Source organism: Haliotis rufescens, unplaced genomic scaffold (assembly GCF_023055435.1).
Source record: "Haliotis rufescens isolate VD_foot unplaced genomic scaffold, xgHalRufe1.0.p SCAF_54, whole genome shotgun sequence".
NCBI lineage: Eukaryota > Metazoa > Mollusca > Gastropoda > Lepetellida > Haliotidae > Haliotis > Haliotis rufescens.
In genome coordinates this window covers 53,450-114,397 of record NW_025964268.1, presented here as the reverse complement: position 1 = coordinate 114,397, position 60,948 = coordinate 53,450, and the positions used below count along the sequence as shown (strand labels likewise).

General features: G+C 39.2%; 1 protein-coding gene across 1 annotated transcript; it reads left to right on the top strand.

Moving 5' to 3' along the window:
* The first annotated feature begins 426 nt into the window (after positions 1-426).
* Positions 427-49,091, top strand: LOC124138519 (protein mono-ADP-ribosyltransferase PARP14-like). Its single transcript, XM_048385128.1, has 27 exons — positions 427-647; positions 15,393-15,529; positions 16,015-17,116; positions 17,655-17,837; positions 17,992-18,303; positions 19,047-19,289; positions 21,332-21,571; positions 22,952-24,700; positions 24,886-25,162; positions 25,737-25,960; positions 26,645-26,724; positions 27,064-27,285; positions 27,957-28,172; positions 28,647-28,749; positions 28,880-29,017; positions 31,809-31,874; positions 37,449-37,631; positions 38,003-38,200; positions 39,861-40,028; positions 40,609-40,674; positions 41,193-41,375; positions 41,734-41,931; positions 42,483-42,637; positions 44,397-44,787; positions 45,730-45,890; positions 47,018-47,195; positions 48,711-49,091. The coding sequence occupies exons 1-27, from the start codon at positions 449-451 to the stop codon at positions 48,998-49,000; spliced, it is 7,662 nt and encodes a 2,553-aa protein (XP_048241085.1). The 5' UTR covers positions 427-448; the 3' UTR covers positions 49,001-49,091.
* The last annotated feature ends 11,857 nt before the right edge of the window (positions 49,092-60,948 follow it).

The window sequence follows — 60,948 nt, the reverse complement described above, 5'->3', positions numbered from 1 at the left end:
TCTCATACAGTTATGATAAATGTTGGCGTCCCACTCTTTCGCTGTGTTATGTTTTCATGACACCCACCCACCCCCCCCCCCCCCCCCCCCCCCCCCCCCCCCACACACACACACACACACTCACCCCACCCCCACCCCGAAATCTCACCCCACCCCTTCTCATCCCCATTCCAAAACCTAACATAAATAATAACCAGTCCCTTACTCTCATACCTCCAATTACTACCACCCATTTTAGGTACACATACTTATGTGACAGAAAGGAAACTATACATAACAGACCGGTTTTCTTCATGGTGACATTCGCCCCAACTCGTCTGATTCTAGGTATCTATTTGCGTAGCCGCAACAATGCAACAAAACGAAAGAGAAAGTTACTTAAGGAATCCTACTTTCGTTTTGATAATATGACGACGTGTCATTTCAAAATGGCGCTTGTCTTGTAACAATGTCGAGGCGAGAGGAACTCACAACGCGATCTGTTTTAATCACAGGTCTCCCGGGCAATGTTAATGTCTTGGAGTTTGTGAATGCTTACTTATCTCAGATTGGTATCAAGACGTCAGCTGAAACTGTGGACTATGTCGGTGAACGCGAAGAGACCCAGGGCAAGCGCGGATATGTTGTGTTACTTAAATCAAGGATCGGTGAGTAGACTCTGATTGGGAGGTTATATGTAGCCGTAGTTGTTGTCACTGTGCATGTTGTGTGTATGATAAACTCAATACTGCCGATAACAGGAGTGATTAACAAGCCTCTAGCGACACGCCATTACTGACCCCTCATAACAGGTATGACTCAGCTGTTATTCGATTAACAGTGTGCTGCCATTCATATATTTATCTGATCACGCATTTTTTCTTTCCATTAATCAATATTCATGACAAGATTAAGTTAACATCCATAATCAAGTTACACAGTCTCGTTATAGGCACACACACGCACGCACGCACGCACGCACACACACACACACGCACACAATACTTCAGTATTCACAATATTCCCAAAATCCAAAACAAATATATTCCACGGTACAGAAAGCAAAAGGAGGATATGTCTGTCTTGCCTAATCAGAGTAATGGCATCGCCAATGACAACACAATGACACAGACATATGTATTTACTTTGTTCATAAATGTATATAATTCTTCTAATAATGAAAATGACGAATACCGAAGCAGTATACCTCTTCTAGTAGATATCTTTTGAAACACCCTATCGACAACCACGCAGCATCCCGTGCATCACGTGTGTATACTAAAACACGTACATAAACAATACAAAGTAACATCCCACCAGGTATGACCTAAGAGACACTAAATATAAAATGATATGTATAACGTCATAGATCAGAATAAGATAAATTAAGACATATACCCACACAATGTTTAATGTTTAATTCGCCCATACACACACACCATATCCCCCCTCTCTACATACACACACACACCACCAACACCACCACCACCACAACTAACAACCCCATCCCCAAACACACACACATACACACACACGCACGCACGCACGCACGCACGCACGCGCGCACACGTCCACGCACACACAAGCGCCATTGGAACATTTGATGAATTAATGTACAAGGAGTTTAACATCTATTAAATATCTGCTGCATGTGTGTCAGTGCGGATGTCTTGTGTATGTAATGCATTTACGACCCGGTCGCTTAATTCATAAGATATACTATCTCCGGTAGCTATTTATAGACACAGCGACGCCACTCAAATGGAACACAGTGAAGCCCGGGTGTTTGTAAGGGGGAAGTGTTATATCACTTGATGTCAGGCATTGCTTCACACACGGGGTAGATCTCATTCGTGACCAACTCGTGTTATTCCGGGCAAGCCGAATAGCGACTCGTGTCCATTTATGCGACCGGGTTCCGTCTTACCGCAAACGGCATACCCAAAATAATTGTCAACTCGTTGCGTCATGGTTCACATATATTTTCACATATATCATATATATTTTCACATATATCATATATATTTTTAGATGCAATGTCAAAACTGATCTGTAAAATCAAAAATTATTCCTGAGGGATTCTTTGACGAAGAACTTTAAGTCATACGCGCATTCTGATTGGTTTGTCGTATTTTCGCACATAACATTTATCGATAGGGGGACGAGTCTTCTTGCAGGTTACGGAAGTGGTGACGAATGGGGGTAGATCTATGAACGCCTCCATTCCTGATTGACATGTGTAATTCCCGTTCAATTGTGACCCGTCTGGAAGGATTTAATTTTGGCGAATGAACATCAGAACTACTTCAGACAAGAACGATAACTCTATTAGTAGTATAGGTAATGATGGTTCTGGACCACTTCCACTGGAGCCAGATTCATATACCTATACTGCTACTACAGGGGGGATTTTTTATGCCAAAATGATTATGCGATTCAACGATAGTCATGAGATTAAGTTAAATCGACTCTAGCTTACCACCACCTGGAGCCAATCATTGCTTTAGATGAGTCTAAATGGTAATAAAAATATTCTTTATTATTTTTATCGATAAAGCGAAATTCAACATTTTTATTAAGTTCTTCGTTCATTTTACTAGGAGACCAGACTATATAACTACACTCTTTTGTAAATTGATAAGAAACAATTGATAACCGTATTTGGTTGGTTTGACATCACTGATATAATAAAAACCTTGTGGTAATTCTCTCCATTTAATAGCTTTCTCCATTATTATATATTTATGTAAGCATTTGTCTAAATGTGATCAAACGATAGTAAGCAATCTATTTTTAATCTCCAACCAGTTCTTTGGTTTTGTCACGGAATAATTGACGTGCTTGTTGCCTCCCCTGTTCTATGAACTTTTTTTTCTCATCCTCACTAATACCACTGGTCTTATGAGATTTTGATCGAATCTCCTGCCTCATTTCGTTGTATTTGGTGAGTTCCGACAGCACTAAACGAAACTCATCCTCGGACATCTTACAATCGGCCATTGCTGTCGAAATATGATCCTCAATGCTGTTCAACTTTGCTTCGGCGAGTATCCGAATACTATCGTGTTTTAATGCTTTCTTTTGTAACCTACGAGAAATGAATTTTATCGCTATTCCTGCCAGTCCCGAGACTCCAGCTGTTATTTCCAGATCGGTCCAGATCGGTCCAGATCGGTCAAGTGATAGGCTATAAAATAAAATTGTTATCGCTACCGATCAACAAAAACCAGGTATAAATTCAGATATTAACGTCGAATTAATAATGCAAACGATCACGGGAGAAAAGGGAATAGTCAAGCCGCAGTTATCTACTAAAACATCTTTTAATGCACAACCATCTACTAACGCACAAACACAAGTGTCACCGCATATTGAGGCTAAAAATCAACAATATATCGATGAAAAAAAAAACGCTTGTAGTGGGTGGAGTCTCGGTTGGTTGACTCATGATTTGGTGGTTAAATATTTCTTAGCAAACTGATTTGGTTAAATAGTTCTTAGCGAACACGTACAGCAGCCCTGCAATTGCTACAATCAACCCCCACAAGTTTTGACTAAGCCAAGTGGTGGTCTTAGCTAATAAATTCAAAAGCCAGGAAACAACACTCCCTATTTTGCCGGGAAGTGCAGCCGCGGCTTTCTCAGCGAGCTTTCCCAGTGCTGAACCTAATGCTTTTAAATGCTTTTTATCCACTCTTTTATACCATTTTTATCGTTAGGCGGTGTACCACCACCTGTACCACCACCTGTTAATACGAGAGTCAAAGTCGATATAATAAATCCCAACGCAGTTAAAATACTGGCAATTGTTATTCCCTGTTCTCTGAACAATGTTTTAATTTTATCGGCCAGTGTAGTATCATCGTTGAGGACGATAGTTTCTCGAATACGACTGATTTGAGAACGAAGTGCCTTTCTATTACTGGAAGCCGCTTCGAGGCGGGCTGATCTTTAATCTTCTAAGTTACGCAATCTTTCCGCTACGCGGCGTCTACTGAAGTTTTGTTTTCTCTTGAGCTATATGCTTGTCGATTTCGGATATGTTGGCCATATTATTCATCAGTTCTCCCTGCATTGTTCGCATTGCCTTGTCAAGACCTTGTAATTCCCTAATACTAAACTCTGATACCTGTAACGTGGAATTATCGTTATAGGTATCTAAGATGTCTCCGAATCCGTTCGAGGCCACCATCGAGGCTGCTTCCAAATCATCTGTTTTACCGAGTTCAGTACGCACGGTTCGAAGAACCTTAGTAGTCTTCGCGGAAAGCCGCGAGTAGTCTACAAAACCTAATTTATCACGAACAAACACGGTGCCGTGTTTACCGGCTATAGTAGACAAGGCTAGGGGTTTACGAGTACGAGAATTCATAAGATCAATATCCGGAGAGTCACGCAGTCGCAATATTCCTTTACTATCTATCGTAAACTTTGAATGGTCACGGCCTATTGGGTTAACATAATTTTTATCTTCTTTTAAGGCATCGTAATAATCATTGACGTTTGATTGTAAAAGTTCATCGTTAAGACTACTAAACCTGGTTTCATCAGTACCCTCTTCGGTTCGATTCGGATCATCAAAGGTACTTAGATCAAAGTCATTAATATCAAAATCAGTCATTTTTATATTAAACATAGGGTACATGTTTTCAATATAACAATGTCTTCGCAATATGGACGCAAGTTAAACCCACAACGAAGACTTCAAGATCCATTAGGGGTCAAAGCAATTCGTCAGTCTGTAACTATAACTAATAACCCTAGTACCATCGATCAGAATCTAACGCTTCTGGTTCGCTTTCCGAATCTCGGCGCACACGATGTGTTAGTTCCGGGAACTGTCCGACTAGCATTTACGATTAGTTTGACTTCTACAGACGTTAACAGGGAGCCCGTTCAGAACATAGGTCGTGCTATCGTCAAGAAAATCGCCATTAAAATTAGCGGTAATGAGGTTATGAGTATCGACGATAGCGATGTATACTATTGTTACATGGATCTCTGGAGAACGGATAAAGAGCGGGAAAACTTACAGTACCAAGGTATTTGTAATAAGAACACATTGAGACTGCGCGTGGGCGCTGAAAATGGTGTTGATACCAACGAAAAAGATAAGGCCATTGCCGACGCATTAGGTAACCGATTCTATGTTCCCCTAGACTTTGAATTACTAGATTCCCACATGCCCTTTTATCAAGCATCCAAAGGCGATAGGTTAGAATACGAGCTAACTTTTAATGACTACGGCAGAGTAATCAGAGCTGCTGAAGATGCTAGCTATTCCATTGTCAATATCTCGCTGGAGTACGATATGATAACGGATCCTGAATTAACCAGACAAATTCGTAACCAGTATACGGGAAGTTTAGCCATTTTGTACGATCGCGTGCTGCGACATCGAAAGATCATGAGGGACAGAAAAGATACTATGTGGAATATCAATCTAAACGTTCCCACGAGATCATTGAAGGGTATTAATGTTGTTCGAGGACCCCTCCGATGCGTTTAAAAGAAATACCGAGAAGTTCTACAATCCCAAGATTACAAAAGTAGAATTGACTATCGAAGGCGTTCCTAATCAACTATATAGCCAAGGAATGCTAGCGTATCACCAGTGGGATGAGATTAAAAAACTTCCTTCTATAAAACGTTCTCCGGAAGTTAACGCGGTCGTGAAAGATCTGTCTCTCGGGAGTGTATCGATGGGTGAATACCTCACCACGAAGTACGCGCTATGGCTCGACATGCGAACAACGGACGATGACCAACTACACGGCAGTGGGAGGAGAATAGAAAATGCCAGCGAGGGTGCCACCATACAGATAACGAAGCTTCAGGAATCAGCTGGTAAATTAAACATATATTTGTACGTGATTATGGATACGCAACTTAATATACAGAATGGAAGATTCGTGCAAGCAATATTAATAATCTTTTACCTAAAGATCCGCACTGCGCTATCATATGCGGGCAAACCGGCTGCGGAAAAACAGCTTTTATTCTAGATATTTTAGAAAGTCATTATCGGGACGTTTTCGATCATATTATTATTCTGTGCCCGACTATAAGCGTTAATAAAACCTACCTATCGAGAGATTGGGTAATGAATGATGACAGGGTACACAGAGTCGATCCGGGCGATCGTTTACAAGACTGCCTCCGAGTATGTCACGAAAAATACAAAGGAGAATCAACCCTTTTCATAATAGATGACTGCAGCGCGAGTAAAGAACTCACAAAAAAGAAAGATATGCTTTCGTATTTAGCATTCTCCGGTCGGCATACTCAACCTAGCGTTTGGGTACTTACTCAAAAATACAACTCTGTCCTGAAAGATCTCAGAGAGCAGACCAAATGGGTAGCGCTGTTTCATTGCAAAGATCGAGATTCGTTCGAGGAATGTTTACGCGAAAATGATGTCATTTATACCAAGGGCGAACGAGATAAAGTCAGAAAAGTGTTAGCGGCAACGAAGCACTGTAAACTCGTATTAAAAACCGATCAACCAGCTGCTTATGCAATTGCTTAGCAAATTATAGCAAAATTATAGCAAAAATGTAGCAAAAATGTAGCAAAATTATAGCAAATTGAACATTAGCGGTTAATATTACATAAAATGTGGTTCGAAATCCTCATTCTTTTGCAACAGTTCATTATTACGGATTGTATTGGATATGTCATATTATATTATGTTAGACTTAAATATCTCCTTAGGTATTACATTATGGAATGCGACGAACTCATCGAACAAATGCTCAAAGAATCTGAGCCTGATGTAGATACACATGAACATGTAGATAAACATAGAGAAAGACTCGCGGCTTTGGTAGCCGGTGGAAAATGCTCTCAATATTTGGGAGAAAATTATACCATCGAAAAAATTGATAACATGACCGACGAAGAAATTAAAAAACTGTACGCGCATTACGAGTCTACGGAGTCTACGGAGCTACCATGACTAAAACGATATGGTCGTCTATATTACAACAATACACAGTCGTAGCTAGTACGTTTCTCCCCATCCCGGCAGAACATCGCATGTATTTATGCGAATCTCTAGAGGAAGACCCATTCATCGAACACGCTATAAGCTCAGTGAGCTGTGAGTTTTATCATAGATTCGGAATGTTCTTAGCTAGCGTATCACCAGTGGGATGAGATTAAAAAACTTCCTTCTATAAAACGTTCTCCGGAAGTTAACGCGGTCGTGAAAGATCTGTCTCTCGGGAGTGTATCGATGGGTGAATACCTCACCACGAAGTACGCGCTATGGCTCGACATGCGAACAACGGACGCTGACCAACTACACGGCAGTGGGAGGAGAATAGAAAATGCCAGCGAGGGTGCCACCATACAGATAACGAAGCTTCAGGAATCAGCTGGTAAATTAAACATATATTTGTACGTGATTATGGATGCGCAACTTAATATACAGAATGGAAGATTCGTGCAAGCAATATTAATAATCTTTTACCTAAAGATCCGCACTGCGCTATCATATGCGGGCAAACCGGCTGCGGAAAAACAGCTTTTATTCTAGATATTTTAGAAAGTCATTATCGGGACGTTTTCGATCATATTATTATTCTGTGCCCGACTATAAGCGTTAATAAAACCTACCTATCAAGAGATTGGGTAATGAATGATGACGGGGTACACAGAGTCGATCCGGGCGATCGTTTACAAGACTGCCTCCGAGTATGTCACGAAAAATACAAAGGAGAATCAACCCTTTTCATAATAGATGACTGCAGCGCGAGTAAAGAACTCACAAAAAAGAAAGATATGCTTTCGTATTTAGCATTCTCCGGTCGGCATACTCAACCTAGCGTTTGGGTACTTACTCAAAAATACAACTCTGTCCTGAAAGATCTCAGAGAGCAGACCAAATGGGTAGCGCTGTTTCATTGCAAAGATCGAGATTCGTTCGAGGAATGTTTACGCGAAAATGATGTCATTTATACCAAGGGCGAACGAGATAAAGTCAGAAAAGTGTTAGCGGCAACGAAGCACTGTAAACTCGTATTAAAAACCGATCAACCAGCTGCTTATGCAATTGCTTAGCAAATTATAGCAAAATTATAGCAAAAATGTAGCAAAAATGTAGCAAAATTATAGCAAATTGAACATTAGCGGTTAATATTACATAAAATGTGGTTCGAAATCCTCATTCTTTTGCAACAGTTCATTATTACGGATTGTATTGGATATGTCATATTATATTATGTTAGACTTAAATATCTCCTTAGGTATTACATTATGGAATGCGACGAACTCATCGAACAAATGCTCAAAGAATCTGAGCCTGATGTAGATACACATGAACATGTAGATAAACATAGAGAAAGACTCGCGGCTTTGGTAGCCGGTGGAAAATGCTCTCAATATTTGGGAGAAAATTATACCATCGAAAAAATTGATAACATGACCGACGAAGAAATTAAAAAACTGTACGCGCATTACGAGTCTACGGAGTCTACGGAGCTACCATGACTAAAACGATATGGTCGTCTATATTACAACAATACACAGTCGTAGCTAGTACGTTTCTCCCCATCCCGGCAGAACATCGCATGTATTTATGCGAATCTCTAGAGAAAGACCCATTCATCGAACACGCTATAAGCTCAGTGAGCTGTGAGTTTTATCATAGATTCGGAATGTTCTTAGCTCCGTTCACCACAGCTTTAATAACGGCTAGGTATTGTCAATTTAAACATACGTGCCCACTTAATAATAATGGAGACACAACAGATGACACCACAACAGATTGTGAACACACAACAACAAGTGAACGAGGAACAACAGATTGCGGAACAACGAGTGAATGAGGAACCACCACATGTGAATGAGGATGCACCACATGTGAATGAGAAAACAAAAAAACAACCCAGAGTGACAAAGAATCCTTTGAAAATAGCCGCAGGAAGAAAGGGAGGACTGGCGCGCAAAGCGAAATTAATAAATAATTCAAATATTAATCCGATTAAAACATGGACACTAGTAGGAGTTGCTGGTATAGCGGCTGTATGGTTCTTTTATAAGACCGGAGAAGAGAAAACGTCACCCCCGCCGCAACAAAAAGTTCAATTAGAGGTTAGCCCGCATATAATGCTATAAGAAGCATGACTACTCCAGTTACAGACGGTAAAATGTTGGTAAACGCGACGTATCATTCAGCGGTGGTCACCGGCTTGGCCATTGGCTATGCTCGTATGGCTAAAATGATTACTAAAGCCACACCTCCCAAACTAGATTTTAATGGATTTGATATAGGTATGATGATTCTGGATATTGGATTAGCAATGGCAACGAAGGATATGCTCATCAAACAAGGGCTTATCCCGGAAGACATAATGAAGTAATTAAACATTTGAATATATTATATTCATATAAAGATTTGAATATATTATATTCATATAAACATTTAAATATATTATATTCATATAAATATGGCAACAATTGCGATGATGGTCGGTGGAGCTGTTGTTAATGCTCTAGCTTTTTCGGGGAGTAATTATTTATTTTCCAGTATGAGGGAATCAAACGCTAAAGAAGTTGAAGAGGAGCGTAAACGACATAACGAAGCTTTAGAACAATACCAAGCAGCCCAGTTACAATATACACAGCAGAGAATGAAGAGATTAGACTTTATTCATGAACAATTGCTTAAGGAAGGACATTCAATTCAAACGTTTAAGGATGTTGAATCTGCCATGCACGAATACTTCCTCGTTTATGAGAAAAAACTCGACCCAATACCGAGACCAACAATGAGTCAGTTGTATACAACGTCAGAGGAACAAAAGAACCGAGAGGTCACATTTGTGATTATGGGGTTATCTGCTGTATTGATTTTCAGCTATTCAATAGTGTAGATGTGATTTACCTTTTAGACAAATGATATGATATGTGTATAACCATGAATCTATGCAAATATACACTCATGAGGAAATCGATTCAATGTCAGAAGCCATCGGTGGGTATTTACTGTGGCACTCACACTTATAACATCAGAAAGGGTTTTAAAAATTACGTTTGTTCTGTATGTGGGATTGGAGTCAAATGTAGTTACAGTTTATGTAAGAGTCACGGTGCTGATAAGGTCAGGAAGCAGATTATTTATGCTAGGAAGAGAGATTACATCAATGTGAGGAATAGGTTGGGGAGAATACGTATTTATATATGAAAAACAACCATTTAGACAAATGAATCATTTTGTATATACCATTCAACCACAATGGTTTTTGTCAGAGAGTTGAAGGCTATGGCAAAGCAAAGTGGCCTACGTGGATATTCTCGTATGAGAAAAGCTGAATTGATTACCTTACTCGGTTTGGAATACAACAAACCCCAGACTGTTAGAGAACTCAAAGTTCGAGCGAGAAACAGTGGGCTGAGAGGTTATTCTCGAATGAGAAGAGCTGAATTGATAGCTTTACTAGATAATAATCAACATAATGATGATGATGATAATGATGATGTTGAGAATAAACAACAAGAATTAATATTTGTACCAACATCCGCCGGCGTTGGTAAATATCTAAGAGGTTGGAAGATGGATATTAATTCCAACATGGATGTTAACAATATTAAGCCCATCATATCGATTAAAATTAATGAGGAATTAGATGATTTACATAGTATAAAATACCAGCTGACGATTAAAATGTTATTGAGTAAAAGTAACACAGACGATAGCACCGAATATACCGAACCATATTTCCGAAGCAATCAAGAAGTTGTAACCGAATCCGATACTATAAACGCATCATTAGATACATCAATTCAGAGGATACAGGAAACTTTAGAACGCTGGACTAATAGAGGTTCGGGTTGGGGTGTGGATAAAATCGGTAGTTTATATTTAGATATAGCAAATTATATGCCCTTCAAAGGTGGATCTTATATAGATTTACCCCCGTATTATAAGAAGAAAAAAGACATAATTAACGTAAAAAATAAATCCGATGACTGTTTAAGAATGATGATAAGATCTGCATTGTTCCCCGTAGACAAGCATCCGGATAGACCTTCTAGCTATCCCCAAAACGATGGACTCAACTTCGATGGTATAGACGAACCTACACCAATATCACAAATTGATAAGGTGGAAAAGCAAAATAATTTAGCTATAAATGTTTTCGGACATTCTAAAGGAATTGTCGTACACAGGATAAGCTCCGCTCCGGAACATATTCCCAGAATCAATTCATTTCTGATCGAAAAAGATGGTAAATATCATTATACGGGGATAAAGAGTTTAAACAGGCTATTATACGATCAAACAAAACATGCTAGAAAGAAATATTTCTGTGAAAGATGCCTGCATGGGTACAGCAGACAAGATCTATTAGAAGCTCATAAAGAAGACTGTTGAGGCAGACCGCTATCAGGATCGATATGCCTAAAGAGGGGAAAAATATATTAAAATTTGAACATTATTGTAATCAAACGCCAGTACCGTACGTAATTTACGCCGACTTCGAAGCGCTTATCAAACCCATAGAAAATACCAACCATAATAATCAAGATAATAGTTTTACGTACAAAACTCAAGAACATATTCCTTGTGGGTTTGGATATATAGTTGTAAGGTATGATGGGAAAACAAACCCGCCTGTGATTTACAGAGGTCCCGATGCAGCGGGAAAGTTCCTAGAATATCTACAAAATGAAGAGAGAATAATCAGGGAAAATTTATCGTGTAAGAAACCCATGCGTATGACGAGGGAAGATTGGAGGGCCCATAAGAAGTCAACGAGTTGTCACGTTTGTAATAAACCCCTGGATGGGGATTCCGTAAGAGATCATTGTCACGTCACGGGTAATTATCGTGGAGCCGCTCATGACGAGTGTAACTTGAAACTAAAAATGAACTCTCAAACAATACCCATCCCCGTTGTGTTTCATAACCTTAGGGGATACGATTCACATCTCATTATGCAAGCTATCTCAAAGACCGACGGCGTTTAACGTGCATTCCTAACAATATGGAAAAATACATATCGTTCTCGTTGACTAAACCTATACATTATAGGGACAAGGATGGGAAATCTAGAATAAAGCAAAGTAATGGGCTTAGATTCATAGACTCCGTACAGTTTCTGTTATCTTCCCTGGACAATTTAGCCAATGCGAACAATCCCGATGACTTTGCGATAACAAATAAATATACTGATAAGATAACTCGTCATTTGTTGCTGAGAAAAGGTGTATATCCTTACGAATATATGGATGATTGGTCTAGATTCGAAGAAACTGAATTACCACCCCTCGAATCATTCTATAGTAACTTAACAGAATCTAGAATAACAGATGCCGATTATGGTACTATTCCAGTCCCGGACTATCGTGGGATGCATTGTTGAAGAAGACCGGCGTAGAACTTAAACTACTCACAGATTACGATATGCACTTATTTATTGAGAAAGGATTAAGAGGTGGTATATCGATGGCAGCTAAAAGGTATTCTAAGGCTAATAATAAATTAATGGAAGGATACGATCCGAGTAAACCCGACACGCATATATTATATCTCGACGCTAACAATTTGTACGGATGGGCTATGAGTCAACCTTTACCCACGGGTGGTTTTGAATGGGTCAATGTGAATGATATCCATAATAATGATGCGAATAAAGGGTACATACTAGAAGTTGACTTGGAATATCCAAATTCCTTACATAAAGACCATAACAGTTATCCGCTAGCTCCCGAAAGATTAATGGTTAATAAAGACTGGATGTCGGAATATCAACACTCCTTGATGGGTAATAGTAGGTTAGCTAACGTAGAAAAACTCGTACCAAATTTGATGGATAAGACAAAATATATAGTTCACTACAGAAATCTCCAGTTGTATCTATCGTTAGGTATGAAACTTAAGAAAATACACAGAGTTCTAAAGTTTGATCAAAGCCCTTGGATGGAGCCCTATATAAGGTTGAACACAGATTTAAGAAAGATAGCTACTAGCGATTTCGAAAAGAATCTGTATAAGCTCATGAATAACTCAGTATTTGGTAAAACTATGGAGAATCTAAGGAAGTGTGTTGATGTTAAATTAGTCAGATCTAATGAGGAAGAAAGACTCAGGAAACTTATAGCCAGTCCGGCTTTTAACAGAAGCAAGATATTCGATAACGACTTAGCCGCGTTACATATGCAGAAGAGTAATATAAAATTCAACAGACCGGTGTACGTCGGTATGAGTATTCTCGACTTGTCAAAACACTTAATGTATGACTTTTATTACAACGAACTTAAGAAGCAATACGGCGATAGATGCGAAGTGTTATATACCGACACAGATTCTTTGTTGATGGAAATACAAACCGAGGATGTGTATAAAGATATGGCAGGAGAAAAAAAAATGTACAACACGAGCGATTATCCAAAAGATAATCCACTGCACAGCGTAGTAAATAAAAAGGTGTTAGGTAAGATGAAGGATGAATGTGCTGGGACCCCTATAGCGGAGTATGTAGGATTAAGACCTAAGATGTATTCTATAAAGAAGTCCGATAATGGAGAGATAAGAAAAGCTAAGGGTGTTAAGAAGTATGTGGTAAAAAAGCATATCAAACACGAACAGTATAAAGAATCATTATTCAACCGTATAACGTTCAAACACGAGATGAACTCTTTAAGAAGTTACAATCACAGGATATATGGATTAAGAATGAACAAGACATCATTATCCCCCTTAGATACAAAGAGATGGATTGATAATGATGGTGTAACTACCTATGCTTATGGTTATGGTGGTAATACCGTACCGTCGGGAACTATGAACAACTCTTCTCGTACAAATGCCCTAACCGGTCCATCTTGAAGATAATAAAGAATAGGCTCTCCTTCTTTCGTAACCAATCGACTAATGTTATACGTCTTAATGGACCATGTGGGATTGGTTGCGCGACGTAGGCCTCCTTCGAGTTCACTGGCCTGGTATAAATATCTTACCCTTACTCTATCCGGAAGTTTTCGTTCTTTGCCTCTCCTCGTTGCTGAAGATTCGGAAGTCACGGATTTCATTTTAATAGCATCGGATGGTTTCTTCCCTATTAATCTCGTCACTTCATTATTCAACGCTGATACAACGGCTGGTAATCGTGTCACCCATTCGGTTGATCTCAATCGTTCCGATTTCATTTCAATCCCATACTGATAGCCAAACAAACGTTCCGCTAATGTCCGGTTAAATCTTTCAACGATAGCTTGACTGCGGTGGGCCTCTCTTTCACCACGGACGATTTCGACATCGTGCTTTGTTAACAGTTTAGTTACCGATCCCATAAACTCGCGACTGGGATCTACTTGAAATAGCATAGGCCATTTTAGCGGTCCGCGTTTATATATGCGGCTCAGTGCATTAGCTACTTCTGTTGAATCTTTTGAGGTTAATGGCTCAGCCTCTTTGTATCGACTAGCCACATCCACTACTGTTAAAGCGTATTTATACGTTTTGCGTTTTACCTTATCATGGGGAAGAAACAAGAGGTCAGCCTGATGAACTTCATTCGTTGTAAAAATATCAAACTTCTTCCTCGGTATATAACGCGGTGCCGGTAAATATATCTGCCACATCGCTTGTTTCTTTAACCAATCCTTGGCCACATCTTTAGATACCTTAGCCGCGGTGGCTAATTTTTTTATTGCTCCTATACCTTTCCAATATCCTCGTGGGCTATAGTAAATTTTATCCATTATTAATTAATATTGATGTTTCATTTAATACAACTCATGACTATCATTGAATCGCATCATCATTTACACAGAAAAATGCCCCCTGTAGTAGCAGTATAGGTATATGAATCTGGCTCCAGTGGAAGTGGTCCAGAACCATCATTACCTATAAAAATTTATACCATTGGCTCCAGGTGGTGGTGAGCTGGAGTCAATTTAACTTAATCTCATGACTATCGTTGAATCGCATAATCATTTTGGCATAAAAAATGCCACCTGTAGTAGCAGTATAGGTACATGAATTTTGCTCCAGTGGAAGTGGTCCAGAACCATCATCACCTATACTACTCTATTTCTGTTTTAGTCCAGTAGTATTCCCCTATTGCTGTTTTAAAAACAAATTAAACTGAATTAAGTTGGAAAGCCAAACAGATCGTCACACATAAAACTCAATGGAAAAGCAACTTGCTGTCAATTGAGCCGTAAACTGAATGCAAGCAAGCGCACGTGAGTGGATTTCATTCTCTTGCCCTGCATGGCCTTGTAACTGTCGAAATGATGCCATACATTTTTACGGATTTTTTTCATTTTTATCAAAGTACCCTTTCCCTTACATGCATTTACATGGTACAAGTCTTTCTGTAACATCTTGGTACAAGTGTATCAAAGTTGAATCACTGATTGGACGAAAAGTGACCTGTTCTCGTTGTCCCATCGCACAGATGCACGCAAGATACTGGACGAGCACCTGATGTCAGAGTGTAGGTATGAGGGAGGCGTGTCGACAATATCGGCGGTGAGGTGTCCCGACGAGCTCATACCCGAACCTTGGCTGGAAGATCCTCCACGTTACAGCACGGTAATGATAACTCTTATATTTGAAAAAATAGAACTGTCATTTTTTCATGAAAAATACTTTGAGATCAGTGATTAAATGTGTAGCAATTTCAGTCGTAACGTTTGTACGTATGACAACAATATCCCTGATATTTTCAGGACAAAACAATATTTCATTGGGACAAAAAGTCAACATTTAGGAACATTGTTTGAAAAATATATGTGTTTAATTAACCATTATGTGTAGTGAAAAAGTTGATATCTTAATGAAGCTTTTATGTTATACTGGACCAGACACCTAATATCACGGAAGAAGGTCCACCATGTAACTCAAACAGCCCCCAACCCCTAGCAAAACACGATCCTGTGCCAAGCTCAGTTTCCGATTTTCTAATACCATCACATGCTCAAACAGCCCCAACATCCCAAAAACAAATTACGAAATCGCAACAATCCGAAGGGGACAGCCAATTATCAAACAATCAAGACCAATCTCCCTCTTCCCAGGTATCTCCAAGCCATGGATCAAATTCCCCATATCAGACACCTGGTATTGGGTATCTGGCGCATCTGCCAATTAGAGATCATCCGACTGCTGCCCAATCCTCACAGTTATCTCCAGAGACACCTAGAATTCCCCAAGGCCCACAACAGAATGACCAGGGACCCAGAAATCAAGGGCCACAGGACGCTCTTCAGAACATGATCCCAACCAGAGAACCTGGTGGATCACCAAGACTGCAACATGTCGAATTCACACAGAACATGCATCAAGGACCTGCTCGACAGATGCACCTAGTAGGTCCTCCGCAGAACATCCAGACAGTCTTTCCTGAGACATATCCACATCCTGACACTGTACAGCCATGCAATGATGACCCTTGGAATCTCCCGCAAAACCCGCAACACCCACAACACCCACAACACCCGCAACACCCACAACACCCACAACACCCGCAATACCCGCAACACCCACAACACCCGCAACACCCGCAACACCCACAACACCCGCAACACCCGCAACACCTACAACACCCACAACACCCACAACACCCGCAACACCCGCAACACCCACAACACCCGCAACACCCGCAACACCCGCAACACCCGCAACACCTACAACACCCGCAACACCCGCAATATCCTCAAGCAACTGGACACCCTCAATATGGCAATCCTGGGAGAATTCCACAACCAGATCCAAATAACTATTTCCCATACCCACGTGGGACCTATCTACCACACCAACCACATCCAACACAGGGTCAGCACTACAAATTTCCAATACAAGGTGAACCATACCAAAATCCAACACCAGGTCAACCACACCAACATCCAAATAAACCCCAGGCATACCATCATCCACCACTCCAACCATACTATCAAGAACCCTATCCACCAGCTGAACAATATCCACCAGGAAGCTACCCAGGAGCTCAAAACTACCAACAAGGACGCCAAATGCCTTCTCCCCACCAATTGTTTGGGGCACATCTCCAAGAGCAGACATATCCTTCAACAATACCCAATCAACAACGATCTGCCTCTGAACACCCAGGTCCCCAACCTATCCAGGACTCACACAAACAGGATGAACTGAAGCGTAGAGGTATGGTATATCTGGCTCAATTATTTCGAGAGTTCCACTGGATATGTCTATGTTATACCAGATACAAAAGTTAAAAGATATTGATGTCACAGAATGAAATGAACAGCATCTTCCACAATTTAGATATCTCGATCAAGGAACGCACAATACACATAAGAATCGAATGTAATATCTTTCCGATATATGCGCATATGTATTTTAGCAATTCTCAATCAAGGTCAATTTAAGTCATATGTCGTCACAGTGCTCGGGATAAACATCATTCATTTACTCGAGACAGAGCATCAGTAATTCGTCGTAGCTTGTTGTCTAAAGAGTTCTGAGTTGTATACTGACATTGAAGTCCTTCCTTGGTTTAACGGGTATATGATTTGAGGCCTTCATAGCATTATAACTAAGTATTGTAAACCCCTGAAAAAAATTAATTGGCCACATGCTTACATGGTATTTTCCAGCTATTGTGACCCATCTGAAATTTTGGTTTTCGAAATATTTATAAATAAATTATTCATGCATATGTTAATCGTTTCATTAATAGCCACACCAGAGGACTGTCCCACTATCCTGGAAGTGAAAGGTATACTGCCCTCAATGACTGAGGATAGTGTGAAGCTGTATTTTGAAAACAGGCGGAGAAGTGGTGGAGGAGAGGGAGAGGTGGTTAAGGTGGATATGAAGAAGGGGAAGAACAAGGCTCTGGTCTTCTTCAAAGATCCTGAAAGTAGGTGTACACTTTTAAAAGTTCGTATTAACACTTGGTAGTAATAACACTCGGAACCCCATCTACATAAAACAATACTACAGTGACAGGCAAATTAGTCCCTTGGATTTTTATCGGTGTAATATGGAAATAAAGGAGGCCATCGTTTTTTTAGCTGCAGAACGTATCCTCAAAATGAAGTCCCATCTGATTAACAAACAACGTGTGGAGGTGTTGGCTTACACGGAACCCCCCTGCCATACGTCCGCTGCTGCTGCTGATGATGATGATGATGACGATGATGAAGACGATGAAGATGATGACAAACAAGAACAGAGCACTATTGAAGTCCGGGGATTTAAACCTCATACAAACCCTGAAACTCTGGAACTTTACTTTGAAAACACTAATAGAAGTGGAGGCGGAACGGTGACAGGAAGTGAAAGGAAGGATGATGTCATCTTCATTACGTTTGAGTCTCCAGAAGGTAATCTTGACTCCTATGTTTTTGTAATACATAATTGACGATGTTAAATGATTTTGGATGTTTGTTTACAGAGAATGAACTGAAGGTGAGGTGAAATGTGGTTTAATAGTACGCGCGTGCGTGCGTGCGTGCGTGCGTGCGTGTGTGTGTGTGTGTGTGTGTGTGAGTGAGTGAATTTGAGTGTATGTGTATACATTGTGTGTTTTGTGAATGTGAACGTCAGTCCATGTATGTTTTGTCTTATGTGTTGCGTGTGCCTTGGCGTTAACGCAATGCAATGTATGTCTGTGCGTGCGTGTGTGCGTGCCTGCTTGTACAAGCCCGGTTTAATAGTACGAGCCAGATGAGATACCATGGCTCAGAATAACATGGATACCCTAGTCACTCATAATATGCTGACTCCAGCCTTGTCCCAGTCCTTGTTTTATCCCCGTAATGCCCCGTCAGGCAGGGTAACAAAAAGTACCATCTTTCGTTGTAATGCGTCGGGGAAACGAACCACACACCTCTGAGGACAGACCAGAGATTCAATTGAAGTCATTCCCAGACACATGCATATTATCCAAGCAGAGTCTGTTATGGGTCTGTAATGTAAAGCATGAGCTTTAATAAAGTGTTCAATGCAATTATTGCACTATTTTCAATTATTATAACATGATTAATTAGAGGTCACATACTAATGGTCTTATCTAATACAACAATTATATCATCTTGTTTTACAAATTCATTATTTCTGTGTTCAGTGGTCCAAAATGTACTGAAAAGGAAACACCAGGTCGATGGAGCAAATCTGACACTGAAGTTACATCGCCCAATACCTTGCTACAAGAACAGGTTTCTTGTGACTGGCGTGAGCAGCACAACTAACAAGGAGAAATTAATGCTCCTTATGGAAGAACGGGCACGTGGAAGCATCGTTACTGATGTCCTGTATGGGGAAGAGCCCGGGAAAGCATTGGTAACTTTTGAGGATCACAATTTCCCAGGTAAGAGATAACATTATACATATTGTAGCGCAGCTACGTATAATCTACAAGAACTACAGTACATGTAGTTAGTCATGTGGTGTGTCTGCTTGGATTGGCAAAGAAATGGAATTTGGGCAAGAAGTTTATCTTAAGCTTCAAATAGCCTCTTCTCTTCCAATGATTTACCCACCTGAATCAGAAATATAAAGAGTCCAGTGAAACCTTCTCATCTGTTTCATATCAAGATCTATGCTTAAAGATTCGGAGTAACAATATCTATCCAAGACTGTATGACAAGTAGGATGACTTCCACTTTCCAAAAGTCAAATAGCAGTTCCATCCCTTGAGGTCTACATTTCAGAAACTTTGAGGTACAATCAAGCATGCTCTTCCTATGAAGATTTCAAAGAGCGTCATACAACGCTTGCTTAAAAGTCCTTTGATCTGGCTTACATTTCAATATTCACGGCTTGAGTAAAGCTTTCCAAACGTTTTAAAGTAAACACATGGAGGACAAGTATAATGTTCGATACCGTTTGCAAGGTTACTTTACCGTATGTTCCCGTGGTTATTTTTTAGATGAACAATCTATGAATGAATATTGCCTTTGCAATTTTTGTTCCACCGGTGCCACCTGTAGGGAATTATACGCTAACCTTTTCGCGAACAGGGGGCACGTGTGGCCCTGTCGTCTAAGGCGCCGAGATTCGATGTGCAGAATTGCGTCCCTTGGGCACGCCAGAATCCTGTGATTGTGGGTTCGAATCCCGGTTCACCCCGATTATGTTTCTAGGTTTGTCAGCACCATACCCATGCTCGTGGGTTTCACCGAAGTGGTAAACGTCCGAGACCTGCATCACTTCGGGCTTTCCTCCCACATTAAGCTGACACGCCGCGATATAACTAATACTGCTGCGTTAAACCCAACTCACTCACTCAATATTCGCGAACGCCTTGTATCATCACTATTTGGTAGTGATTCATAAGCACATGCTTATAAGATAGTCGAAATCGTACAATCGACTCGAGATTTATTATGAATAAGGAAATGGTTTAATTTAGTTTATCCATGTCATTGTAACATTGAAGTGATTCATACAACAGATGCCCACCTAGATGTGTTCAAATTAAGACGAAAGCTCATGTTTTCCCTTTTTCGTTATTACAACACTATTCTAACATCGTTACAAGTGTAACGGGTAACACTAATATCTGTACCTGAGGAGAAAATCTGTGAGGGGGTTTAACGTCGCGTTCACGATTATTACATCTTTATAACAACGTGTATGCACGTGTGTGTGCATTTGCGCGTGCGTGCGTGTGTGTGTTTGTACGAGTTCAGACTGATGTCAGTTGTATAGTGCTAGCCAACTGATATATCATGCCGCAGTTTAACATGGATACCCTACTCAGAAACAAGATACTTACTTCGAGCCGACCAGTTCTTGATTTAACTAGGCAGGGTAACAACAAACACCATATTTTGGTATGATGTGCCTTGCTGGTAGACACTGTCCACGAGACCAAGAGACATATTAAAGATGAAAATAGATAGATTATGAAACATTTAAATGAACTCAACGTCAAGCTATCTACGACCGCATCCATGGTCTAGTGGTAGAGCGTCCACCCGGAGAGCGGAAGGTCCGGGGTTGAATCCCCGGCCGCGTCATACCAAAAGACGTTAAAAGATGGTACTTGTTGTTTCCATGCCTGGCGCTCGGCATTTAGGGGCTAAAACAAGGACTGGTCGGCTCGGAGTCAGTATACTGTGTCTGAGAGGGGTATCATGTTAAACATGGTATCTCAGTCTGCTAGCACTATAAATCGGCACGGTATCTCAGTGTGCTAGCACTATAAATCGGCATCAGTCCGGACTAGTACAAGCAGCCACACACACACACGTGCATGCACGTCGCTATATAAGTGCAATAATCTTTGACGCGACGTTAAACCCAATTTCACCTCACCTCAATCTATGTACAAGTGTAAACAACATTCTATCGGTATCGTTTGATAGTAATTAACAATTATAGCTTCCTTATCATCTCACCTTTCAGACTTCGAAAGATTGCAAGAAGAGTGCAGGAGAAGGAAGTCTGGCGGACAACACATCATGGTTCATAAAGTACCTGTATGTGACAGTGTGGTTGTAAGGGGACTGAAGGCAGAGTCGACTGAAGACACTGTGCAATTATACTTTGAAAATATAAGATCTGGCAACACTGATGGAATCCCAGCTACAGCCTCCTTGCACAATGGTGATGGGTATTGCATTGTCAAGTTTGAGGATTATAGAGGTAATTTAAATTTCATCTGTTCGACGTAGTGAGTGAATTCGTATGGTTTAACGTAACTTTGGGAAGCATTTTAGTTATGTGTCTGCGTGTCAGCTTTATGTGGAGGAAGCCCGAAGTGATGCATGTCTTAGATATTTACCACTGGTGAAACCCTCAAAGGAATATAGAAATATAATCAAGCTGTCGGCTGGGCCACCCATGCCCAAAAAAATAGAAAACACATCGAGACATCACTACCAATATATCAGTACAGCCATACCGTGAGTGAGTGAGTGGGTGAGTGAGTATGGGTTTACGCCGTTTTTAGCAATATTCCTGCAGTATCACGGCCGGGGACATCAGAAATGGGCTTCACACGTGGTACCCATGTCGGGAATCGAACCTGGGTATTCGGCGTGCCATACCGCCTGGCATGGGTACAATGTAGCACGTAATGATGACTAGCTTAATTGAGAACTTCTCAACTTAATTATTGCCCTCAGCTGACTGTGCCAACCAGGGCCCCTTGCCTGGTGTGATATGATTGGCTTATTTTATATGAATTATGCATTTATGTGTTATGACTTTCAAACATCTCGTACATGTATTATATGAAATGTTGATAGTGAAGCGAATGCTTGGAGTCCTCTGAGTGTTTAAAGGATTGCAGTCCTATCCATATTTTGACTGTTTACAAAGCGTGAAGATCCGGGTAGGAATAGGTCTTCAGCAATCCATGCTTGCCGTAAAAGGCGACTATGCTTGTCGTAAAAGACGATTAACGGGATCGGGTGGTTAGGCTCGCTGACTTGGTTGATGCATGTCATAGTATCCCAATTTCGTCAATCACTGGATTGTCTGGTCCAGATTCGTTTATTTACAGACCGCCGTCATGTAGTTGGAATATTGCTGAGTGCAACTGTTTACTTTCTTGTATTCTCTGAGCTTATGTCATTGCAATATAATGCCAACTTTGGCGTGAGACTCGATTTCTGATATACTGTGGAGTTAAACACTATTTATAATCTCTCTTTCACGGCGTGTCAGCTCAAAGCCGGACGTGGTATAGGTCGGGTCGACCTGGATTCGAACCCATAATCATGTTTCTGAGGTGCCAAAGGGACGCAAAACTGCGCAGCGAGTTGCGGAGCCTGAAACGATTGCGACACCTGTACTCTCATATGGTACAGGTAGAATTGGTAGGGGTAATAAAATGTGCATGTTCTGACACATGGGCCATGGCGTGTTTATATCAGCAACAACCCCTACCCGATACCCTGCTGTGTCATCAAAGTTCGATGCAACAGAACTTTTGCTGCATCATCAATAAAATTATATATATTTCATTTATTGATCTAACTTCAGTCTGAAATCAGATGAATATGTGTTTTCTGGTTTCAGCCATAGATAAAATCCTTCCAAAGCAACACACGATTGGTGGTGCAAAACTGACTGTGACGCTTTACATGGAATGTCTTGGACTAGGCAGTGAGGATACGGATGGATCTTGGTACACACAACCAAAACCATTTACTGTCCAAGACCTTGACGAAACCAAATGTAGGTTTCTGCAAACCTCAAAGACTGATAAGGAGGAGCTCAAACGGAGACTGAAAGAGCGACATGCCGAAATCATATGGCTCTCTGTCTTTTCTGCAACGATGACATGCACGCTCAACAAGGATGCCCCAAATGCTGTCAAGCTAGCAAAATCTTGGCATAAAGACACAGAGGACTATCTGAAAGGTTTTATTGATCACTTTAAAACTGAAGAATTTACAACCCTTGAACAGATGTGGGGGGATGTGAAGAAGAATTTGACCGATATCCCCAAGTCAGAGTCTGTTCTCGTTGATACGTCTGATGCAGAACATAAGGTGATAATAGTCGGTCATGCCAGAGAAGTACAGCAAGTCGGTACCAAAGTGAAGGAAACTGTAGAAGGCGTAGAGAACGAATTCAGAAGAAAACAGAGGGAGATTACTGAGCCGATCAAAACTTTGAAGCCACTTCAGCTCCAGCTCCTTGTGATGGATGGATATGTAGCAGATATTGAGAAGCGGTATCCTGCAGATTTGAAAGTGACCGTCAATGTCGAACAAAACGAGATGATTTTCAAAGGTCAAGTGAACGAAATCAACGAGTGTAAAGTTTTAATGTATGAAAGATGTACGAGTTACAGTTCACACAGACTTACACTTTCCCAGGGACTGGTTTCCTTTCTAGATCAAAAGGACGTGAAGGCTATGGTCATGAACAAACTGAAGGATAAGAAGATCACTGGAGTATGGGATATTGAAAGCAAAAATGAAACTGTAATTGTCATGGCAACGACGGAAGAAAATGGTGCTGCTCTAGGGCGAACGCTCAAAGAGATGATCGTAGAGCATCATGAGCCAATTGATGAAGAAAATACCTCCCTTTTGTCTACTGACAAGTGGACAGCCTTTCAAAAAGCAACAGTGGACAGATATGGCAGTTTTGTGAGTCTAAACATTGACCGGAACGCCTCCCATGTTGTAATTGTTACCTTTGACAACACAATTAATGAAATCAAAGAGGAGGTTCGCAACTTTATCCTACAGAACTCGGTGTATAGGAAAATTGTGAAAATGCCCAGCCCAGTCTACAGATTCCTACGTGTGTATAGAGAAAGCGAGCTCGATGATATTAGTCATGCCATGGTGAAACTGGACTACAAATCGACACCACAACAGATAACAGTTAGTGGCTGCCAGGAGGCCCTTACCAAAGGTGTGCAGGATTTGACAAGTCTTGCAAAGAAGGTAATTTATAAGAAACACACCCTCAGGAAGTCTGGGATCGGAAGGTTCATCAATTCTGAGATTGGGAAAAGAGACATTGGCTCAACAGAGAAAAAGAGTCAATGTATCATAGAAACGTCATTTGATGAATCAGTCAAAGTAAGAGTCGAAACGATTGGCGTAATACCTGCCTCAATCTCTTCTTCACCACGGGGTAGAAACCCAACTGGGACCAGAGTTATCGCTAGCTGTGACATAGACTCGAAAAGAAGGCTTGATGTTGTCATAGGTGACATCACAGCTATGGAGGTTGACGTCATCGTCAATGCAGCTAACGACAGGTTAGATCACATTGGAGGATTGGCAAAAGCCATAGCAAATAAGGGTATGTATATTGTTTTTATTTGATGCTTTTATAATGTATATTTGCTGTGCTAGGACATGATTAATTCAACCATACAAACAACTTGTTGTGATTCTGTCAATATACACAACCAGATAACAATACCAGGCAATTTCAAGGATTCCTACATCTTCACATCGAGTTTACGATTAACATAATGTTATCAGGTGGACCTACAATTCAACGGGAGAGTGATGAATACACTAAGAACAAGGCTTTGAGAGCGGGGGATGTTGTAACTACTGGTGCAGGACGTCTCCCCTGTAAAATGGTTGCCCATGCCGTCGGTCCGTGTTGGTCTGGTGGTCATGCTGGGGAGGAAGGAGACCTGAAAGATGCCATCATGTTAAGCATGGAGAAGACAGACAGACATGGATACAAGTCTATTGCGTTACCTGCTCTTAGTGCTGGAATATTTGGGTACCCAGGAAATCTTGCTACAAGGTTAGATCAAGACTGAATGGTGTCGTCTAGATTTGTGTCTTTACAAAGTATACCTCACAAATGCATTATGTCTAAAAGAACGTCACGAATTGCCTTTTGTTCGTTCAATTAACTAAAATAGAGAATATTTCTAAACGTTTGACATGTATGTTGTTGGAGTGAGTGAGTGAGTCAGTGAGTGATGTGGGTTTACGCCACTTTGGTATTCCAGTTATATCATTTATGTGCTTGGGAACGTTCAGGTGAATGAGATATGCATTCATGTCAATAAAGTCGTGTATGTCATTCGTACATGATACTAACGTTCATCAACCAAGTCAAATCAACCTTGCCATCAACTGGAAACGTTGAACTCATTGAAATCCTCAAGTGTATGTTAGTCTCGTAAATGAGAAACCACATTTTAACTCATATGCACATACTATTCTAATGCTATTTTTATAACAAATAATAAGTAAATATGCACACGAATGGTGTGTTTTCGGGACTCTTTTGCAGGAACATCTAACTACAGTCAATATCTGATGTATCAATATTCTTATTTCTAGATGATTAGCTTTATGTCTCTTTTCAGGCACATTGTTGAGGCCATTAAGAAATTCTTCACTCTGGAGAGTCCAAAAAGCGGCGTGACGAATGTGTACCTGATTGACATGGGCGGGCAAACCACCCAGCTGTTCGCCGAGGCTCTACAACTGGTGTTCAGTGATCGAAGAGTGGCGCTGACACAGAGCAACAATACAACTGATTCACGCCCTCCAATAGCTACAAAACCCAAACCAGTCACTGGTGGTGTCCGTAAATATTTTTTGGAGTTGTTCGAAGCTTAAGATATGTAATATAACATAAGAGCTCTTTTCTGGTGACCGCCTCCGTGGTCTAGTTGATACAGCGTCTTTCCAGAGTGCGTATGGTCGTCGGTTCAATCCCCTGGTGTTTCATACCAAAAGACGTTAAAAGATGGTACTTGTTGTTACCCTGCATGGTGCTCAGCATTTAGGGAATAAAACAAGGACTGCTCAGCCTGGAGTCAGTATACTGTGTCTGAGTGGGGTCTTCATGATACACGCCAGCATGTTATCTTAGTTGCCTAGCACTATAAAATGGGCATTAGTCCATACTAGTACCAGCAGCTACGAACAGATGCATGCCCATAGCTGTATAAGCGCAATAATCTAGAAGGCTAAACCTCATTTCACCACACACCCTCTTTCTCTCTCAACTATTAGTTATTTAACTATTGAGTTATTTGGGCTTTTTAAAGCTGTTTTTGACGGTATTCAGTGTTTAATAATTACACCTACGAGCATAGTCACGGTTCTGGCAACCCAAGGTTGTCTTTATGAGTTACCTTCACTTAGAATGTGCACACAAGTCAGTGTTTGTGGCACTCAGGGTGCTTACAGACAATTCCCTGTCTGACATCATGTTACTTGAATATTGATTTGATTAGTACATGGCTGTGTTTCTTTCTCTCACAAGGTGTCCTTCCAACTCAAGGACAGAAAGCATCTTCACACAGCAAAGTGACAATTGTCAAAGGCGAAATTGCGAAACAAAAAGTAAGTATGGTATATTAAGTGCTAAGCTGTGTAATATGATGATCGCTCTGTCTTGTGTAGTGCGTGTCTTTCAATTGCAATGCTTTGCGTGATGTATAAGAGTCTTAAATGGATGATGAAGTGAAGGAACAGTAATAAGGGTACTCATGTTGGCTTCTACATTAAGCTTTCCTAATCAATATAAACGGTCTTTCTATTGTGTTGCTACTGTAAGTCAACCAAGATGTTATCTGATCATTGAAATTGTAGATATACACAGAAACACGCCCGAGCACCTTCTTTTTTATTTCATATTATCGCAGTCTTAAAGTGTTTGTAATCAGCAAGCATTTTCAATAGGCTGATGCTATCATAAACTCAACGTCCAACAACCTTGATCTTAACAACGGAGCTGTGTCCAAGTCGATCCTGAAAGCTGCAGGGAACACAATACAGGATGAGCTGTCAGTGAAGTATCCCCAAGGAATAAAGCCGGGAGATGTTGCTGTCAGTTCTGGAGGAGACTTGGGATGTCGTGTGTATCATGCCTGTCTGTCCACTGCAAGTGCCTCTAGTTCTGATGTAAGTTAACCCAGTTATTTTTGTATCTCTGAATCTGAAGCGTCTTTTGTAACCAACAATTCAGCCGTTTTGGTTTATTAGCCTGATAAAGTTAAGTGAGCTTATGTCGTGTCCTGTTTTGACCAGTGGCTATCATTCGTCGTCCGTCGTAAACATCTTCTCCTTGGAAACCATTCCAGTGAAACTGAACTTTCATATGCTTCTTCCCACCAATGACAGCCCAATTTGTTCAAGAGCTAATCTGATTTTCACTATGGCCGTCTCGTTAGCCATATTGGCAAAGCTATTTATGGCCATTATTCAAACATGTTCTTTCATAATAAAATAAAATTTGGTATACGTTTAGTTAGCAGTGGTGCTCCAAACATAGGTTCCTTTTTCACGATATTCAAAACTTTGATCCTATTTTTTACACTTTGACCATGCCTGTAAATTCGTAAAGCTCGTAAAGCTTCACACTTGAAACATCATCTCCTCAGTGACCACAACCCCAATGGGGCTAAAATGTCACATACCTGTTCCTAAAAATGATGACACCCCAATTTTTTCAAGAGGCTCGAATCCTATCTGACATAGCAACCATATCAAGAATCTATTTGTGGACATTCATGAAAGATGGTATTTGTTAAGATGGTATGTATTTTTCTCCATATTGCCTTTCCCCTGAACAGGTTCTTCAGAATATCATTCTGAAGTGTTTGCAAACAGCTTCTGATGACGGATGCCGAACCATTGCCTTCCCAGCCCTAGGCACAGGGAACCTGGGCTATGCACCTGACTTCGTGGCTCAGACTATGTACACAGTTGTCAATAACTTTCAAGAGAGAAGCACCTCACTGGAAGAAGTTCGAGTAGTGATTTATCCATCAGACAAACAAGTCATCCAGGTAAGAGATAACACATAATTACAGCATTATTATTATTATTATTATTATTCCATCATTCCAAACTGACTTTCGCGTGAGATGTAGTATGGGTGTGATCAAACATATTTCCATGTGTTAGAAAACAACACCTGATGACAAATGACGAACCATTGCGTTACTAACCCTTGACATTGGGAACTTTGGCTCTGCAACTGATTTCATGGCTCAGACTATGTACACAGTTGCAAAGGAGATAAGGCTGTAATTGCATTCTATCACAACGCTTTGCGTGTCATTGTGAGTTTGTGACGTCACCAGTTACCATAAAAAGGTCGAAGATTCATGCGGGATGACCTGATAGAATCTCACACTCATACTGTTATTAAAAGACACTCGATGGAGATTCTTAATCTTAAACAAGGAATATATTTTATTTTGTGTTATTTCTGTACTCAAAGAGTATGTATGTGTTTTCTTTTTCAATCCTTCACAAAGGCCTTTGAAAAGTATAAAAGACAAATGGAGACAGGAGAGATAACTGAGCCAGCAGTTGGGATAAAGGATCGCCGTTCTTTCTTTGAACAACTGAGCACTGAAGGTATGCAGAGACTTTTGTTTTCTGTGTTGAGGGAAACCATTTCTTGTTCTTTTGTTGAAATAGGGACAGTATCTCGTTCATTAAATTGTTCAGTTATATTTGAATACATACATTTTAACTTGTATTGAAGAGTCATTGGTATCCGAGACTGAATCGGACGGACTTCAGATTGGACGGCTCAACGTTCAGATCAAACAAGGGGACATAACCAAGGAGGACGCTGACTGCATCGTCAACAGTACAAACCCTGACCTGGACCTACAAAGAGGTAAAACAAGAGCGGGTTGACGCTGTAGATCAGTAGTAGTTTGTATTGCTTGTTACCGTTAAACTGTTAGAAGGATATCTCGCTTTATAACACAGCTGTGATGTGTTCAGTTGTGAAAACCGTTCAGTATCTCTGCAATGAAACTGGAACGTCTTGGATCTGAAGACGTGTTGGGCCATGGTATAACTTGTTTATGGTATAGAACTGAAAAAAAATTGAACATTCAATTTCGTAATCGTCTTCTCGGTAATCTGAAACACTGATATAATATGTACAACTATAGTTGGATTCAGATTGCAGATTGCATTCGGCTCGTGTTGTACTTGGCTGGGATATGTTTGTGAGATGTTTGCATGTGTTTGCGTGATGTTTGCATGTGTTTATGAGATGTTTGCTTGTGATTGTGAGATGTTTGTATGTGATTGTGAGATGTTTGCTTGTGATTGTGAGATGTTTGCTTGTGATTGTGAGATGTTTGCTTGTGTTTGTGTGATGTTTGCTTGTGATTGTGTGATGTTTGCTTGTGATTGTGAGATGTTTGCTTGTGTTTGTGTGATGTTTGCATGTGTTTGTGAGATGTTTGCATGTTTGTGTGATGTTTGCATGTTTGTGTGATGTTTGCTTGTGTTTGTGAGATGTTTGCATGTGATTGTGAGATGTTTGCTTGTGATTGCGAGATGTTTGCTTGTGTTTGTAGGATGTTTGCTTGTGATTGTGAGATGTTTGCTTGTGTTTGTGTGATGTTTGCACGTGTTTGTGAGATGTTTGCATGTTTGTGAGATGTTTGCATGTGTTTGTGATTGGTGCCACCTCCGGGGTAAGATGTGCTCACCTTTTCGCCAACACCTTTTATCAACACTAGTTCGTAGTGATTCTTTTGTTATAAACTGCGGGCAGAAGGAAGTACACGCATTCTAAACGTTATCAAAACGTTACTGGTCTGAAAACACTCGCCGAAACACTGCAAACTAAAGGTAAAAAATACATAGAGGTTATCACGCGAGTGTGTTTGGGGATGGTAAATATCCTGTATTAGGAATAAACATTGTATTTAGCGAGCCTTGGCGAGCTAAATACATAGTGTTTATTCCTAATACAGGATATTTACCATCCCCGAACACACAAGCGTGATAACCTCTTTATCATATAATGTCATTCTTTAATTCTGTGCTTCAAAATCGCTTTCCCTCTCTCACAAACATTAACCGAAACATTGCGAGTTTTCCTGGAATGCGCGCATTAATATTTATTACGTCACAGGGTAAGTGATGTGTCAGTCGGACAGTGACAGTAGCCAATATAGTTCCAACTGAAATCTATTTCTTATGCAGTGGCGAAGCAACATAAACGCAAAACAACAATTGTTTTTAATTGCCTTTCGCGGCAATCCATCGGTCTGTCCGCTAGAGTAACTGCCCTTTGTCAAAGGGAAGCTACTCTAACCCTAGTCTATGAGACGTCACGGCCACGGTCAGACGTTGTTGACAGTCGGTCTGTCCTGTCATAACGTATGAAGTGTAGTCAGATGTACACACAGCGACAAAACGAAACAAGGTAACAATTCAAATATATTTCGGCCAAATCCAACTATTTTAATTTGTGGAGCAGGTTTCAAGCCGCAGAGATCTACAAGCACAGATATGGCTACTGATCCCGCTTGGCTAGGCCTCGTGCCCTCGAAAAATTGTTTCGAAATTTATATCTCCAAAGTTGCCAAAACTTATAAAATAGCAATTATCCCTGTAGTTTATCCAGGTTCCCGATGGTTAATTCTGACTCGATCGCCGAATGACGAGGGCGACGCCATGATTGTTTATGAACAGTGAAAGTAGTCCCTACTTGACCTTTGATATTTGCATCTCTATCCGCATATGACCCCAACGGATATCGTTTTTATCCGTTGGCTTTATCCTGCCGAGAAACCTACCCATTATATGATAAAACATGATACCCGTATCAAATACATCACCATCGAATAGCAATTTCGTGTTTTATCCACTATAAAACTTTGTTGTATACTCTCTTTTGCCCGGCAGTTTAGTCAGCATTGTACTGTGGGTTTACGTAGAGATGTCATTTGTGATTATGGAAATGTTTGTGCATCCTCTCTTCAATACCCTTCTTAGGGGATGGAATGCAGATTATATACTTAATTTACAAAAAGTTACTGTGTGTTCCCAAATATACCTGTTTGCAACTGTGCCTTGGCGCTATTTCTATATTCCAACTTCTGTATTTGCGGATGGGATGAAACTTATACACTTAATTAAAAAAATAATTATGTAGAAGATATTTGAAATTGGTGCATGCTATTGTTGAACATCAAATATTCAAATAATTCTTTGTGCTTAAGTATTTCAATACTCAAATCTTTCAGTATTAACAAGCTCCGACGCATGTTGCTCATTTTGAATATTAAAAACTATATAACCGTGATATTACTTTATAACTTTATTATAATCTGTTTAGATTTGGGCCTAGAAACAGCACATACTTTACTGTCTTGTTGCTCCCTAGTAGGGATTTCGGGGTAGACTAGGTCCCAAACAAAATGCAACCTAAAGGGATTGGCGACAAAAGGGATCGGGTAGTCATGACTTGGTTGATTGCGATAGTGTGGGACAATGGTCATAATTTCGATCACTGGATTGTCTGGTCCAGACTTTATTACTTACAGAAACGCCGTCATATATCTGGTATATTGAGCATCGTTAGACAAGAAAAGTCAATAAATAGTGAGCCTATTTGCACATATTGACATATTGAATATTTCCACGATTTTCTGTTCCAGGTGCTGTGTCCGTAGCTATCGCCACAGCATGCGGAAAAGACATGACGTCACAGTGCAAAATGAAAGGTAATGAACAAGTGCTTGTTTGGAAAAACAACGAGAATCGTTTTACATTCAAAAACAAGTATTCTTTGTAACTTGAATATGTGGTTCAATACAATAAATAGTTATGAGAAGGCTCGGTTTAATATAGCAGCTATTGGCGTTATGTGAAGTGCTGTTGGAGTTATAGGAAGACAGTTAGCAACAATTGGGTCAGATGTTCCACACGTTCTGTACCATAATACAAGGACTCAAATAATCTAACAAAAAGTCTGTGAAATCTTTTATTACATATAACATTTCTCTCCTCCAAAATAACAGTTGTCCTGTTAACTTGCAAGACGTTTTTCTAACCTAGATTGGGGGCACGGGTGGCCTAGTCGTCTAAGGCGCCGCGATTCGCTGTGCGGAGTTGCGTCCCTTGGGCAAGCCAGAAACCTATGATTGTGGCTTCGAATCCCGGTTTCTAGGTTTGTCAGCACCATAACCGTGCTCGTTGGTTTCACCGAAGTGTTAAACGTCTGACACCTGCATCACTTCAGGCTTTCCTCCCACATTAAGCTGACACGCCGTGATATAACTGGAATAATGTTAAAAGCGGCGTTACACCAAACTCACTCACTCACTCTAACCTAGATTGGTTTCGGTCTCATAACCTACATTTATTCCACACTCATGGTGCAGGACTACGATGTACATTCAGGTTCCACCTATAAATTTGTCACTCATCTTTTGCACCTCTGTTATACCCCTGTTAACAATCTCTAAATACCATTGGTTAATCTGGACCACGTGACGAAACAGCACATTTCAATGTCGACCCCCGAAATCATGTGACTGACACAGACCTCGAATATTGACTCGTCACATGACCAGTTTTGATCACATGTGATGAATATTGACTCGTCTGCTAGAAAACAACGAACAATTCACGGTTCGCAGCTAAGTTACTGTAATGAAATACAGGACGTTTTAAAGACTTCATCAACTTTTAAGTGAATTTCGGTATAACAAAGCGATAGAATATTTTGGACGAGGTAAAAATGCGAAAATAAGGACCCTCGGAAGCGACCGCTTCAGCGAGTCTGGCCACCAAAAGGGTTGGGTCCTAGGATCTTTGTTTTCGCACAGTGACCTCGTCAAGAGTAACTTTTTGTATAAGATTGCGTTGATGTCAGCGAAAAAAGGCGACTTTGGGATTGTGTAAGATACATTATGAATACTGAGAAACTCATATTACCTTTTTATATTGAGAAACTCATAGTAATATTTATACTGACAAACACAAATCACTCATAGTAATATTTATACTGAGAAGCACATAGTAATATTTATATTGAGAAACTCTAAGTACTATGTACATTGAGAAACTCTTAGTACAATGTATACTGAGAAATTCATAATACTGTGTATATTGAGAAACTCTTAGTACTATGTATATTGGGAAACTCATAATACTATGTATATTGAGAAACTCATAATACTATGTATATTGAGAAACTCATAATACTATGTATATTTTTTTGATTTAAACATATTTTATTCAGATTGAAATGGATTGGGAACAAGTTATCCAACTTAGGACTCCCTCTCCATGGTATTTACAAAGCTTGTACAGTAAATCATATACAAGAAAAACAGAAAAGAAGATGAGTGTAAAGATAACAAGAAATGTACAAAAGAGAGAGACTAGTATATGTACATTAAAGTGTTACCCAAATCTCTTTGTATGACTTATAAACATTTGCACTGCTTTAAAGATGTGTTGATTTTCGATAATGGACAAACATTCATTTCCGTTTAACATCAAATTTAAATCTAATTTAGCATTTTTGTTCACGGCGTTCTGTAAAATGTCCCGAATTATTGCTAACATAGTTTTTCTTTGGTGGACGTACAATGGACACTTTAATAAATAATGATATGCGTTTTCACATGGATCACCACATTGACATATTGGATCACATTTTACCTCTATTCTGTATAAATCATAATTTAACTGGCTTTTCATGTATCTTAATCGAGTATGATAAATATTCAACTTTCTAACACCATAGGAAAAATATGGAGGTGCAATGACTTGCTCTTTTTGTATGTATGTCTTGAATTGGGATGTAGATGTACACTTTCTACCTGCTGCAGGAATAGTGTTCCATATCCTTACAGTTGATGGAATAAAAGAACACGTTGAGTGTTTTAATCTAGTATATGGAATCCCAATATTGTCTGAATTTCTTAAATTATATGATATATTTGAACCTACAGTGGTTGGTACAATGTCTTTAAGGTAAGTTGGGGCAATATTACTTTGTATTTTGTATAACAAACATAGCTTGCGTTTCCTTCTTCGTTCTATTAACGTTTCCCATCCTGTTTCATAATACAGATGTGTGTGCGAAGTATACTTTGGGAGCCCAGTAACTACTCTGGCAGCTTCTAGTTGGAGATTTTCTAACTGAGTTGATAATTCTATATTACACCCATCCCACACTTCACACGCATATTCGAAATGGGGTCTTATGAAGATTGTATATACTTTATTTAGTGTATTTCTGTTCAATATGAATTTTAATTTTCTCATTGAATTTATCATTTTTGATGTTGACTTAATTATGTTATCTACGTGACAGGACCATTTTCCGTTTGATGCAAACGTTATACCCAAATGTTTATGATTTTGAACATTCTTAGCTTTACATTCATCAAAGTACAAGGTAATGAGGTCTGATTCATCTTTTAAGGAAAATATAACCGCTTCTGTTTTATCTGGGTTGTATTTAATTAACCAGCGTTTTGCCCAGTTACACAGCTTGCTCAGATTTAAATTTAGAGTTGATTCAACAAGTTGATTGTCTGGTGAAGAAAAGCCGAGTGCTGTATCGTCAGCAAAGAGTCTTGTTATGCAATCTAATTCATCAGCAATGTCGTTAACAAACACAATGAATAAAAAGGGACCTAACACCGACCCCTGTGGAACGCCAGCCTTCAAAATCCTTGGCTTGGATAGAGCCCCGCTTACAAACACTGATTGAGTACGATTGCTTATGTAACTGGACAGCCATTCAAGTAAATTCCCTTTTATACCATACATTTCTAATTTGTACATAAGCCCTCTATGCCAGACACGATCAAATGCTTTTGACACATCGCAAAAAACCATGCAATATTTTTCTCTATTATCTAAAGATATACAAATTTGATTATACAATTCAATTAATTGATGGACAGTGGAATGGCCTTTTTGAAAGCCCGACTGGTATTTATATAACAATTTATTGTCATGAAAGTAGTTATAAAGATGCTTAAATACAACTCTTTCAAATACTTTACCAATACAACTAATGAGTGATATTGGTCTGTAATTTGTCACAACTGAATGATCTCCTTTCTTATACAATGGCATGACATGCGCTCTTTTCCATTCTGTTGGATATGCATTTAAAGCCAATGAATGATTGAATAACATACATAAAACAATACTAATGCTGTTTACTGTTTTCTTTAATAGGTTGTTACTTATTCTGTCCGGACCAGATGCCTTGTTAATTTGAAGACATTTTATAACGTCAGATATTTCCTTTTCTGAGACAGTTAATTTGTCAAAAATACTCTTAGTGCGTTGATTGAAATATGGTAATTCTTCCCGTTCTTCTGTTAGGGTAGATATGGATTGGAAATATTCATTTAATCTCTCTGATTTTTCTAAATCTGAAAATATAGTGGGACAGTCATCGGTATCTTGTTTCCTCAACGGGGGGATGCTCGTAGATGTCCCAGAGTTTTTGACGACATATCTTAGTAATTTCCAATATGATTGTTTATTTACTATATATAGTTCCGAAAGAAATTCATCGATGTTAGAATAGAACTTTTCTTTCGCATAGCTTTTCATGTTGTTGACTTTATTGCGTTGTTTTTTGTATGCTATAATATCTGTCTCCTTATTACTTCTACGTATATTGAGAAACTCATAGTAATATTTATACTGACAAACACAAATCACTCATAGTAATATTTATATTGAGAAACTCTTAGTGCAATGAATATTGAGAAACTTTAAGCTGCGGCTCCTGTAGTAAGTCAGCCATGTTCATACACACAGGTGTGATCGGCTGCGGCTCCTGTAGTAAGTCAGCCATGTTCATACACACAGGTGTGATCACCTGCGCCTCCTGTAGTGATTCAGCCATGTTCATACATACAGGTGTGATCAGCTGCGCCTCCTGTAGTAAGTCAGCCATGTTCATACATACAGGTATAAATAGCTGCGCCTCCTGTAGTGAGTCAGCCATGTTCATACATACAGGTGCGATCAGCTGCGCCTCCTGTAGTAAGTCAGACATGTTATACACACAGGTGTGATCAGCTGCGCCTGCTGTAGTAAGGCAGCCATGTTCATACATACATATGTGATCGGCTGCGGCTCCTGTAGTAAGTCAGCCATGTTTATACAAACAGATGTGATCAGCTGCGCCTCCTGTAGTAAGTCAGCCATGTTCATACACACAGATGTGATCAGTGCGCCTCCTGTAGTAAGTCAGCCATGTTCATACACACAGATGTGATCAGCTGCGCCTCCTCTAGTAAGGCAGCCATGTTCATACACACAGGTGTGATCGGCTGCGCCTCCTGTAGTAAGTCAGCCATGTTCATACATACAGATGTGATCGGCTGCGGCTCCTGTAGTGAGTCAGCCATGTTCATACACACAGATGTGATCAGCTACGCCTCCTGTAGTAAGTCAGCCATGTTCATACATACAGGTATAAATAGCTGCGGCTCCTGTAGTGAGTCAGCCATGTTCATACACACAGATGTGATCAGCTGCGCCTCCTGTAGTAAGTCAGCCATGTTCATACACACAGGTGTGATCAGCTGCGCCTCCTGTAGTAATGTCAGCCATGTTCATACATACAGGTGTGATCAGGTGCGGCTCCTGTAGTAAGTCAGCCATGTTCATACACACATGTGTGATCAGCTGCGGCTCCTGTAGTGAGTCAGCCATGTTCATACACACAGATGTGATCAGCTGCGCCTCCTGTAGTAAGTCAGCCATGTTCATACACACAGATGTGATCAGCTGCGGCTCCTGTAGTATGTCAGCCATGTTCATACAAACAGATGTGATCAGCTGCGCCTCCTGTAGTAAGTCAGCCATGTTCATACACACAGATGTGATCAGCTGCGCCTCCTGTAGTAAGTCAGCCATGTTCATACACACAGATGTGATCAGCTGCGGCTCCTGTAGTATGTCAGCCATGTTCATACAAACAGATGTGATCAGCTGCGCCTCCTGGAGTGAGTCAGCCATGTTCATACACACAGGTGTGATCAGCTGCGCCTCCTGTAGTAAGTCAGCCATGTTCATACACACAGATGTGATCAGCTGCGGCTCCTGTAGTAAGTCAGCCATGTTCATACATACAGGTATAAATAGCTGCGGTTCTCCATGAAAAATATATGCAGTGTGTGTTCTAGGCAAATAGTGTGTTATACAAAGATATCTACGCTGCAACATCTTTCTCCGGTAAAAACGTGCGTGTGTTTATGGAAATTCGATAATTCCAAAGACTGATCAGAACCATACTTTATATATAGTGTACGAAATGAGGCAGAACGGTGTTGTCAGCACGACAGCGAAAGGTCTGAAGTGTAACTACGTCCTACATGTGGCGGGGGACCATTTTGGCAATGACTGGAAGAAAGTTGTCCTCACATGTTTGAGAGAGGCAGACGAATTGGGTGATGCGCGCTCAATTGCCCTTCCGGTCCTTGGAACAGGTAGGTTCAAGTTATTTTTTTCAAGTTAATAATGAAATAAGGATAATTTGGTGTTCAATGAATGAATATGTACCGTGCTAATATACCTATATTTATTCATATATATTAATGTTTCGTTCCCAAATATACTACAAGTCAACTATAGGTCACTGTATTGTGAGTGAATGAGTGATTGAGTGATTTATTAAGTGCGTGTCATTTTACGCCACTTTAATCAGTATTCTAGCAATATCACGACGGGGACACCAGAAAAACTGCTTTACATTTTGTACCCATGTGGGGAGTCGAACACTTTAACCACTAGCCTACCCAAACCACCCTTAATAGTTTATGCTAATTATGATAACAATACCGTCACTTAATGCCACCAGGTTCTGGTCACGTCAACCCTCAAGAAATATCCGAGATCATGGTTCATGCCTTTGCCGAGTTCGAGCCTCAAGCATCCAACCTGACAGATGTACGGGTGGTTGTGTTCCAGAAGTCAATGTTTCTCACAGTTTCGTCTCAGATGAAGGAATCAGTGAAATCATTGAATCAACAATCCACCATACGAACACCTAAAACAGGTAAGAAATAAGAGCGGGACTATTTGTCAATATTTGATATAGGATTTATTCCTTTGAACTTTCCTGTAACGTAGGATGGGGAGTGAGTGAGTGTGGTTTTACGCCGCTTTTAGCAATATTTCAGCAATATCACGGCAGGGGACACCAGAAATGTGCTTCACACATTGAACCCATGTCTGGAATCGAACCCGGGTCTTCGGTGTGACGAAGGCTATCCGACCGCTCCTTAACGTAGGATGGAGTCATTTTCACAGGTAAGTAACATGTTTCTTGTAATTCATTGTCAGTGTGTTAGTCAATACCAGGATAAAGATAAAGTACTTTATAGTGCCATAAGCACCAGGTAACATCAATGTATTAATAACACTGAATCAATAAATCAACATTTGTCTACTAACAAGAACGGGGTGTCGCCTTTACGATACCTGTGATGTCAAGACGGTAGTGGGTAGTTAGTTGTATTATATATACTGTTTATATTCAGGAGTCAGTAATAATTAAGGATCAAAATGACTCCACATGCAGTATCACAAACAAATATTGAACGTCAACGTCAGATACTGATCAGTCTCGATTATCTGTCGAAACAGATTCCACTGGTCGTCATTGGCAAAATAGTTTTAAACTTGTTTTAAATAGGTCACTGAAAATCAGGTATACATTTACCGCGAGTACAAGTGTATAAAATATTAATACTATCAACAGAAATTCATTTTCACTTCAGAGATACTCTAGACAATCAATACTGAAATGATTGCAATGTTTACTGGTTGCTCCAGTCTCAATTAGGAAATGTGGCACCTTATGTTCCTGTTCTTATCGTTGATAAACATCTCTAGTTTCTTGGTTTTTTTTAGGTAACGTCTTGATGATATGATGAGACACTGATTGTTGTAAGTTCAATTTTCCAGGCAAACTGATCATAGGCGTCACAAGGTCAACATGTGTTCGCGTGTGATAATGAAATAATAGTCAAGGCTTCCAATCAACGTCAAAATATTGAATAGCTTAAATTAAAGGTACATTCGGTTTCTTTAGCAACTACTAGTACATGTTCAAAGAAAGTTGGCAAAATCACTTCCAAGTTAAACCAGTGTGAAGAGAAATATGATGTGATGATCTTGACCTTCTTGGTAATGGCATAAATACGAGAAAAGCGCACATAATATCTCTATGTTAGTGGCTGGTCATGATTCATGAGGATTTTCTGCTCTTGATCCAGTTACGTGTATATGCGTATACAACCAAGTCTAACGGACTGGTGGCCAAGCGGATTCTCCCTGATCAAATCTAATGTAAAGTAAATAATACCTCCATGAGGTGGTGGCCTGTAGGGGTACCTGCTGCCATTAAAATGTGTGATTCTATTAAACGTTCTGCTCATGATCCAGTTACGTGTAAATGCGTATACAATCATATTTATATAACGGGTGGCCCAGCGGTCTAAGGTGTCGCACTTTCGCTGTCTTTTGCAAGGCATCAACCCCCGGTCCCAGTTTCCTTCTGATTATATATCGCTTAATTTGTCAGTGTGTCGTTGGTTTTAAGGTCGTAAAGACCTGTGTTCCCCATATCAAACTGACACGTCTTGCTATGACTGAATAGTGTTCAAAGCAGCGTTAACTTAAACTTGCTTGGTCTCTCATCATCTTTGTTTTAGTTCCAGGGGTTCGTGGGATTGTTTCAGAAGGTCCCTGGAGCGCCTCCGCCGGCTCTGGTAGCATACAGTTTGGAAATATTACAGTGCAAATGAAACAAGGGGACATAACAAAAGAAGACACAGACTGTATCGTGAACAGCACCAACATGGAACTGGACCTGAAGAAAGGTGGGGCAGCCGTTAGTGAGACTATTAGTAGAAAATAGGAGGAAAAGAGAGGAGCCAATTGATACCATAACCAGACCTTTGCAGTGCAATATATAAGACAGTTGAATCTATAGCAGAAGATAGCAGGACTATAGAGTAGCCGGATGGTATCATGTGAAGACAATTCCACTTACTTCCATTTAAAGACCATTAGCAGAATAAATGAGTAATATGGAGATGTAATGTACCGTAAGGTAAAGAACGTATTAAAGAATTAAAGAATGTCAGGGAAATAGTGAATATTTTACTTCCACATTAAGATCATTAAAGGAATTGGAAAGTATAGGTTCGTTTTACTATCACAACTTCACCAGGGACCTACATATACTCCTTTAAATAAACCTGATAAAGATATACATTTTGTTTTACTGTACACTATTTTTAATCAACGATAACACCTGTATTTACATGATATGCCTGAAGTTGTCTCAATGGATACTTAAGGAAATGTAAAGGTAGACGTGGCTTAGCAAAGAAGAATTACATGATAAACTGAAAGAGGAATGCCTTACGTGTGCTGTGTATGGTATATTTCCTTAAGGTGCTGTCTCAAGTGCTATCAGGAAAGCATGTGGCAAAGATATGGAGTCGCAGTGTGCAAAGAAAGGTGAGATTCATATCGATTCTCTGTGCAGTTGTGTAAGACACTTGCTATACCCTGGAGTTGTACATTGTAGATAAAATAACATTTCAGGAAGACTTCAGATCTTTTATGTGGAAATGTAACATCAATGTAACATTAATATTAATGTAATCTAGCATTCTGAATGTCATGTGAATTATGTAATCGCTCGTGGTCGGTGTTACACAAGTAGAAAACTAAGCTCACGTCATTGTGAGTATCTATCAAAAAGGGTTTATCCACTAGAATGCTTTGTTGATATGAGTGAGAGAAGTTGAGTTCAGTTTCAAGTCCATGGGAAACATCCCAAAAGCAATCATTAGCTCCGGCACGTGAGTATCAAGATTTCAAGGGAATCCGATCCCAATGCATAGTTACACCCAGTATTGTCAGGCCGCAAGTACATGTTCAAGTCTGGATTGGCACAACTGGTTTCTTTTACTTAACTGCTTTATCGGTAGCATGACCAGAATGCATGCTTGAATTTACATTTGCTGTTACAGTTGATGACATGAGACAGCATGGCGTTATCAGCACGACATCCAAAGGTCTGAAGTGTAAATACGTCCTCCATGTGGCCGGGCACCATTTCGGCAATGACTGGAAGAAAGTAGTCCTCAGCTGTCTGGAAGAGGCAGAAAAACTGCGTGATGCACAGTCAGTAGCATTCCCTTTGCTGGGAACAGGTAACGTGGCTAGAACTGGTAGCAGTCGTTGTGAGTGTGTTAATATATTACATATTATTATTGGTAATGTTTCATCCATGTTTGGATCAGAATATATGTTTCGTTGTAGTTCTCAATCAACAAATAATGAATATTGGAAAATATAACAAATGTAGTGGTCGTTTTTCGGAACTTGAAAGAAACAGCAGTGGTCAATAATGATAAGAACAACTACAACAACAACAATAATAATAAAAATAATATTAATAATAATAAAAAGAAGCTGAAGAGATGTGCAGCAGTCAGAATGTTCCTTTCATAGTTGTACTTTGCATCTATATGTCAGCTTCTATTGTATCAAGCAACATTTTCTGTACAGGCATCGGTAATATACAGCCTGAGGATATTGCCAAGCGTATGTCACAAGCATTTGCTGAGTTCGGACCTCAGGCTGTTAACATCAGCGATGTTCGAGTAGTTGTATTCCAAGAAGCAATGTTAAAACCATTTGCTGCAATGGTGAAACACTCGGCAGGCACAGGAGGAATACCACAGGAACAATCTATCATTACAAGAGGTAAGTATTTACCAATAAGGTGCAGGGGTTGTATTTGTGCTGTTAACGATTGCAAAGAGATACCCCATAGGAAAATGATCTTTAATAATATTAAATAATATTTCAAACAACTTCAAACTTTCACATCCAAATTCTGCCTTGATATTAGTTTTGTTTTACCCAAATTATGGTTAAATGTATTCTACTTTAATTTCCTATCAGAGATGTGCAAGAGAGGGAGAAAGAATATTTTTTTCTTTGGACCCATAAGACACAAAAATCTCATCAAGCTACCCTAGTTTGTCTGAACAATTAGTAGTTGGAATATAGGCCATGTCGTCATTATTGTCATTATTTTCAGTTATCCATAAATTTAATTGATTACAGTTACTTTTGTGTTTGAGTATTTGCTGAACTAATTTCCTTATTATTATTAACCGTGATGGAATGACCTCGTTGCATTCATAGGCGGGATGGAAAGGGTTTTGTCGTTTTATCTATCAATAAGATAACTGCCTTTACGCTTCCCAAGGATTGGTATGTTCCATCTTGTTCTTCGTACATTTCGTCAGGCACCGCTTCGACAGGGAGGGTTGATCTTTTCTTCTTCTCTGACCAATCAGACAACATAGCCAATGGTATAAAGAACCTGGAAGCACTATGCAAGGAGACATGGATTACAAAGACATACCAGGACCAAGTGATAACAAAACTAACAGACCATCAGGTTACGATATTCACTTCACAGTAGCAATGTCCATTATTTGAGTTTGGAACATGTGTATTGCCATTAGAGCTTTTGCAAGAAGACAATACCAGCCTTCAACAGTTGCTAGTCACATATGGTCCTAAATCCCGTAAACAGCCTTATACCAGTTAGGATCACAACTTTACAATCATTATGGATCCTGTCAAAACATTTGATAAAATAATGGCCAAAAGAGAAGATGGACCTGTTGAATGTCTTTCGGGGTGGCTTAAGTCAGTATGTGATGTTGTCTTTTGTAGAATGAGAAAAATGAAGAAAATAAAACTAGGAAACAATATTGGAATAACAAAATGAAACTGGATGCCCTCGATGAAAAGTTTATAGTAGATCCAACTGACATTGCCTCAAATAACTCTGCCATTGTATAGAAGGATCACTACGCATTCAATGCTTAATCAAAGAGCTTGCCATAAGTGACATCTCAAATAATGCCACAAATAACTGAAGAAATATGCCAAAACCACGCATTGGATTGGCAACACGGGCATTTGGCCAAGCCATTTAACTTAAAGCTTCCGGAATTTCGATTATCTGATATCGTTAAAAAATATTAAAATACCCAATTTCCTTCCACTGATTTATCCACCTGAACTAGAAATATAGGAGACCAGTGAGCCCGCCTCATCCGTCCCTTTCTGTCCAGCAATATTCAAGAAGTTCCAGGCCTTGGTGTCTACATTTCACAACGTTTGAGGTACAATCGAGGATGCTCTTTGTACGAAGATTTGAAAGAGCATCATACGAATCTTGCACAAAGGCTGTTTGATCAGCGTTACAACAACCACGTTCTTAAAGAAGCATTAAATAAGTTTTATGGTAGACATTTGGTCCGTCAATGAGCAAAATGATGTTGTACCATATATTCCCGTGTGATTTATTTTTCAAAGCAACAATTGACCTGCATTTGCAATTGTTGAGGGCAGGATACGCTCACTTTTTCGCAAACACTATTTTTGTAGTGATTCATAAACAAATGCTTATGAGTGAGTACTAGTGAGTAAGTGAGGAGTGTTTTACGCCGCTTTTAACAATATTCCAGCAATATCACGGCGAGGGACACCAGAATCGGGCTTCACACATTGTACCCATGTGAGGAATCGAACGCTTTCGGCGTGACGAGCGTACGCTTTAACCACAAGGCTATTCCTCCACCCCTCTCATGCTTATGATTTGTTGTTTAACGCCGCACTCAGCAATAGTCCAGCTATATGACGGCGATCTGTAAATAATCGAGTCTGGACCAGACAAGCCAGTGATTGACATCATGAGCATCATTCCAAGCAATTGGGATACGATGACATGCATCAACCAAGTCAGCGAGCCTGACCTGCCGATCCCGTTAGGAGCCTCTTACGACAAGCATATCATGCTTATGAAATAGTCGGAATCGTACGACGGACTCTGCTACATATTAATTATTATTATTGAAAAGGTTTTATCGTTTTTGTTTGCAAATGTATTTCTACAAAAAGACCTCTCAAATATATGTTATTATTTACTAGCTTCTTCAATCCACTTTTGTTTCCCCCTTTTATAATTTGTTGTGAATTTCAATTTTATTTGAAAAAAAGTCTTAGATAAATATTCAGATGCTTTGGAATTGTTATTTGCAGCATAATAAATATACTTTCGAATCCCTAATTGTTGGATTAGAAGTAGATACCCTTAGGATATCGAGCATCCTGACGATTTACTGACACAGAAAATATACTTCCAGATTGACTCCTTGCATAAACGCTTTGATGTGGAGCTAAGAGTCGACAGAAACAAAGGAACTATAGAACTGACAGGACTGAGAGGTGAGGTTGGGCTTGCCACAGGAGAGGTTAAGCAATACCTACGTGACATTGAGAAGGAGGAGAGCGAAACAGAAAAGGCGACCCTACTCTCTCGAACAATACAGTGGGCCTATTTCGAGAAAGAGAGTTCTTCCGATAAGAAGGACTTTGGTAAGAAGGAAAATGCAGCAATCGAAATGGCATTTACAGACAATAAGAAGTCGTGCAAGGTACCTTTCATGAAGACCAAGATCGAAATCGACTTTTCGTCCTTGGAGGGAACAGCAGCAAAGAAAACATACAATGTCATGCGACGAGACCTTTTGCAGGGTGAGAAAATAGTATTATCTAAGGTGTTTCTAAATATACTAACGGAATAATTAACTGTGCTTCACATAACTTTCATTAAAAATAAATTTACTATAAAGTTATGTAATGCACTTTTTAATACATATTATTTAAGACATCTCCTCGACTATAAGGTCGAGATTCACAATTTACACGCGCACGATTAGGATCTTTGCGTGTTCGTTGGGAGTATGATAATTACACACGTGGTATTTGTCATGTGAACAGCACACAATAATTGTAGAACTATCGTGCCCATGAAAACGTTTTTGTTTAACCGTAACAAACGCTTATGCAATGCCAGGGCTTCAATGTCTCTCGTGTCTTCAATGCACCACCGCTCTGTATCAACGCATATGGTAGTCACATCCGATTGTGGCATTGTTAATTGAGCTGTTACACCACCACTCTGTGAGGGCGTGTGGCTCTGTCTCCTGTTACCATGTATCGGTTATGTCAACGAATTCGTTGTGATAAAACATTGATCAGAAGAGTGATCAAATATTATGTTGTTATTTTCAATAACATAACGTTTACACCACTTTATGTGAAGCACAGTTAATCTTTTCCGATAGTATATATAGACACTTGTAAAACGCCATCTGACAACTAAGGCGACGTGTTTGAAGACAAAATATATTCAATTTCAATGCCACGATGAATAGGGCAACAGAGATTATTTATTTCTTTGTGATTAGAACACGGTGGACAACAAACTGTCAACCCTAATTCGGCATACAGTATTAGCAGATACAGCCATTCATATTTTTCTCAACGATGAGGTCAAGGAGTTTAAGCAAATACATACGAACCACACTTCTTAACTACACACTATCCTTACGTGAAGAGAATATATACATTGTGACATTCGTGTAGGTGTCATACTTAATTAAATGTATTTATATCCTACGTGTTGTTTTTCAGAGGCCAAACAATCAATATTGGACCTACCTCCGGGCTGGCAGAAAATGGCGGATGATGTTAATATTGAGTGTTTTCAAGTCGCAGCTGGCGGTGAAGAGTTTAAGATGGTTGAACAAATGTTCATGTCAACTATCAACAACGGCAATGCCAAGGTTCTTCAGGTACGATACCACAATCTCTATAAAACGCAGTCGATGAACTTGAAATACCATAATAGTTTTTCCTTGCCTCTGCCTCTCAAAATAAAAATATTCGCGTAAGCTGAGGAGATTTCCCTTTTAAGTAGGTTCTTGAAAAGCTGTTAAAGTTCGTAAGTCAATATTAACTAAGACCTGATGACATTGACTAAACCTTAACTGAGACTTGTTCTAGATGCGAGAAATAACATAGATCCACGTAAATCAGGAAACGTCTGTTTGCAAATCGGTTAAAATCTATTAGGTCAAACGTCATATGGACCTCTTTCCCGATGTAAATGATATTTTGAAGATAGTCATTGAATTTATTGAAGTCTTTGTCAAAATCGTAGTGGCAGCTGGAAATTATACATAAGACCATAATATCAAAATAACTAATAACTTTATCATATGCATGTATTTATGAATTACCCTCCAATAGTGACGATACGATGTAACACGAACATGATCTGACACTGTTTACGATACAATGGCATAAAGATATATGGATGTTTTTAAACCTAACACACTCAATACTATCTAATGTATGGTTCACACGCGGAGGTGATTCTATTTCCGGAACAGTGCATCATTAATCTCAGTATTTATAACACAACGCCAATGATAACATGGCATATTAGGCACGGAAATGTTTGCATAAAATATGTGCATGTATCTGTGGAAAGAACTTTTTACATTTGTAACAGAAATAGTAGATTCCTCTTGATCGTCATCTGAATGTCGGATAGCACACCATCTCCGTTGTATATTACACATGTGCTGTATGTAGAGTCCTCCCATTAAAATAAATTCCTTACCTATGAAGACCTTATCATAAAACTAATTGGAATTTTGTATGGAGACTATATATTTTTCAGCTGCAGTGGTAAAACCAGATTTTTTAATCAAAGCCATGAGCTTGAATAATTTTGATAATATCAAATGGTCGCTCCCTTAGCAACTCAACGCATTTCAACTTGCACATTATAGTCTGCCAGGACGTGACTTGAAGTGTACCCTTACAACCTTTGCAGTGGTTTGTAACCTGCGACGTTGACTAACACTTTCCCTGTTACTGAAAAGTACCATCATACATTGCGTATTTGTCATAGGTGACTCGCATTCAGAACAGATCTCTGTATCAGCAATATGCGGCAAAAAAAAAGCAACTTGAGAAGCAGAACCCCCAGGGTACCCAGAACGAGACATGGCTGTGGCACGGTACCAGCACAGATGCTATAGGCAGCATCAATGCACATGGGTTCAACAGAAGCTATTGTGGGAAAAATGGTATGTATTGCTTCAGACAGACAGGCATATATGTCCAAAAGGCCAATAATACATCACGTATACAATGGTATGGTTAATACTTGCTGCGCAATCTTGACATTATAGTTTCACAGAGTATAGAACGGGTTTACAGAAATGCACTTCATAGCAGATATATAGCGGTTTCTTCGCTCTCAAGTGAAATACGCGGTACAATAACACGGATAACTTAAGTAACATATTCACACTTTCGATTTGATGTATATCATACAACTTTTACCGAGATGGTCCGGTTTATTTAAATACGGTTGCATGTAATCATTTCTTGGACTTGCATATTCTGGACATATTGACAGTACGTGATATTCATCTTAACTAGGGGTCCCCCGTGGTGATATTACTGGAAGATTCCTAAACGCGGCGTCAAACCATACGCCCTCACTCTTCATTAGGGTGGTTAGAGTATGGACAGGGTGCATATTCAATTGCCGTGTTTTTGGAAAATCTAGCTGCTCTAATGTTAACATTACGTACATTGAAGCTAAATTTTGTTAACGGACGGAGATTGTTTTTCATTACATAAGATAATGATGCAATTGAACTTTGGATTTCGGAAGAATATTAAAATAATTTGACTCATGAATTACTCATGTTGATAAATATCTTTACATCTTTGTTTCAAAAAATTAAGAAATACCTTTCTGTCACCTACATCTTGTGCAAGCCAGACATGCCCAGAACTATTTTTACATATTGGTATTCGTCAGGAAAAACACGGTTTTCGTCCCCAGCATCATCTAATCTAATGTGTAAATCATAACATTGTCTGGAGTATCTGTTAATGGTTGTCTGGTAAACCGTATCCAACAAGACAGAACTCTACAGTGAGCATTTATGAACAGCTGGAAGCGACCACATTCTGTTCAAACAACTTCACTTGCAGCTTTGTAACATGTGTGCAATAGAAATTTGCAGTTTGGTATGAAGTTTATCAATTGCCTCACTATAATTCCCCTCCTTTATCAGTCACAGCAATGGTTGAACAAGCTTCTCTAGTATTCAATGTGGTGCCAAACGAGTGTACATGGTGAAGGTCCAGACTAACACCTAGTCTCTGAAAATATTATGATTTTGATAGAAACAAATAACTCTATGTAAATTGAAATGGAGCCCCAGTGAGATGGGAGACTTGCTTCATTTAGGGCTTGTGCATCACAGAAAGGCCTGGGTGGAATGGAAAATAATATGGTCTAGTGACTGTGAGAAAGACAGGGACTGTGGAAGGCTGTGAGGCCGGAAGCTTGAGATTGCATATTTTTATATATGTATTTGAATTCCTCATTGGAAATTATCACAAAAGAAGAGCGATTTTTTTATGAACAGTAAATGTGCATATGTTTTTTTTTCTGATACGATTCACGTTACACATATTTTACTTGTGAAAAGTACATAATGACACCTGTTCGTAGCATTCAAGGAATGGCTACTGGCTCTTCATATTCCAATGTGTCTACAGATAACCGCTTCCAATTTCAGCCACCTACTACGGGCAAGGAGTGTATTTCGCTGTTAATGCCAAATATTCTGCCCGAGATGCATACTCAAGACCGGACGCAAAAGGGCAGAAATACTTGTACCTGGTTCGAGTCTTGACTGGCGTATATACTTTGGGGAAATCTGAGATGAGAGTTGCACCGTCCAAGACAGGAAGCACTGGCACTGAGCTGTATGACTCGGTCGTGAACGATATTAACAATCCTGTCATGTACGTTGTGTTCAATGATACACAGGCATACCCAGATTATCTGGTCACATTCCAACCTTGAAGTGGTGTAAATGTGTTGACAAGTTTGTATTTGTTAGAAACCACTTGTGTTGAAGTTGTATGTAACCTTTCAGTAAAGTTAGAAGAATCAATATTTTATTTGCAATTTTTGAATATCTCACATACATTAGTAATTCCGTGAGCAGCAGCGCTCGAAGCTGTACATGTATTGTTGTGAGTCAGTATGGTTTTATGTGATTATTGAAATAGTATCACATTTATCTCGCTGCAAATATTTTCTTATTTCAAAGTGTAGTTGTAGTAATAGTAGTATTTTGTATATTTTGAAATCATATACATCACTCACCTATGCTAAATACAGGCGCCGTGTTTGTGAGGTTGAAGACTCAATCACAACAAATTTCACAAAATGAGTAATGTGTTCAGTATAAAATGCACACTCCGGCGCAGTGGTGACTCAGCTGATTTGCATATCACGTGACCGGACTTTTCTCTTGTTTGTAAACAAACGCGCTTTTTCAGAAATCAGTATAGAACGGACTAATGCGAGTATTTGGGGGCGCTTTACATATTGTTTTGCATAATTATATAGATATGCTACTACAACTGCGACAGTGAGTTGCATGACAATATATATATTTAGACATAAAAGTGATATATCGCTATAGCTCTCCTTTGGGCTTCGATGACAGCACGTGGAGCTGTACAACCAATGTAAATAAAGGATAACTACGCAAAGAAGAGTAGATTTTCACGTATTAGGATACTTTTTTAATGAACCGTAACCATTCTTTGACATTTGTTTATGAAAATGTGTAGACTTGTCAAACATGAAACGGATGAAAAGCATATTCAATATCTTGAATGGACTGTGAAAGATGTGACGAATCGTCATATGGCACAGGCCTGTGGCAGAGATACTATGCTGGCTGGCTGTCGGCCGCATGGAACTCTGGGTAGGAGACTGTATAAAATGTGGAATCAAACTTGCTGTATGGCCCGTACGTTTGACTCAAGAACTAAATATACAAGCACAAGGCTTCTATAGTTGAAGCTCGATGATGGTTAAAAGATATTCAATAATCATTTAACTTTGGTAGACAAAGATAATGTTGCAAAAACATACAACATTTCTAAAACTCTACATAATTGTTTGGCTGCTTACTAAGGTTGAAATTTTGTGAAATGAACAAACTATATTACTACTAGTTACTTTTTTAAAGCTGGCCTACATGACAAGAAATCCAAAGTGAGGGATATACCTCGAAATGTTGAATGTCCCTCGCCAATTCTCAGGAGGTTCGCCATTATTTCACTCGGTATGGATAAGCTGTAATAGCTCAAAGCTCGTAGATATTTAAAGGTTCACTGCGTCAAACAGCAGGTGTTCTATGGAAGGGGAAACCGAACAATGTATGTTTCACAACATTTGTTTTCAGAACAAATATTTCTTCAATGAGCAGAGGGAATTTTACAATACCGTAATTCATGTTTAAAGACATATTTTGCCCTATTGCTCTGCAACCGATTGTCCAAATACTATCAAACTATATGAGGGCTGTCGGGTAGTCTAGTGCTTAAAGCGTTCGCTCGTCACGCCGAAGTGTCGGGTTCAATTCCCTACATGGTTACAATGTGTGGAGCCCATTCTTGGTGTCCCCCGCCGACAAAGCGGCGTAAAACCGTACTCACTCACTCGCACAAACTTTATGTTTCTGCTGCTTCTGATGCTTGACCTTTTTATGTATATTTACGTTCGTAATTGATCCTATGTCATTGGTTTGCATAGAAAACAGTGAAAGTTGGCATTATGTATCAACATCGTTGATTGCATCTTTTTTGAGTGCATGTCAAAAGTAACGCGGCTGGACGACCATAGTTGGGGTTTTAGGTTTTGTTAAGACAAAGTTACGTGAACTTTAATGACAGTTGGATAGACACAATCATTTTGCTAACACTCCAATAGTTTGAGTATGGGTACTAAAACGTATCATAGATTTCATTGAAAAGTCCCCTCCTATAGTTAAACAAGATTGGTCACCCTCCCATAGTACAGCATAGTGTAGTGAATGTCACTTGAAGATTAGTTTGAGACTTGATCGAACTTTGTTTTAAGTAGGAGAAAGTCCTCAAGTCCCTAACGGCCTCGAACAAGCTTCACGTGCGAAAATAATCGCGAGATTTCGGACATTCTCCTTTACTTACACATGTAAGATACAGCGAAAAGATATTGAAAGAAGCATATTATAATACGATGATAAGCCCCATCCACTGCCTTCACATGAAAACTGGAAGTAGTAACAACAATGTTAATAAACTGAGCTAGTATCATGTGGCTTTATGTTAGGATACCAATACCAATAACGTCCTTGAACCATTTGACCAAAAAGAAAGAATGTGTTTTCCCAAACCGAAACTTGATAAAATTAATATCTTTATATGGATAACGACTACTTTTATTCTTTTTGACGAGTTACTTTTTGTCCATTCCACAGGTGTATACCAATGCTAATAATTTAATGCTATGCTTTTCTGAATGCTAGGTCAACTAAAGCTATGAAATACATGGGTTGAGTGCTTATATTTCCTGTATAGCCCAATGACAGGCCGTTCAAATGAACCTCCATGTATACACATGCACAAAAGTTAAGCGACACCCACCATATTTGTGAGCTGTTACTTTTGGCACTTAATGGCACAGTATATTTATCATTATGTTGACAAGTTATTTCCATTACAACCCATTCACTATCCTGCTGTAGCTATGTATCCTGATTGTCATTCCACAGTACTTCAAGACACCTGTAGTATTAAGTCTATTTATTAGATATTATTATGATATAGCAAATATGATTTTAGAGAGTTCATAATCAAATATTCTGATGATGACATAAATGCAAATTTAACCCCGCAATCATTCTATGTAGATGCATTTATTTATGTTATTTGTTTTTGCAAATAGCAGATTATACTTATAAATGTTACAGCCAGCGTCTTTAATCAGGCATATGTATATTGACTCACTCAGGCAATGTATATATTGTCTTACATGTTCAGTCAGTATACATATTACTGAAATGACTCCTTAATTTAATCTCATTTTAATTTGGATCCATTTTGATCTTAAGAAGATCTAAGTAACTTATGTAAGTAATTAAATATGTTCCCACAGTGAATTGATTGGTTCTTCAAACATGAAAGTATACTAGAGTCATTTTTATGTTGCTTATCTTGATTGACATAACATGCAGTTCACTAACTGATAATGACTGCTAAAACGTCATGCATGTGTAATCTAATACTAGTATACATACAAAAGTATACCAAGATATCAAATAACATAATAACAGTCATTGTGCAATGCAGATATATGTTGGTGTAAAGAGAAAAAAGAAAAACATCAATAATTTGTTCATGTGGGAATTTGAGACGTCAGTTTAGAATAAGGAAACTTGAAAAGCAAGGCCTTTTGAAATTAAGAATGAGCTCTATCTGTATTACAATCATCTGATTGTCAAAGCAAACTGGATGTGGACACTGCAAGATTAATACAATCATCATTATAGAGATTAAAAATTAGTATGACTTCATTGTTCCAATTTATAAGATAAAAAAAGTGTTGGTATAAGAATAATATGGTATATGTATATAAAGTAATATATAGTGTGTTGTGTCTGAAAAGAAATATTTTTAAGTTTTAAAATCTAAAAAAGGCCACCTTAATTATATTTATACACATGCACAAAACCACCATATTTGTGAGCTGTTACTTTTCGCACTTAATGATGACTATTATAACGAGATGTACGATTGTTATAAGCCGTATATGTAAACCTCATGTGATTCAAAAGTTGTCCCAAAGCAAGTTAATCTTGTGTTCCAAAAGAATAAGAGCAGAAATGAATTTTACCGAAGACCAGAAATTGAAGGATCAGAAAACATTGAAAAACTTTTTTGTCATGTAACTGTCATGATATCAGCAGACCATATCAGGTGTCACATAGACACCCTAGGGAGTGCCCAATTGCGTGGGTCGATGCTCATGATGTCAATCACTGGATTGTTTGGTCCAGACCCCCGTCATATAGCTGGAATATTGCTGAGTGCGGCGTTAAACAACAAACCAACCAACCAACCAACCAACCAACCCTAGGGAGTGCAGAGTCTATTGCAAGACAGAAACGTCAGTAACGTGTGTATGATCCACGGACATTGACCACAGCTTCAACCCTACGCCTCATACTCATTACAAGTCGTTGAATGCTTCTCTGAGGCAAACGGATCCGTTCTTCATGAAGTGCGGCTTCAAGTCCAGCGAGATTTTGAACTGGGGGATCACGATGTCTGATTTTCCGGCCAAGAATGTCCCAGAGATGCTCAATCGGATTAAGATCCAGACTACAGGCCGGCCAAGGAAGAGTGGCAATAGCTTCTTGACGCAAATAAGCCAAAACTGCCCGAGATCTGTGTGGTCTTGCATTGTCGTCAATGTAAACAGGTCTTGTCTGAAGAGGATGGTTGTCAAAATGAGGGACTACCACTGGACGTAGAACGGCATCTTGGTATTGTTGGCCATTCAGGTTTCCACGAATTGTCACCAGCGGAAGTTTGCAGCCGAAGGAAACACAACCCCATATCATGACAGACCCCCTGCCACATGCTAAGGTCTTCTGGATGTTCCTTGGTGCAAAACGAGTGTTTCGTTGCCTCCAAACACGTATTCGACCATCAACAATTCGTAGCAGCATTCGACACTCGTCAGACCAATGGATCCTTCTCCAGTTGGCCAAGTTCCATCGACTACGGGCACGACACCATTTCCGACGATTCCGCATGTGCCTCTTAGTCAGTTGAGGACGTTTTACTGGTCTTCTGGCGTTAAAACCAGCCGCTCTGAGGCGACGCCTTATGGTCATCGTCGAGAGTCTCTGATGGGTAATCCACTGCAGTCTTAAATCTGTTGAAGTGGCAAATGGATTTAGTCTGACTATTCTGAAAAGAAGTCTATCCTCTCTGTAGAGGTCTTTCTTGGCCTACCAGACCTATGCCTGTCATTGACATCATTGGTTTGACCATGTTTGACAATCAAACGAGTGATAACACTGTGATGACGACCCATTTGTATTGCAATGGCCCTGCATGACATGCCAGCATTTCTCATGCCTATCACTTGCCATCTTTCAGCGTTCGATTACTTTCTCCTCACCATGGTTGATTTTCAACCTCTATTGGAAGGGGAATCTCACACAGGAGCAAAATGCAACCACGTGTCTGAAACTTGAATTTCACTTTTCATAGGGTAGGGGAACTGCAGCAACACGTAAAGCACGCTTTCCTTGTGGTATCTGGACAAATCTGGGATCATGAAGCTATGGAAGCCCAATTCAGTCATACATCATCATATTTCGTATTTCTGAATCCCACACGCTAAATCAAGAGACTATGAATATGGTGGCGCTTAACTTTTGTGCATGTGTATATATCAAACTATGTTATCAAATACCTGGAAGATTCACTCGGAGCCCACCAAGGCTACTTGCAGTTATGTACTTATTTTTATTGTTTTAAAAACTACAAGAAGTCGATGGTCCGCCCATAAATGTGCGATATGTTATGTATGAATACTCCATTTTGCAAAATAATTTAATATACTTATATAAACATGTCATTGCATGTACTCTCATAGGTTTATACTATTTGTATTTCTTGTAAATCATTACTGAAGAATATAGAAAATTATCCTTTTCGCAATATTTGTATACACAATTTTGATAATTTGGGGTTTGGGGTTTTAAATATTAACATAAGTAGTTATTTTATCTGCTTTCCAACATAATCAACAAATGATAAATAGTAAAAATATATAATGCAATTGTGTTGAAAATATATTTGATAATACTTATGTCAACAGTATGAGAAATTATGCTTCACTCTAAAACCTGTCCTTCATGAGTTATGATATGTTTATATCCCAATGTCATATGCATGTAATGACTTACTACGAGATTAACCGCAGGGCAAAAGAATGTTGAATGGGGTCTAAAATGAAACAAACAATTGTTATTTGATGGGGATGTGTTTGATACGGGTATCAAAAGCGATATTAGGAGGGTCATATCAATGAGTATCTGACAACAAATGACATGCACATGACATCGCAATGGACATGGTGGTCGCAGTTTCACAGTACACAGTCTAAGTGTAGATTTTCAAGTGTATACTGAAGAATATAGAAAATTATCCTTTTCGCAATATTTGTATACACAATTTTGATAATTTGGGGTTTGGGGTTTTAAATATTAACATAAGTAGTTATTTTATCTGCTTTCCAACATAATCAACAAATGATAAATAGTAAAAATATATAATGCAATTGTGTTGATAATATATTTGATAATACTTATGTCAACAGTATGAGAAATTATGCTTCACTCTAAAACCTGTCCTTCATGAGTTATGATGTGTTTATATCCCAATGTCATATGCATGTAATGACTTACTACGAGATTAACCGCAGGGCAAAAGAATGTTGAATGGGGTCTAAAATGAAACAAACAATGGTTATTTGATGGGGATGTGTTTGATACGGGTATCAAAAGCGATATTAGGAGGGTCATATCAACGAGTATCTGACAACAAATGACATGCACATGACATCGCAATGGACATGGTGGTCGCAGTTTCACAGTACACAGTCTAAGTGTAGATTTTCAAGTGTATTCTGAAGAATATAGAAAATTATCCTTTTCGCAATATTTGTATACACAATTTTGATAATTTGGGGTTTGGGGTTTTAAATATTAACTTAAGTAGTTATTTTATCTGCTTTCCAACATAATCAACAAATGATAAATAGTAAAAATATATAATGCAATTGTGTTGAAAATATATTTGATAATACTTATGTCAACAGTATGAGAAATTATGCTTCACTCTAAAACCTGTCCTTCATGAGTTATGATATGTTTATATCCCAATGTCATATGCATGTAATGACTTACTACGAGATTAACCGCAGGGCAAAAGAATGTTGAATGGGGTCTAAAATGAAACAAACAATTGTTATTTGATGGGGATGTGTTTGATACGGGTATCAAAAGCGAGATTAGGAGGGTCATATCAATGAGTATCTCACAACAAATGACATGCACATGACATCGCAATGGACATGGTGGTCGCAGTTTCACAGTACACAGTCTAAGTGTAGATTTTCAAGTGTATACTTTCTTGTATTTAACCAATAAATAAACGTTTTGTCTGCATTTTAGGGTGTTTTTCATTTCAAATAAGGTCATGTTTTCCGCATAACAATGTTCAAATTGGTGCTCCAAAGTCTTGGATTATTGCTCACAAGTATCAATCACTGGATTGTCTGGTCCATACTCGATTATTTACAGACCGACGTCATACAGCATTGTTGGTTGTGGCGCTAAAGTACAAACAAACTTTAGCCAGATTGAACCGAATGATAATGAAGAATGTACCTGCCCAGTATGGAATTATTCCTAGTGGATATTCCTAGTGGACATTCCAAGTGGACATATATCAGTGTACCTGATGATGTATTGGTCCATGGATTATTGGTGTGTTTTTCAGTTAACCCAAAACTCATGCATCGGTTGACCTAAATGATGTTCGATGCAATTATCCTATTTCAACTATTACATTATGTTCCCGTGTTTGTTCGGGCAAACACTTGCCTTGCCTTTTCATGTGTTTGTGACGGGAGCCACCGGTGGGTCAGGACACGCTCACTTTTTTGCGAACATCTGGCATCATCACATTTTGATAGTGATCCATAAACAAATGCTTAGGATATAGTCGGAATCGAACGATGGACCCTGGTTTTCGTAGTAATTCCATATGATTATGAAAATGTTTTTGTCGCTTTTTATTTTTATGAATACCGAAGCAGCTGATTGTCGACACAGGTGACCAAATCATAAATGTACCTACAGATTCTCTGTGGATGAAACAGACTGTTGGAAGTTGAAATACAAGTATCCTAGGCCTAAGGATGTTATAACTTATGATTATATGGCGCAGGTTGCACTGTTCGATGGTAACTACACACAGTTAGAACCATTTTCGTACCTTCATAGTCACCGAAGTCATAACACAGGTCTCTCCTCTCGTCTGTGTACCAGAGCATTGCTGAAAGAGATGCGAGCGCATAGCAGTGAGGAGATACTTTTAGAAAGTTGTTTACGTAATTTATCACTGATCATCCTTTTTCGCCCGTTTGTATGTGAGACAAAACACTTAGATTTGAATGAAAATGTAAATACACGGGTTTGCAAAAAGCAACTGGTGCGGAAGGATGCGTTTAAACTGAAAACGATGATTAATAGAGACAATGGAGGTTACTTAATTGCTTTTTCATCTTTCATCTTTCATCTATTCAAAACAACACCTTCAGCATTCAGGATTAGGTTGAGAACTTTTCTCTTGTAAGAAGTATTCAATTATTTTAATTCAAATGTTTTATTTCCGTACTTAGGATACAATGTGTACACAATGTTGGCTAATGTTGCTTTCAGTCGAACCTAGTTATCTCAAACCCCGTTATCTCGTTTGTACCGATATCTCGGACGTTTTCTCTGGTACCGACAGCCTTACTATATAATGTGCATACCTCGTTATCTCGAATGCCCGGATATCTCGAAGTTACAACACGGTCCCGCTAGGTACGAGATAACGGGGTTCGACTGTACATTCTGTTCTGCACAGTTGTGGGTGGTACAAATACATTTTTAACAAAAAATTAAATTGATGTATATATTTCGATGTACACTGAATGTATATGTTATATACTTAATTCTAAACTGAGAACACAACGTGAACACAAGTAGAACATGATACTTATCTTCAACTCTATTAAGCTCACACAGTGTATATTTTCTCGTTTTGCTATCATATCATATATTTTTAAATAATGGAGAATTCTCTTTGGCCGAGATTTGATCACTTGACAGTCTTTTGAAATGCATATCGCCTCCAACCCAACGATATTGACTTGAGTCAAAGGAAAAATCCAGGCCTAGGGTATCCTTTGATTTTCAGCCAACTAGGTGTCTCCCTTCGCAGAGACCCCAGCACGGGACGATCCAAACAACGTAAACATGGCGCCCGCGTCCGATGGTAAACCTAACCGTTTCGCTGATTTCTCTGTCATGGCGTCATATTGGACAATATACATGCGAAAAATACCAAACGATCTACTTCGACAGCGCTGAAGGTATTTCGGGAGTAATTAGTTCAGAAAGGAAACTCATTTGAGTTGGAAATTGTTTATGCAACAACTGGACATTCTATCTTGAAGCGAGAACCGAGAAAAGCGACCAATACAAGAAAGTCACTCTTATGGCCTATCGACTCAGTATTCAATGACACCTTGAACATTCAAGACAAGATGTAGATATTACCAAAGGAAGCTGATTCAGTGAATCGTCGAATATTTCAAAGCAGGGGAAAAGAACTGAAGCGAAAAGGGTTTGCCGAGATCAAGCACTACCCCACTATAGCGGATGGCGACATGACGAAACTGTGTGACTACGTATGCAGCTTCGACAATCCAGTGTTCTGCAACACAAGGTATATCTATAATAGGATTTCAATATTATTAGGACAATTTCAAAATTATTTTCTTGTCCAATATCGTGAGGAGTTTTAGCTTTTTGAGCTGTGAATAAAATGTGTTCATGTGAATATATATATTTTAGAGCACAGTACAAAACATTACGAAGTAAATTTCCACAAGATCTCGATTTCAATACTTTTGATCTCATGCTGGTTTTCGTTGATATGTTGCTGCCCTTGGGGAGGAGAGGTAGGGAAAACCTTGCGGGACTGAAGGTTTCTGATATAGCTATCACCATGGATGAACGCAAAAAAATAAAAAAGTTAGAATCAAAACGACCTTATCAAGTTGAAAGAGACCCCCTTATTGTTATTATGTTCCTAGAAAGAAACGATACATCCCTAGGTAAGATACAGACTTAGTTGACTGATTGGACGTCGATGTGTATGTTTTCCCCAATTTGGGTCAAGGGACGTTACGCCATTATCCCTTTGGATTAGTTTGAGGAAAACCTTATGGTTACTTGGCAACGGCTTCTTCCGGTCGCTATCTTTTATATTATCCTTGCTGAAGTATAACTGCTGTCTGATACTGGAAGTGCTTTGGTTGTTGTGCCTTTCCTAACTGGCTCTGAACTTAACAAGATAGTGTGACATGAACAACACTATTGTACTCGCATGGAGTTCAAATCTTTGTTTATGTCCTATTGTTTTATGTTTAACACACAACCTTATATGTATAACATGTGCGCCGCTTGAACCAGGATTGTGTGGAGCTTTTTCAACAGCCAAACGCTAAGGCCGAGCATGGGGTGTACTTAAAACGCCGTTGCTCTTAGGCATAATCGACTGGAACCATGATGTGAACTCTTAGTGTGAAGGCTGGTCTCTCTATCAAGTACACAAACCACTCCCTGTGTGCGACCACAGTACATGTTCTTGACAGTGCACAGTCCCATCTCGACACACCATCAAGCCTGAATACATACACAAGTTTTACTGATGTCGAAGCTAAATAGAGAATGTCCGCTACAATCAGCGACAAGACATGCCCTGATGTCCTGCGACATCCTAATGTAGAACAGCTGTATTTGGAGATGATGTACTTACTGACTGTGGATAAAAACTCTGATGACGTTCTCCAGTGTGTGCTAATTCCTGAGGCAGCTATCGGTAAAGATGAACAACTGTCAGGTGACCATTAACTACAATTTCTACCAGCAGTATAATAATGTCCATCTGTAGCGGCTACTAGCCTACCATGGCTGTTGACTTCAATAATAAACATGCTGAACATGTAAGAAAGACAAGTTACATGATGATCTGTATGTCAGTACTTGCACACTATATAATGTCAATGCAAACTCATTGTCTTTATAACGCACGTAGTGTACATTTGTAAGTTATATAATATAATATATATGTCTTGATATCACACTAGCAGAGAGCACATTTTTAAGCAATAAAACTTTATACACTTGTTTTGATATCACACTAGCGTAGTGAACATTTGTAAGCTATAAATCGTTATGTACAGGTTTTTATAACAAACTAGTTTAGTGCACATTTGAACGCTATAAAACGTTATGTACAGGTTTTATATCAAACTAACTTAGTGCATATTTGTAAGCTATAAAACGTTTCATAGATGTTTTGATATCACAGTGTAGTGACTATTTGTAAGCTATAAAACGTTATGTACAGGTTTTGAAAATCACACTAGCTTAGTGCACATTTGTAAGCTATAAAATGTTTTATAGATATTTGGATATCACAGCGTAGTGAACATTTGAAAGCAATAAAATGTTATATACATGTTTTGATCTAACAATGTAAAAATACAAGTTTTATTTAAAAAGAATTTAGACGCTGTATTCACGTCACACTCGAAGGCAATAAATCCGTAATATGGACATTTCATACAACGTATTTTAAAACACGTTATATGTGTAAGCTAGTTATAAACATGTTTCTACAAAATTGTTCTGTACACATTACATGTATTAATATATGAAAAATGGTACATCAATAATTTCATATCACACTTTGGAACTCTTTTTAATATATTGTTCCCGATAATTCGTGAAAAAAATAATAATGCTTCAGACTATAAAAAAAAATGGCCTGCCACAAAATGACCTTGTTGACAGGTGTTTTCCTTTTAAAAATCAGGCTATTGTAGCTGTAGCTGAAAATATATCTAGATACAAAATCCCTCCTCCCCCAAATATCAAATGACAGATCCCCAATGGACCCTATTAATTCATTCCAATGCTACGATGTTACATGTACTGGTGACACTCATCGGGTGTACATACACGAATAATACCATCAGAGCTGGTTACATCAAATCAGACCATCCCTGGTTCTGTTTTCATTTCTTGCACAAATTAGCTATCAGCATTTGTA

What these genes read in the sequence shown, in the direction of transcription:
- LOC124138519 (XM_048385128.1), top strand. Translation starts at nt 449, where the DNA reads ATGTCGAGGCGAGAGGAACTCACAACGCGATCTGTTTTAATCACAGGT. An exon ending in ACCAGTCACTGGTGGTGTCC is followed by an intron (nt 25,961 to 26,644) that starts GTAAATATTTTT and finishes TTCTCTCACAAG; the next exon opens with GTGTCCTTCCAACTCAAGGA. An exon ending in CATACGAACACCTAAAACAG is followed by an intron (nt 38,201 to 39,860) that starts GTAAGAAATAAG and finishes TCTTTGTTTTAG; the next exon opens with TTCCAGGGGTTCGTGGGATT.